Source organism: Solea solea, chromosome 7 (assembly GCF_958295425.1).
Source record: "Solea solea chromosome 7, fSolSol10.1, whole genome shotgun sequence".
Taxonomy (NCBI): Eukaryota; Metazoa; Chordata; class Actinopteri; order Pleuronectiformes; family Soleidae; genus Solea; species Solea solea.
The window spans coordinates 2,122,735-2,194,823 of NC_081140.1; the positions used below are offsets into that span (position 1 = coordinate 2,122,735).

At 41.8% G+C, this 72,089-nt stretch overlaps 1 protein-coding gene, 1 long non-coding RNA gene and 1 pseudogene across 2 annotated transcripts; 2 read left to right on the forward strand and 1 right to left on the reverse strand.

Moving 5' to 3' along the window:
* Positions 1-15,095: 15,095 nt before the first annotated feature.
* LOC131462832 (uncharacterized) lies at positions 15,096-21,043 on the reverse strand (annotated as a pseudogene).
* A 7,504-nt stretch (positions 21,044-28,547) lies between these two features.
* Positions 28,548-59,475, forward strand: LOC131462834 (extracellular calcium-sensing receptor-like). The gene is made up of 9 exons (XM_058634367.1): positions 28,548-28,732; positions 28,971-29,265; positions 29,439-29,525; positions 52,698-52,967; positions 53,211-53,417; positions 53,493-53,768; positions 56,438-56,665; positions 58,361-58,484; positions 58,565-59,475. The coding sequence occupies exons 1-9, from the start codon at positions 28,548-28,550 to the stop codon at positions 59,473-59,475; spliced, it is 2,583 nt and encodes an 860-aa protein (XP_058490350.1).
* Positions 59,476-63,975: 4,500 nt separating this feature from the next.
* On the forward strand, positions 63,976-64,373 carry LOC131463052 (uncharacterized). The gene is made up of 2 exons (XR_009240936.1): positions 63,976-64,066; positions 64,180-64,373. It is a non-coding gene; the product is annotated as an uncharacterized LOC131463052 (long non-coding RNA).
* Positions 64,374-72,089: the final 7,716 nt, after the last annotated feature.

Below are 72,089 nucleotides of genomic sequence, written 5' to 3' on the forward strand. Positions count from 1 at the left end.
CTTGTGAGTGAGACCTTACATTGACATAAACCAACATTAAAATTTTCAAGCTCTGCAAAAAAGAATATATTACCTGGTGTTAATCCATTCAGGGGCAATGTCAGCATAAATGGGTAGCCAAGTTTCAAACAACTTTGATGCAGCATCCCCATGCAGGACAATCTATAAAATGGAAAACACATTTTTAAAACAAATCCAATGTGGCACACTAATAAAACGTTATAAACAATGCACCCTCATCACATGTAAGATCATATTTCCCGAAACTTACCACGCCTTTGGTCATTAGGTGAGGGAACTCTTCGAGGATCTGATCGATGGTCCAATTGTTGTCCCTAATGCGCTTGGCCCTGTAGACTGCTGTGTCTTGCATGTAGGTCTCTACCTGGCTGAAGGGCTGAGAATTGTTTCTCAACCATTCTTTAAGCTGCAATGCACGTTCATCTGATATGTTACATTCTGAAAAAATAACACAAGAAGTTGTCAGTCACTAAAATATGGATGTTTTGCTTCATCAAATAATGTTTAAATTTAATGATTACCTGGTATGAAAGCCCTTACAAGAGCGCCATCATCTAGTGTTTGTGGTGGTGTCTGTGCCGTCCTCTGCAATCTGCTGGTTGATCTCAGCCTCTTCCTGATGTTCCGCAGCCTTTCCTCCAGGAATCCAGTGGGTGGCCGGTAGCTCCGTCCTGGTGTGTACCATATTTCCTGCCAAGAAATTAAAATCTTTGATGAATAGAGATGAGGCATGTTCTGATTTTGACAGCGTGGGCAACGGTTAGAACAAGGTTTGTCTGTACGTCTGTCTGTCCTCATAGAAGTAGAAAAATTATTGTTCCTGCTGCATAGTGCATAACGCCGGGCATCAAATATCATGGAAGCGTTTCTGGGAGGAGTGAGCTGTATTGTGCCTGTTAATTCAATTTATGCTTCTCCACGCTCTATTGCTAAAAAAGCAGCAGACCTACAAGCTCACAGAGTGTCATGGCCAATTTTTTTATCCAAGACATTTTAAGGACCCACGGGAACCCTGAACAAGGAGAGAAAAGAAATTAAGATCAAATGAGCAAAACAAAAAAAGAAAAAGAAAAAATGGAATGTGAATTTCAGGATCAAACTTGAATTTTGTAACCTATAAAACACCTAGGTTTCTAAATGTATTGTAACGAACAACGGAGAGTGCACCCTGGTCTCGAACCTGTGTCCCAAAGCCAGCTTCCTAACCGCAACACCAATAGGGGCAAAGTTTAAATTAAAAATCGTATTGGATTGTGACCTTACAAATCAAATTGAATGGGTTTGAGAATCATGACACCCCAAATAAATATCTCAATGACCTTTTACAAAAAACACTCACTCTGTCACTGCTTGATGAGTCTTTCAAACTCAGAAATGAGTGAACCAAACTCGATGCCAGGGCCTTTTTGATCTCTGTCGTAGGACTGTAAAACAGAAAAAAACAAATAATCTCATAGGTAAAAATTGAAACCTAGATTTAAATGGATGTTTGGATTAGGACATATGAATGAATGGCAATGTGAAAGGATTAATTTATAACTCAAGTCTTGTGTTCAAAGTTTTAATTTGATTATGCTCAATGTCAAGTAGTTCCTGTGAGTTAGCTGAAACAAATAAATAAAAAAATGTTACTCCACAAAAAAAATTGCAGTTGTATTGTTGACTTTATTACTTCTATAAAACTGCTGTGTTCGTCCAACTAGGCACTATTTTCTCTATGTGCTGTGCAACTTTTATCAATGCACATGTATATGTTATAATTTTAAAGGCTCTTTAAATTTAAGCTATTATTATTATTATTATTATTATTATTATTATTATTATTATTAATAATTTTCAAATGAGAATGTTGGCATAATCAACAGGAACCCTAAACATACAATTTTTTTTACTTCTCTCCAAACTTCTCGATGAGGTGCGACACCAGGATAAGGACAAGGAGACGTCTCTGGCTAGTTGTGATGAAATTATCCTCATCAAGGCTCTGAACAATTTGCTTGCCATCAGGTGTGCATGTAAGAATCTGCCGGACATCCTGAGAAAATTGCCAATAGAGACAACATTGCAGATATATTTAGGGAAGGGTGATATGAATTCAAATTAATAACCATTATTTCAAAATTGATTACAATTAATGAACGATAATTAGCTCACAGCGCATCACAATGTGTTGTGAGCTTGCAGCGCACCACCATTGTACAGCAAAATATAACATAGGGCTTGAAAAATTCGCTGATCTACAAGCTCAAAGAATTTAATTGTGATGCGTTGTGAAATTGCAGATCGGCTATTTTCTGCTAATATATGGACTCCAGCCATTTTCAGTGAAGATATGGACTTGGATATGGATGTAAGAAAAAAAAAGGATCTTGATCAACATACACAAGATAAATTCAGTTTTGCTTCTAAATTTTAATTAATTAATTATCCAGCCTAATGTTGATTAAAGAAAGTGTCACCAAAGTCTTAAAAGTGTTACTAACAAACTGTGGAATGATGTGTATTGTCTGTATCAGTTGATTCATTGGTACGACAGGTGCTGCTTGTTCCTCCATGGGGGTTGGAGGAGTGTCAGTTGGTGTGATATCTGAGTTTGTAGACGGGATAGCAGGTGCAACAGCAGGTTCAACCTACGCAGAAAATCAAGGTTAATATAATAAACAGTGGCTGCGACCTGGAAAAGTCGGCTGTATGTAAACTGCTGGATTGATAGTGATGAAGGTGACAGATGGGGTGGAGGTCAATATATTAAACTCTGCATGTTTTTACCACACTAGACTAGTGGACTCAGAAGACTACATACAGTATGCATGGTGTGACAGATGTGTACTGGCTAGCATTCTCACTGCTTAAGGTTTTGTACTGTAGCTAACTCAGTAGGGGTAGTATATGAGGCCAACCCTGCCAAGCGGAGCTGCCCCTATTAGTGTTGCTGTTAGGAAGTCGGTTTGGGGACACAGGTCACGAGACCAGTAGGGTGCACTCCCCGTTACAATACATTTGCAGCACACTTTTAGAGGGTGCACATGGTTTCAGACACAAAATCACTCAGAAATTCTTCACCAGAGTGTCCTATTTTTAGGTGTAAAAGGTGACAAGTCCAAGTCCTTTCTTGGACCATACAGGTGTCTTTAAAAAAAGTTACTTCTAAAACATAACTGTGGCAGTGATTCAGACTGTATATGGAACATATAGATATTAAGATTAAACCAAATATATTTACAGGACAACTTATCACATCACAGTAGTCATTTAAAGAACATCCCAGTAGTCCAGTAGTTCTTCCAATCCTGGTAGTCAAATACTGATCATCCTCAAGCGATGCACACTTTATGCAGCATGTATGGCTAATAACTAAACTAATATGGGGGACAATGTCAAGCTAGGCCCTTTGAACATATAAAAACCTCTCAAAATACTATTTACAAGTGTCATATATACACACAAACACCTGATCATCTAAATAAGTCTATAGCACAGGGAAATGTATAAACTGACATCATCCTCTTTGTATGACTTGACTGCATGGAGGGGATGGTGATCAAGCAGCTCTCTTACATCTACAGCTGCCAAAACTGTAGTGGGAATCACACTGTATGCAAATAAATGTCTATCAAACCACTTTGTTTCCCACTTCTTTACAGCAAGCTTTATTGTTGGTGTGTGTGACATTTGCTCCAGTAGTAAAACAGATTGTATGAGACCAAACTGAGGCACTCCATATGGATCATAAGGACAGGAATATGGACATGCCTGCTCTATCTTCAGTTCCCCGAAATGTAACCCAGGCTGGCACATACAATTCGCTAAATAGGGGCAAACCTTCTAGACCACTTTGGATCTCTTTATATTCCTCAATGTTGGCCAGAAATGTACTGTGCCCTGGACCAACTTCTGTATTGTGGCACAACACAGTTCCACACAGGAAATTGTATCACTGCATCATCTGATGGCGAAATGCCATGGTTTTACTAATGTTTCTGGAGGAGTAAAAGTTCCCAATGCTTGTTATCCATAGGGATAAGGTCACCTATCATCGTCGGCAGTAAGCTAAGTAGGCACCACATTTGAGATGCTGACTGCCACATGGAGCCTTCAGGGTTTCTGAGATCACTCTTGCTTATGACAGAAGGTTTGTTACCCTTGTCACAAAATCCATAGTCAAAGCTTGTTATTCTGTAATTGAGCTTTTCTAGTGTGAGATGCTGCTTTTGCTCGATTAGTGAATTAACACAAGTTTGACTTCATAGGGCCCCACCCCTTCCAGTACATCATGCATGATGTCAACTGCTACATTGTCTGATACATGATAAAAAGACAAGTTGTTCAAGACACTGTCTCTTTTCAGGCCTGTCTGGGAGGAGTCAGCAGTACGCAAATCTGCCTCATAACTATTGCGATCACGCAATAGTGCAGGATCTTCCAGTGTCAAAGACCGCATCCCCCTTTTATCTGCTTTGCAGAACCGACACACATAATTTCCACTGAAGCTTTGAATGTAGCCAAGAACACCATGCAAGCCCAAATTATCTCCAACTACCTGGACAACCGTGAACTTGACAACACCTTGATAGTTGGGGGTATTGACAAGGATGCCATCACTCTCTAGACACCTGATCTCTTCCACGATAGGGCGCAGGATTGCATCAAGGCCATAGGTGGCTACGTCATCAGATTTGTACACTGCTAAAAGGAACTGTGACTGCAAACTTGATAACAGGTCTGGTGGCAAGCTCTTCAAGATGAAAAAAATAAGTCCTAACTTGTGAATCCCAGTCTTAGAACCAAGCGGATTTACTATCTCACAATCATCTTGGTAAATCACAAGTGGGATTGAAACCTCGTTCTGGAAAAATGGATGATTTTTACACCATCAAAAACATCCTGAATTGCATCACTGCTTGCTTCTAACATGGCCTGTAAAATCCCGGGAATTTCAAGAATCTTGGTCATATGAGTCCGGAATTCCAACTTGCCGGACAATGCCTGTGGCAGAGGCCGTTGGCTGAACATAGGAAATCCCAGACAAAAGCTCCTCAACTGGCTGAATGAAGTTTCCAGATTAAGCAAAATACTGCATCTGTTTATAATCAGTTTCCATTCCTTTGAATGGCTCAGCTGCTTCTGAGAACTCCACCCCAAGCTCTTCTACCTCTGGGCTTTGATCAAGACCAAACTGACGAAATAAAGACATAGTCTTTGATTGCAGTCTGCTGACAATATCGCTAATTAAACTGGAGGTATGCTGAACCACAAAGTTTAAGTTTGAGTATGTCATGCAATATTTGGATCTAAGGTGGGCTAAAAAGAGCGCCACCCGACCTCTGGCTCGAGCTCATCCCAATCCTCGTAAACTTCCTCATCTCCCTGTGCTGGCTCCATTTCAGCATTCAGCATTTCAACATTCTGTACGACAATAGGTGGGACTGGACCTTCAAAGGTGCCATCAAGAGTATGTCCAACTTCATGCTCCTTTTCCAAGTGTCTTTTAAAAGACCACATGTAAGAAAATGTCCTACCACAACCACTTTCACTACACTGGAAATGTGTTGATGCCGAGTTTACATGGTGTACTGCACGTAAATGCATCAGGATACTCTTGATTCCCCCTGAAATTTGCCTTCTGCAAGTATATGCCATCTTCCCAAAGAAACTATTAAATACTCAGAAATGATAACAGTGTGTGGAAAACTGAACAATTGAGCCTCTCACGTCTGCATTGATCCTGACTACTTACAAGTCCTCTAAACTTCTTTAGAAACTTGAGTCTTGGGCCAGCTCTTGGGATGAGCTCTTTGATGGTGGCCTCATCTAAAATAAGAAAACTTTCTTTGTCAATCCCCTCCTCTGAAAGACAAAAATAGAAAAAAAAGACATCTTTGTTTTTACAACAGATGAGCAGAAAACAAAAAATGTAACAAGGCAGCTACATGCATATTCCATAATTTATTATAAAAAAATAGAATGAAGCACATGCCTTTTGTAGGCATGTGCTTCATTTATTCGAGTCACTTTGACACATTATATGGAAGCTATTAAAAAAAAGCTGAAACTATATTTCATAAGACTTTATACAAAAAGGAATGCAGTCAACTCAATGACTATCCAAATTATCACTATAAATAGCAACGTCTATAGCAAATAAAAACGTCTTACCTTTAAAGCATTCAGTAAGGTCTGTCAGTTGCCACTCCATTGATCCAAAATGTCCATTGATCTGAAACAAACACAAAAAGAGCTTAAGCAAAAATGAAAGTGCTATTGTATTATTATTCAGATATCACCATGCCAAAAGCAATGCAGACAAGCAGCAGAATGTAATCCAATGACAACAAGCGTGAACAGTGAACCAATCCTCCCTCTCTCCCTATATATGAATGTAGCAGCATGGATGTGCGCTATCTCATGCATTATGACGGCCCTGATTTGAACACCAATGGTAGCTATGCATTCTAGGTGGACGGGACTATAAATGCGGCATATTCTATCGGTTCTCGTTCTCTGCACTCCTGTAAGCGCGTCACTTCCGGTCGGAGTGTTTGGCTCTCGAGCGGCTGGGCTTACACGCCACGCTCAAGGTGCGCTGTCTCTCCAAGCTGCGGTGGTTAATGCCGGTAGCGGCGTGAGTCTCTCTCTCTCTCACTCTCCCGCTATGGTTGTGCGGGCATCATACTCGGCAACAAGATGAATGTTGGCCACCTGGCTGAGTAAGACGTGAACTGAATGACGTCACGATCAGCTGTCCCCTGCTGCTTTGTCTCGCTCTGATTCTGCCTGCCTTGACGTCATAACGTGTCGCTTCACGGCTTCTCCCGTGGCCGCTGTTCTGTGTTTGCCGTTTTATTTTGATGTTTTAGTTTAGGTTCACTTCGATTTTGATTTTGTTATTTCACCTGTCCTTTTTGTTTGTTTTGATTTCTGAGATTGATCTTGGTTATTTTGTTTTCATTAACTGCCGTATTACATATATTTTTGGGGCATATTAGTGTGTTTTATATAGTGTTATATGTTTATTATTTTGGGGAATTATATGTAAATTATTTTGGTAGTATAATTTGCCCGGTTGTAATTCTTTGGTTTATTGTGTTTGATTTGGCTATTTTCTTTGAGTGATTAGTGATATTTTCTTTTCTTCCGGGCAATTTATATTTAGTTTAGTAACATAATTTGCCCAGTCTTATTATTATTATTATTATTATTATTATTATTATTATTATTATTATTATTATTATTATTATCCTGTTTATTCATGCTATTAATTTCTGTATCTTGTTTTTAGTGCCAAGGCTGGTGGTGGTGCTGGTGACCTGGGTGGAGGTGTCCGTCTTCCCTGCGTGCTGTGTCCCCTGGGATTTGGGTATTCACTGTGTGTGTGTGTGTGCGTGTGTGCCTGTCACATAACCTGGTGATTGAGTATTTTGATTTAGACTCCTCCTCTCACTAGCTTCATTTCACCACAAGCCTTAGTCTGCACAGATTTATTTTCTTTTGATTTTGAGTGAACACATTGTGCTTTTAAACAATTTATTAAAGTGTGTATTATTTTAACATTTGGAATCACGTCTCCTGCATTCATTGAGTAGTACTTACTTGCGTGTCCTTTACCTGGGATAATATAATCTTCGGGTGAAAGTCCCAAAGTGGCGTTGTCGGCTCCTTACTCTCAACAATTATTATTTAGTTAGGTTTCTTTCTTACTCTCGCCACAGAACTTGGCGTTGTCGGCAGGATCTACTCAGCAGAGACGTGTATTCATTTTGTGTTCATTCTGTGTTTCTTTTTTTCTTTGCCCTAACATTATTCTTTTTCTTTTGGTAGGCACATTGGGCAGCTGTGAGACAAAGCAGCAGTGGATCTTTGGGTTGGCCTGAGGAGGTTTCTCGCTACAGGTTTGACATTTGTCGGGCTGTTACATTTTAGTTTTACCTGGTAGTGAGTTTCATTAGTCATGGGGGAAGAGCTACAGGAACTTAGAGCCTTGGTGTTGCAGTTAAAAGCTGACAACGAGCGGCTGCGGCAGGAACAGCCTGGCCCTAGTGCGTCATCTGCCTCTTCGGCACAACCTACTGCCCCTTCCACTTCTAGTGTCCCTGTAGCAGAGAGACTAGTTTTTGTGCCCCGAGATAGAAAATGTCCCATCTTTAGGGGGAAAACGGGCATTGGGTTGAGTGAGTGGATAGAGGAGGTACAGGCATGTATGAGGGCACGGCATTTATCCTTTTCCGACCGTGCATTTTTCCTGTATGACCACTTGGAGGGTGAGGCTAAAGAGGAGATCAGGCATCGCTCTGGTGCAGAGAGGGAGGACCCTGAAAGTATACTCACTATCTTGCGGGAGCTGTACGGTTGCACCGAGTCTTATGTTGCTCTGCAGGAGGCATTTTTCTCTAGGAGGCAGCAGGAGGGAGAGACTCTTCAGGAGTTCTCTCTTGCATTAATGGGTCTTATGGAGAGGGTGAAGCAGCGTGCACCTATGGGAATCCTCAATGCAGATGCTCTTCTGCGAGACCAATTTGTTGAGCATGTGTTGGAGAGTTCCCTGCGTCGTGAGTTAAAGCAGTTAGTGCGTAGACATCCTGATTGCACTTTGCTTGACGTCAGAGCCGAGGCGATTCAGTGGGAGCGTGAAGGTTTGCCTGGCGGTGTAAGGGCCCGCAGTCACTCCGTCCCCTTAGTGCTTGGTGTCCAGTATGGTGTTCATGGTAGTCATCAGAGTGCCATCTTTTCTCCCCCAGTGTCTGAAGTGCGTGAGATGAGAGAGATGCTAAAGCAGCAGCTGAATCAGCTTACTGAAAGCATCGCACGATTGCAGAACTCTAACTGGCGTAGCCGTCCATCTCGTGCCGACCCTGTAATATGCCGACGCTGTAAGCAGCCTGGCCATTTTGCAAGGGAGTGTGATGGTGTGCGTGCTCCGCACCCGCACTCTTCTACACAACCTCCATCTTTTCCCAATAGACTGCCTCGTCCCGCTTCGGGATCGGGAAACTAGAGCCCGCCAAACTTCAGAGCCACAGTTTGGGTGGGGCAGCTACTGGCTCACCAGTTAGTTTTAGTGGTCCAGATGTTCCCAAGTTGATCTCGTCTTGCCCTCATGTTGATGTCGGCATGGGCGGCGTAAGGGTCCCTTGCTTGGTGGATACTGGTTCTATGGTGTCCACTGTTTCTGAGAGCTTTTTCCACCAGTATTTTGAGCCTTGGGGTCAGGAGCGCCTTCAATCATGCCACTGGTTGCAGCTGCGAGCTGCTAATGGTTTAGCAATTCCTTATATTGGCTACTTGGAGCTAGAGGTACAACTTTGTGGGAAGTTCATGCCAAATTGTGGGGTGTTAGTTGTGAAGGACCCCCCTGGTGGCATACCTGCTCAAGTGCCTGGTGTCCTTGGAATGAACGTGATCCGTAGGTGCTACCAAGAACTCTTTGTTGAGTATGGTGAGGCTTTATTTTCTCAGCCCTGTTTCTCTGGGACCCCAGAGCCCATTGTGCAGGCACTGCAGCAGTGTCAGCGTGTGGCTGCTGAGACTCCTCAGGATGGTCCAGGGAGGGCAAAGGTCAGAGGTAAGAGGGCTTGGCGTATTCCGGGTGGTGTCATGAAGATCGTGGCAGCCACCTGCTCTGAACAGTATTCAGGTTCCACAGTCTTGTTTGAGCCCCCAGCCTCTGGTTTGCCGGCTGGCTTGCTCGCCTCCCCTGCCCTAGTTCAAGTCATTAGGGGCACGACCTACATACCTGTTGTTAATGTAGGATTCACTGATGTGATGTTGCATCCTCGCACTGTTGTTGGTACACTAGACGCTGTAAATATTGTTAGCCTTCCTTCAGGAGTCACTGAAGTGCCCTCTGGTTTAGCCACCTCTTCATCACAAACAGTTGCCCTTACTGAACAGAAGCAGGTGCAGGACATAGATTTGTCGTCATTGTCTATGGACGAACAAGTCCGAGTGAGGTCTCTGCTGGGGCAGTACACCAACGTTTTCTCAGCCCATGACGGAGATCTGGGCTGTACCAACCTGATCTCTCATGACATACCTCTGGTTGATGATGTCCCAGTTAGACAACGCTACAGGCGCATTCCACCCTCAGAATATGAGGTTGTGAAGGAACACATCAATCAGCTGCTCTCATCACAGGTAATCCGGGATAGTAGCAGCCCCTATGCATCCCCTATTGTGTTGGTGAAGAAAAAGGATGGTAGTCTGAGAATGTGTGTTGACTATAGACAACTTAACGGAAAAACCAGAAAAGATGCTTTTCCGCTTCCTCGCATAGAGGAATCGTTGGATGCGCTGTCAGGCGCATGCTGCTTTTTCCACCCTTGATCTGGCCAGTGGTTATAACCAGGTGCCTGTGACTGAATCAGACAGGTCAAAAACTGCTTTTTGTACCCCATTTGGCTTGTTCGAATGGAACAGAATGCCATTTGGGCTTTGTAACGCCCCCAGCACCTTTCAAAGGCTGATGCAACGCATTTTCGGGGATCAGCAATGTGAGTCACTACTGCTGTATCTTGATGATATTGTCGTGTTTTCATCCACTGTTGAACAACATCTGGAGCGGTTGCAGGTCGTGCTGAATCGACTCCAAAATGAGGGTCTAAAGGCCAAGCTCAGCAAATGTGCCTTCTTTCAGAAGGAAGTGCATTACTTGGGCCATGTGATATCTGGCAAAGGTGTTTCCACTGACCCCAGCAAGATCGACTCTGTTGTTAAATGGCCAACACCCACAACCGTCTCCGAGTTGAGGTCTTTTCTTGGTTTTGCCAGTTATTATCGGCGTTTTGTGGAAGGGTTTGCCCAGTTGGCAGCCCCTCTGCATAAGGCTGTGGCAGAGTTTGGTCATACCAAGAATGGTAGGAAGTCCAAGCATGAGGTGATTAAACGTTGGATGGATGATTGTGACCCGAGCTTTCAAGCACTTAAGGCTAGGCTCACTACTGCACCAGTATTGGCCTATGCTGATTTTTCCCTCCCTTTCATTTTGGAGGTTGACGCAAGCCATGGTGGCTTGGGGGCGGTGCTCTCTCAGAACCAAGCGGGAAAGGTAAGGCCGATCGCCTATGCTAGTCGAGGTTTGAGGCCTACAGAAAGGAACATGGTGAACTACAGTTCCATGAAGCTTGAGTTCTTGGCCCTTAAGTGGGCAATGACTGAAAAATTCAGGGAGTACTTGCTAGGTAATAAGTGTGTTGTCTTCACTGACAACAACCCCCTGAGCCACTTGTCTTCTGCTAAACTGTCTGCAGCTGAGCAGCGATGGGCAGCACAACTCGCATCATTTGACTTTGATATTAAATACAGGTCGGGGAAGAGTAACCAGAATGCAGATGCCTTGTCTCGCCAGTACCCACCTGGGCCTCAGGATGTGGAAGCCATGCTCCCAGGTACTGCCTTGCCTAAGCCGTTGCAGCAAGCTCTGAGGTTGAGAGAGCCTGAGGTAACCCAAGCTGCTATTGTAGCTCTGCCACAGCACACAATCTCTGAGATCTGTTCTCTCCAGCAGGCTGATCCTGTTATCCTTGAGTTGCTGAAATTTTGGCGTAAAAAGCAGCGTCCCAGCCATGAGGAGCGGTTACAGCTGTCTCAGTCCACATTGACCCTGCTCCGGCAGTGGGACCGCCTGGTTGAGAGGGACGGAGTCCTGTACCGCAAGGTTTTCCGCTCTGATGGTGCGGAGCCGGTGTTTCAGGTGCTGTTACCTGACACTCTCACCAAAGAGGTCCTGACCCAAGTCCATCAGGAGCATGGGCATCAGGGGGTAGAACGAACTTTGGCACTGTTGCGGTCCCGGTGCTATTGGCCTGGCATGTCCTCTGATGTGGCTCAATGGTGTCATGCATGTGAGAGGTGTCAGGTTGCAAAAGATGTCCACCCAACAGCTCGCAGCTATATGGGCCATCTTTTGGCATCACATCCTAATGAAATTCTGGCTATTGACTATACCACTCTTGAGCCTGCCCAGAATGGTGTTGAAAACGTCTTGGTTATGACTGACGTTTTTAGTAAATATACTATAGCTGTCCCCACCCGGGATCAGCGTGCCCCCACAGTAGCTAAGGTCCTGGTATCGGAGTGGTTTTACAAGTTTGGTGTTCCCGCTCGGTTACACTCTGACCAAGGCCGTAACTTCGAGAGCTCACTTATACAGCAACTTTGCAGTCTGTACGGTATTGTGAAGTCGCGTACCACCCCGTACCACCCTGAAGGTAATGGTCAGTGTAAGCGGTTTAACCGGACGCTCCACAACTTGCTGCGCACCTTACCTGTCTCCCGAAAGAGGGACTGGAACTCGTGTTTGCCTCAAGTTCTGTACTGCTATAACACGACACCCCATCAGGCTACAGGAGAGTCTCCGTTCTTTTTGATGTTTGGCCAGGAGCCTCGGCTGCCACTAGATTTTCTTTTGGCTAGGGTTGAGAGTCCTGTTAATGGTTTAGTCCATGAGTGGGTCGAGGAGCACCAAGCTCGATTGCAGGTGGCATTTGCAGGTGCAAGGAAGCGCTTACAACAGGCAGCAGCCCGCCGAAAGCAAGCCCATGACCAGCATGTAAGAGATCTGCCACTGAGGGAGGGTCAGTTGGTATTCTTGCGGGACTTCAGTGCAAGGGGGCCCCATAAAACCCGGGATAGATGGAGTTCGGTAAAATATCGAGTGTTGAGGGCACCTGCAGAAAGTGGCTCAGTGTACACAATTGTGCCAGTAGATGACCAGACCAAGGTCAGGCAGGTCCATCGCAGAATGTTGAAGGCTGTGATTGGAGCAGACTCACCTGGTGGTGCTTCCCCTCTTAATCCACCACTGGTGGAAGAACCACTTCCTGAAAATGAATGCTCATTTGATTATGATCTGTTGGTTTTTAGGCAACAACCCCCACTGGCCTCTCGGGCGGTGCCCGCCACTAGGTCAACTGTGGTGACCCAGACGACTCCCCAAATGCCAGTTCCACCGTCAGACCCCAACCCCTCTGAGTGTGGCCCTTTGACAGCTTCACATACTGAGGAATCAGAATCCTTGGTCTCTCTCCCAGTCCATTGTCCTAGTCCTGGACATATGGCTCCACGCCGGACCATGCGTTCAACAGCTGGTCAACATTCTAATGTGCATCACATGCCACAGCCAGTTAGGCAGGTGGAGGCTGCGGTCCCTCCTGCACCAGTATCCAATTCAGTGTCTGTGTTATTTAGACCTTGGAACTAGCATGTGGTTCTGTTTGATTTGTCCATCGTCGGGACGACGATGCAAGAAGCGGGGGTAGAATGTAGCAGCATGGATGTGCGCTATCTCATGCATTATGACGGCCCTGATTTGAACACCAATGGTAGCTATGCATTCTAGGTGGACGGGACTATAAATGCGGCATATTCTATCGGTTCTCGTTCTCTGCACTCCTGTAAGCGCGTCACTTCCGGTCGGAGTGTTTGGCTCTCGAGCGGCTGGGCTTACACGCCACGCTCAAGGTGCGCTGTCTCTCCAAGCTGCGGTGGTTAATGCCGGTAGCGGCGTGAGTCTCTCTCTCTCTCACTCTCCCCCTATGGTTGTGCGGGCATCATACTCGGCAACAAGATGAATGTTGGCCACCTGGCTGAGTAAGACGTGAACTGAATGACGTCACGATCAGCTGTCCCCTGCTGCTTTGTCTCGCTCTGATTCTGCCTGCCTTGACGTCATAACGTGTCGCTTCACGGCTTCTCCCGTGGCCGCTGTTCTGTGTTTGCCGTTTTATTTTGATGTTTTAGTTTAGGTTCACTTCGATTTTGATTTTGTTATTTCACCTGTCCTTTTTGTTTGTTTTGATTTCTGAGATGGATCTTGGTTATTTTGTTTTCATTAACTGCCGTATTACATATATTTTTGGGGCATATTAGTGTGTTTTATATAGTGTTATATGTTTATTATTTTGGGGAATTATATGTAAATTATTTTGGTAGTATAATTTGCCCGGTTGTAATTCTTTGGTTTATTGTGTTTGATTTGGCTATTTTCTTTGAGTGATTAGTGATATTTTCTTTTCTTCTGGGCAATTTATATTTAGTTTAGTAACATAATTTGCCCAGTCTTATTATTATTATTATTATTATTATTATTATTATTATTATTATTATTATTATCCTGTTTATTCATGCTATTAATTTCTGTATCTTGTTTTTAGTGCCATGGCTGGTGGTGGTGCTGGTGACCTGGGTGGAGGTGTCCGTCTTCCCTGCGTGCTGTGTCCCCTGGGATTTGGGTATTCACTGTGTGTGTGTGTGTGCGTGTGTGCCTGTCACATAACCTGGTGATTGAGTATTTTGATTTAGACTCCTCCTCTCACTAGCTTCATTTCACCACAAGCCTTAGTCTGCACAGATTTATTTTCTTTTGATTTTGAGTGAACACATTGTGCTTTTAAACAATTTATTAAAGTGTGTATTATTTTAACATTTGGAATCACGTCTCCTGCATTCATTGAGTAGTACTTACTTGCGTGTCCTTTACCTGGGATAATATAATCTTCGGGTGAAAGTCCCAAAGTGGCGTTGTCGGCTCCTTACTCTCAACAATTATTATTTAGTTAGGTTTCTTTCTTACTCTCGCCACAGAACTGAATGTAGCAGCATGGATGTGCGCTATCTCATGCATTATGACGGCCCTGATTTGAACACCAATGGTAGCTATGCATTCTAGGTGGACGGGACTATAAATGCGGCATATTCTATCGGTTCTCGTTCTCTGCACTCCTGTAAGCGCGTCACTTCCGGTCGGAGTGTTTGGCTCTCGGTGAGTAGGACTGTGCGCTGCTTCACGTCTCTCATGCCCATTCACCTGTGTGCTGATCGGAGTGTTTTGTTGTTGTACTGCAGAGCGGCTGGGCTTACACGCCACGCTCAAGGTGCGCTGTCTCTCCAAGCTGCGGTGGTAAGTGTCCTCCCCCTCTGCATCATACTGTTTGGTGCCTCACGGCTAACACCGTGTGGTTGCAGGTTAACGCCGCTACCGGCATTAACCACCGCAGCTTGGAGAGACAGCGCACCTTGAGCGTGGCGTGTAAGCCCAGCCGCTCGAGAGCCAAACATAATATATATATATATATATACAAAATATACTAATATCATCTTTTAATTATAGCACAATGATAATGGTGATGGATGGCCTCGAAAACTGGATCTTGATCCTGCAACCTGCAAGATGAGAATACAGAGACTAGGGAGAGAAATAGACAAGGTTAATGACATATAAAATGTAGTATTCATACCCTGAGTGTGAGAGAGTGAATGTGCGTGCACCACAGGAAAATCCCCCAGCAGTCTAGGTCTATAGCAGCATAACTAAGAGATGGTCCAGGTTTCCCTGAACCAGCTCTAACTACTGTATAAGCTTTATCAAAAAGGAAAGATTTAAGTCTAACTTTAAATACAGAGAGAGGTTCCGCCTCCCGAACTGTCATTGGAAGCTGGTTCCACAGGAGAGGAGGAGCCTGGTAACTGAAGGCTCTGCCTCCCATTCTGATCTTACAGACTCTGGGAAACACAAGTAAACCTGTATTGTGTGACCTAAGTGGTCTATTAGGGTGATAAGGTAAGACTAGGTCTTTCAGGTATGAAGGGGCCTGACCATTAAGTGCTTTGTACGTGAGAAGGAGGATTTTAAATTGAATTCTAAACTGTACGGGGAGCCAGTGTAGAGAAGCTAACACTGGAGTTATATGGTCTCTCTTTCTAGTTCCTGTCAGAACTCATGCTGCAGCATTTTGAATTAACTGAAGGGTTCTAACAGACTTGTTGGAACATCCTGATAATAAGGAGTTACAGTAATCTAATCTAGATGTAACAAAAGCATGAACTACTTTTTCAGCATCCTGTAAGGACAGAATGTTTCTAATTTTCATAATGTTTCATAATGTTAATGTGGAAGAAGGCTGTTCTGGAAATTAGTTTTATGTGTGAATCAAATGACATTTCCTGGTCAAAAGAAACTCCAAGGTTCCTCACAGTGAACTGGAAGCCATGGTGATGTCATCTAAAGTGACAATGTGATCAGAAAGTTTTTCTCTGAGGTGTTTAGGGCCGAGTATAATGACCTCAGTTTTTTCTGAGTGTAAAAGTAGAAAGTTACAGGTCATCCAGGACTTAATGTCTCTGAGACATTCCTGGAGTTGAACAACTTGATTTATTTCATCCGGCCTCATTGATAAATATAGCTGTGTGTCATCTGCATAACAATGAACGTGTATGTTGTGCTTCCTAATAATGTTCCCTAGAGGAAGCATATATAAGGTAAAAAGTATAGGCCCAAGCACTGAGCCTTGTGGAACTCCACAATTAACTTTTATTTGTAGTGAGGCTTTATCATTAACATGAACAAACTGGAATCTATCAGATAAGTATGATTTAAACAAGCAGAGGGCAGCACCTGTGATACCAAGAGTCTGCTCCAATCGCTGCAGTAGAATATTATGATCAATGGTGTCAAATGCAGCACTAAGATCTTATAGGACAAGTAAAGAAACTAGACCATTATCTGAAGCCAAGAGAAGGTCGTTACTAACTTTAACTAGTGCTGTTACTGTGCTATGGTTTAATCTAAAACCTGACTGAAAATCTTCAAACAGGCCATTAATGCGCAAATATTCACATAATTGATTAGCAACTGCCTTTTCTAAGATTTTAGAAACGAAGGGAAGATATAGGTTGGTAATTAGCTAAAATATCTGGGTCAAGGGTCGCTTTTTTTTTTGAGATGGGGTTTAATAACTGCTATTTTAAACATTTGGGGCACATATCCAGTTAATAAGGATATATTCATTTGAGTCAATATAGAGCTGTTAATTAAAGGAAACACATCTTTAAACAGTTTGGTGGGGATAGGATCTAACTTGTAGGGGAGGAAATATCTACCACCAAGTAACAATCTCTCCCCAAGAAGTATTCTGTCTTTCCGGCGTTAGCAAGAGGTTTTCCAAAGTAAAGTATAGTAAATATTTATTCAATCTGACTCCATTTAAACAACAATTAACTTTACTTTTAAATACTGTGGGAATTAAAGTTAACCAATCATTTAAAATGTAAACCCTTTAAGAATTCAATCCTATTGTCAAGAAATCTGACACTGGTCTAGTTCAGGGATGGTTTATATTATAAAAAACACTCAGTGACCTTTTTCCACATAGAAGATTAGCCCTAATGCCTAGGTTGAAGTATTCAGAGGTCAGAAATGTAATGCAACAGTTTACAGGACATGATACTCAATCTTTTCTATTCAACTCAGAGGTGAAGGATATAGCCCTTGTTGAACATGGAAGAATAGCCAAGACACCTGGGTTGAAGTATTCAGAGGTCAGAAATGTAACTCAACAGTTTACAGGACATGATACTCAATCTTTTCTATTCAACTCAGAGGTGGAGGGTATGAGTGTTAAATCTCACCATATAACTAGACTAAATAAATCTTCAATAACAGATTCTTAACTATTTAGAACATAAGTCTCAACAAGGCAATATTAGAAATGAAAAGTTAACATACCAGTTTATTGAAATGTCCAGTAGTACAAAATACAGCCAGTAAGTTGTATGACACACAGTTGATGTGTGGGAGCTTCTGTTAAGCAGACCAAACTCCACGGTGAATGGGAGCTCTGTCCCTTATATCCAAGATATCCCACCAGAATACAGACACTTTACATTTACATATCCATTGTGATTTACTCAGGAATGCTATTTCCGTCTGAGGACCTTTTAATCACCATGGGGTCTTTTCACATGACAGTTGAGCCACCTTGACTTGTCTACTTCCTGCACTGAGAACATCAGACCTACACACTTCAAATGAGACAGTGTTTACACTTCAGAGTGGTGGGACTGTCCCCAACTGATGAAGTTTGAACCAAGTTGATTAATTCATTTACAGATAATCAAAGAGCAGAATATACAGAGTGATGACGTTTCGTCTATTGTCTCCAGGGTGTGGTCTCACTGTCTTACAAACTGACAGGTTGATGGCTTGTATGATGAAACTAAGTTAGCTTGGTAGTTAGGCAAAAATTCATTGTGAAAGTCCTGGTTATTTACATAAAGACAAAGGGGTTTCTTGAGTGAAGTGTGCACTTTTTTTACCATCTCTGGGGTTACTTCCCAGTGTCAGCTGTGTTTCTCACTTTACACATGAATTTGAATATATTTTTTTCACATTCCACAAAAGAGAAAACCTAATTCTCAGCTCTCTCGGTTAAACGTATCCTGTAATACAGGCTTGGATGAGGTAAAACTTAGTCTCAAGATCTGCTGGGACCCCTGTGAGTAATTTAAGCAAATAACTAAGTGACACTAATAAACTTGTGGAATACACAAAACCATTGTATGGCACAGCTAACAATAACAAGAACAACTGACATCACAAAGTACTGCTTGATAGCTACTTCTCGATGAAAGATTTCCAATCAGCCATTGCTTTCTTATATGCACTAGTAGCATCTTGATCGTGGATTGTGTCGTCAATTACCTCTGTTTGAATAACAGAGAGGAGCGTTGCAACACATTTAGGGTATGTTAAATGCAAAGCGTAGTAGTATGCCATTAGCGCCAACATCCCTTCTGAGAAATCTTCCTGTGGGAGGGTGGTCACAGGTACGTTACCAACAGCCATGATGGTGGTTGATCCATCAAAAAGCAGAACTGGGGAGGAGAGAGGACGCTTCTCCAGGTACAGCGTGGGGTCTTCCCCACGCTGTACTGGAACAGAAAAAAAAAGAACAATGTGTCGAGAGTCAGAAGACGTAAAAATGTATTGAAAGTGTATGATCATTTTTAGATTAAATGATCAGGTTGCAACCAATTACTTTACCACTCTTAAATTAAATTCACGTTTAAAAACTCATACTCACTATTATCAGATTGTAAGAAATAAACATGAATTACTTTACAATAGGGTAGGGGGGAACATGTTAAACTGATGTAGGAAACTGATGGTATTCCTTTCTGTGAACACCATTTGAGGGACACTAGAGGCACTTCTGTTTTCCCCTTTTGTCATAAATTAGGTCATATCTATGATTGTGAACTTAGGTGTATTGTTCCTGTAAATGTGAACAAGCACAATAATGTGAGAAAATAAAGGCACTTCAAAGAGGTCAGTAAGGAATCAACACAAACATTTTCTTACCTTCAGGATATGAAGAAGTGCCTCACAGCTATTCCCAAGTTTCTTTGGTGGTGAAGTTGGTGAGGGGAAGAGGGAAGGGAGTGCATTGAAGAGGGCAAGTGTGAAATCCACTAAAGAATATAAAGTTGAACAGAATGGTCTGAATGTGGTATAAATGTCAATACATATACATACTGTATGGAACAGCAACTTACCACTGCGGACATCCAAAGGGAAAGGGGGTTTCAGGACTTTCTTCCACACACTGTAGAACTGCACCTTAGCACAGAATTCTGCCCATCTTCCTTTTACTTCCTTGATGTATCTGCTGTTGGTGCCACCTACTATGCGCCGTAGCTCATCCATTGCCTAAAACAGCATTGTACACAGTTATTCAACAGTTAACAATGCATTGAAATTCAGAACACAGATGGATACACAGTAATTCAAGTTCAGGTAGTAAAAAAAAACAACGGACATTTTGAACATCTTTGAAGCATGGATATGCCTCAAAGATTTTTGCAGGTCGATCTTCTTCCCTTGTAACATCTGAATCAATGAAAGCCCGTCTGGCCTCAAACTCAAGGTCCAAAATTTGAGCAACATCATTTTGATTGGGTTTTGCATTGGGCTTATTGTACATGTTGCTTGAGGTTCTGTAGTGCCTAGCCTGCATCTTCAGACTGTCCTGGCCCACTAAAATGACAAAAAACAGAGCCAAGACATTTCAATGTAAACACTTTAACAACAACACAGGGGAAATAAAGTGTGGTTAAAATACAATGCACTATTTTTTGGGAAACCTTTATCGATTATAATGGTTGACAGAGAGGTGTGCTGAGGTGGGCTTACCAACAACATCCTTTGCAGACGTGGTTGGTGAAGCAACCACAGTCGTGGGTGCGGAGCATGAGGCGGACTCGGATGGCAGTAGTGATGTTTTGGTGCGACTATTTGGCTCCCTTGGCACAGAGGGGGATGGTGGTGGGGATGCTTTTTTGGGGAAATAATGAAAAAATTCTCAATACAATTATAAGCATGATGACAAGCAAAATAGGCATATGTAAACACAGTGCATGTCTAGCCATGAACTCTGGTTCAACAAATGTGGACAACTTTAGTTTCATTACATGATTAAACATTTTTTAGACAAAAACAAATTTGTATGACAGCACCCTTTCGTTTTTTTGCCCACAATTTGCACACCTGCACTGGAGTTGTCCTCGCTGATGTCATCATTGCTCTCAAGAAGTATGGTAGTATCACTTGAGTAGCTTGTGTCTGTCTCTTTGGTTCTCTCCGGGTTCTCCGGCTTCCTCCCACAGTCCAAAAACATGCAATGTGGGGATTAGGTAAATTGGACACTCTAAATTGACCATAGGAGTGAGTGTGAGAGTGAATGGTTGTTTGTCTCTATCTGTGTGTGGCCCTGCGATGGACTGGCGAACTGTCCAGGGTGTATCCTATCGCCCGATGTAGCTGAGATTGGCACAGCACCCCCCGCGACCCTCTGGCAGAGGATAAAGCGGTAGATGATGACTGACTTACATATGGTATATTTGTATCAGCATCACATAACATAGGGTAATATTCGACAATTTTCTGTGACATGGCTCTCATTTCCAGTTTGGACGGGTAACTTGCTTGTTTCCCCATGGTACTAGCACGCAGGATTGCAACCATGCTGGTGATTGTGTTCCTTACAAGTCTGCAACATAGCTCCTTTGACATCTTGCAGTTCTTTTCCTTTCCATTGCAGAGCAATGCAAAGTACTGACTACGCACCATGTCCAACTCTGAATCTGTGTACACCACATACTCTGGAGGGTCTGGCATTTTCATTGTTTTCTCAGCAGATATGGAGGTGGAGGCTTGAGGCTGGCATGGTGGCATGGAGCTAGTTGAGGGCATAATCCCACTTCCACTACAAGTGCTGGCATCTTGGTCCGTAGTATTTTCACACTATAAGAATTATGTAGGATGAAAACAAATGCATTAGGACCATTAAAAATATGGTAAATTCTAATAACTACTTATTCCAAGTTGTGTTTACATTTTGATTGATGAACTCCCAAAGTTTCTTTCTTCTGAGAAAATTTCCAGGACCAGGAAAAAGATCCTTCAGGTCATCCCGGCTAAGGCCTTTCAAAGCCTCCTCATCAACACTAGCAGCTGTAATATGACAAAAAAATATCTTTAGATGAAGCAATGCCAAGCTACAGTACCAAGCAACATAAAGAGGTGCCAATTATCTCTCCCTCTGAGCTCCAACACATTTGCAAACTGTTTATCTGGTTGTCTGTGCTATGAACCCTCCTTGTGGTGTAATTACTGTAAAGGCATTGAAAATAATCATAAGCCTACCTCACAAAGATGCCTGTCCCAAATAAAATCAAGGGTAAAATGTTAAAGTCTGGACTTTAAACATTAGGCTACCTTTATGCCATAATGTAAATTTAAAAAAATATTACCAACACTGAACTTAACTAATTTAATTAATTCATTTAAATGATTAATCAGCACATTTGGGCTGCAACTGTGGCTATTACTCAAAAAATCAGATAATGAACAGCAAAATTACTGATTTGGTTTTCTTTAGCTATCAGCTTTTATTATTATCTCTACAAATTATATGGCAAAAGCATCAATACATCAAATATAAACTTTATTTGTGACTTACCCTCCAAGACCGATAGAGTGGCATCGTCAAAAATATCCATTCTGGATTCATCGGCTCCCCGAAGAATTAACAGGTGGTAGGCTACCTAGCAAAAACACACAGCCAAACAGAGCTCGTTAGTTAGCATGCAAATGTGCACATGAGCTAACACCAGCTAGCTTGCTAAGCAAGTACCCCGGTGGAAGACAATTGAAACGGTAACCATCACAGCAACAATCTGCTCTAAAATATGATTTTGGCAAGTAATATTAAAATACCAATTAAGTTTACTGACCTTAAGCCGATGTTCCTTCACTAATGTAATGTGCCTCTTTCCGTTAATCGAGCGGGAAAATCGCTTGGACGTAACGTAAATCCTGACGTCATTGAGGTGGGACGGTTGGAGGACATGAACTGAGGATGTTACATTAATTTGTTAATAAAAGATTTTTGAAACAAAACATTTACCCTCTTAGAATGAATGAAATAACATATAATTGGCTGAATTGTGTGTTAAAATACCTCAGGGTCATCAGCCAGCGACAACAATATCGCCGCACAAACCTGGCGCAAACGGTGCATCTGCAAAGACGGTTTGGCATCATGGCAGCGTGGAGGTGTATGATATGTTTCGTCTTTGTTGCTCTAAGTCTTAAAGTCCTACTAAGCCACATTAATGCAAGCCACAGTCGCAGCCCGGATTTTTGGGTTTACTGTGGTATTGATGGATGTGAACAGGACTTTCGAGTTTTCAACTCCTTCTTTCGCCACATTAAACGGACGCACCTTCAGTATTTTAGGACTGTATGCCCACCAAGTGGATGGAGTACGACGCCTTCATCTCGCTCTTTGGGACAGGAAACATTTGGTGTGCCAGTTTTTGCCAGCTGTAGCACTCCTGCAGCGGACAGGACTGTGGCTGTCCCACCTGGTGCCTCTCTACCTGAACCGTCACGGCAGCCTGACGCTGTCGGCCGCCTTGAATCCGTAAGTTTCCACATTCGTTTTGACCACTGAGGGTCTATCACGCCAGTTAATTTGCTCTCTGTTTGATGCTGACTTGTGTAAAGGGTTTTATTTTATTTTATTTCCCACATATAACGGTGTATTCAAAGCGTGGCTTCCTTGAATCTATACCGGGAGTATAGACGATAGAGCTGCTCAGGTCCAAGTCCAGTGAAGCAAATGTGGGATTAAAATGATTTTTTTCCCCCTCTCGTGCGTCCTGTTCCTCATCAATTAGTTCGTCCTGCATTATGGCTATTCTCCATAATTTTCAACTACTGTAACGTTATACAGAGGGCAATAACTGTATGGAAACATTTTCTCGTAGACTGTATTATTTATGTGCTTTAGTTATTCATTTAGTTTTTAGTTGTAAACAAAATAGTACCCAGTAAAGTTAAAGTTACCTCTGTAATTAGAGCTGGGTACTTTGCTGAATAATAACACTGCTGTCTGAGTCAATTTTAGACACCAACCTCATTGTTTGTTGTAGTCTAATTTATAATCTTGAAAAAACACTTTTCACTGTAAGAAAAAACACAAAAACAACAATATTTCAAATTAACCCTGATTGTGTCTATCTACTCTTACTTATCACTTTCTGAAGGAGGAGGCTGTTGCTGTGACATCCAGAGCCAGACCTGATATTGGCAGATCTGCAGCGGCATTCGCCATCAGTGTCCGGGAACAGTGCCACTCGTCACAGGTAAATTTGTCTTGATGGACAAATGCTTAAATAGTACTCTTGATATCATATTTGTGAATAATGCCTTGATACAATGTTTATAACAATATAATTACCGTAATAATTCCTTTCTATATTTTAATATTAACTATGGGCCTGTTAGCGATAATTATATGAGGGGAATATATATATATATATTATTATTATTTTTTTTTTATATATATATTTTCACAGAGAACTGTCAACAGTGTCATCTCAGGGGTGCAACAGTACCAAGCTGCTCTTCTTGACACGCTAAGGGAGAGAATCAGAAGGGTGTTTGAAGAGAATCCAGAGACAACTGCTCAGCTCCAAGATGAGGCTTTGGCTACATTTGATACATTCATGGATTCTTTCTTAACCACTGCATATGGACAGGATAAAACCATCCAGGAACTATTCAATCCAGTCAACCCAGAGGAAGTTGTAGTGTCCCAGAAGATTTGTTGGGTAAAACGTGGTCCTTTAAGGGTCATGGCCTTAAGAAACAAAAGTTTTTACTATGTACCACTCATTCAAAGTCTTAAGCAGTTACTGACCAATGCTAGAATCTTCACCATGTTGACCACTGTACGACAAAGAAGTAGAGGGATTCTTGTATGATTTTACTGATGGAGCCCTTTTTGCATCCCATCCCTTATATTCTCAAAGGCCAAATGCATTGCAAATACTATTGTACACCGATGAAATTGAAATATGTAACCCTTTAGGTCCTTATGCCTCTGCAAATAAATTATTGATGTTTTATTATACTTTAGGGAATATTGATTTCAAAAGTTGGCTGCTATAAGACTCCTTGCTATTGCCAAGGCAAATGATATTTCTCAATGGGGTGTTGATGTTATACTAAAAAGAATCCTAAAAGATCTGACACTTCTTTACAACGGTGTTAGGATTGAAACCTCAAATGGTGAAATTGAGTTGTTTGGTGCTGTGATATCCGTATGTGGAGACACACTTGCCCAACATGACCTTGCTGGGTTTAAACAAGGTGTTGGTTTTGCTTATAGCAAATGTAGACATTGTGAATGCTCCTTTGATGAAATGCAAAGTATTTTTGAGGAGAATAAGTTTGCTGAAAGGAACTTTGGATGTTGTCATCAGAAATCCTCACCACTCCTCTCACCACCGTAGCGCCTCCCGGTGCGGGCACTAGTCCGGGCACATCCGGTTGCGTACATTCAACCGCAGAAGAAGAAGAAGAACAACTCTCGTTGTAGCTGCTGAGATGCCGAGCATCCACCATGCCAGAGGGGGAGCTGTTTATCTGAGAGCTGGCCTATCTATTACGTCACTTCCAGGTACCTGGCCAATCACAGGACAGTGGGAAAGCTCTCGTTGGCTGGCCAATCACAACACAGTCCACATTATGGGGGTGTGGTTTTGGTCTGAAACAGCGTGGCTGACGAGAGCGTCAGTGAGGAGATATTTTGATCGGCTCTTTTGCAGCGATTAGGAGGTTTTTAATCATGAAAACAAGTTAATATATGTAAGTAGATCTCCATAACTAACATATATGTGTGATACAAGCATTCTATGTCACCTTTAACTTACTTTTGGAAGTGAAATCAACTTAACACAATTGAGTTGACTTTGTTTGCAAAAGTAAGTTGACATCATCTGCAAAAGTAAGTTGACTTTACTCGCAAAATTAATGTTGTACAAATATTTTCACTGTATTACTGGAATTTACTTTACTTTTTTTAAAACTTTATTTTTATTGACTTTTTTTCATTAAAAAACAAAACAAAACAGGCATGTAAAAATACACACAAAACAGAACAAAAACACAATGACAGGTTTTGTAAAAACAAAGGTTTGGCAAAAAACAGGCTGAAGAGTTGGATCCAGGGTCTTTAAGGAACCCACAATTCTCCATTAGAGTCCACAGTGACACAGAATACCTTCCTCCTTACAGTCCCCAAGGTCATCGCTATAAAACATAATTCCACACAGAATATACATTCACCGGTAAACTCTACATTTTTCTATGTAGTCCCTCCATTTCTTCCAGTATTGGTCACCTTTTTCAGTGTTGTGTCTCAGGGAAAATGTTAACCTTTCCATGTTGTGAATTTCTTCCATTATTCCTATCCAGTCTGAAATCGTTGGGCACTCATTGGTCAGCCACTTCCTGGTTATTGCCTTTTTACTACTTGCCAATAATAGCTGCAATATGTTTCTGTCTTGTTTTATTTATTTAATTTAGTATGTTGCCTAAGTATAAGACACTGAAACTGAGATCAGGCTCCAAAGTAATTATCAATTTAATTGCTGCTGTAATATCTTGCCATATGCGAATATGTGAAAGTGGCCAGCTGACATATTGCCACACCCTCTCCAACATCATCCTTGATCTGGGTTATTGGTCTGTAAACTTTTGATTCTCGGAGTCTATAAAAAAAAATAAAAATCTATAAAAAGTCTTACAGTGCTTTTCCAGGTGAATTCCCATTCCTAACACAGATGGGAGAGGTTCATTTTTTTTTGTTCTAACTCCTTCCATTTTGTTTCATATTCCAGATCACACCAAGCAACCAGGAAGCGAAGCTGTGCCGCTCTGTAATAATCCTCCAAACAGGGCAGGGCCCTACCACCTTTATCTTTGGGCAACTGTAACTCTAATCCGTGGCCTTTGTTTTGCCCAGATAAAAGTAGATATCATCATATTCCATTAATTAAATTGCTTTGGTGGTATCTCAGTTGGTAATGACTGGAAGAGGTACAGGAGACGGGGCAACAAAAATATTTTTTAATTGTTTGATTGCCCATTTAACATATTTAGTGAGCAATAGCAATGTTGGCTAGTTAGCTGCTGCTTTCAGGTTGTCTTCTCTTTTCTCATCGTTGTTTGTTTTGTCTTGCTCCATTTTTCAATAGGCGCTGCCTTCTCAAACATCAAAACTCAGTTTCGTGTTTTTGAACGGTAGTCAAACTCTGCCTCGATGCGGAACATTTTTGCCTGTAGGATTGTTTTATATTCTGATAACTCAAGTTACTTGAGGAATAGTTTCGGCCCTAATTTATATTAAAAGAACCGGCAAATGGCAGTGTCTGCTGTAAGTGTCCTGCAGAGAGAGCAGATCTGAGCCGATGCAGTGCTCGGCTGCTTTCACCACTCTGCAGTAGTGTATGTTGGGTTTGATATTAATTCAGAAATTAATGATTCCATAATTAATTAGTAATATTCAAAATTCATATCCAATCACATTGGTTCCCCCAACATAATGGTGCCCCGTGTGAGGCAGGGAACTATTGGAAATGTATTCATAATTGTGTGATATTAATTGACCACAATAAAAATAAATAATATAAAATAAGAATAAAATACAAATGATTAGATTTACTATATTTAACTAAAGAAACATTGATTTCAACTTGTCTTTCAGCTTGCTAATGTTGCTAACTGTCCAGTTAACTTGATTTGTACAAACAAAAAAAGACAATTTTGTACCTCACTGGCACATTCATGTGTTTCAGCTTGAGTTAAGATATTTTCCCTTAACCGTCCCAATTTGAATTTCAGTTTATGTAGTTTTATTTGCAACATTTTTTTCTTAAACTCTGCTGACACATGTTCTGAAACCTAATATAGCTACTAGTTAGTGTGGTAGACATCCATATTGCTGTTAGCCCAGGGTAGATGCACTACACAGTGTTCCTCAGGTTAAAACATAAACTAATTGATTTGTTGTATGTTGTTGGTGTGCTTCGGATCATTGTCCTGCTGCAGACCCCAAGTTTGCTTCAGCCTGAGGTCACAAACAGATGGCCGCACATTCTCCTTCAGGATTTTTTGGTAGACAGCAGAATTGATGGTTCCATTTATCACAGCAAGTCTTTCAGGTCCTGAAGCAGCAAAACAGCCCCACACCATCACACTACCACCACCATATTTGACTGTTCGTATGATGTTCTTTTTCTGAAATGTGGTGTTACTTTTACGCCAGACGTAATGGGACACACACCTTCAAAAAAAGTTCAACTTTTGTCTCGTCAGTCCACAGAATATTTTCATAAAAGTCTTGGGGATCATCAAGATGTTTTTTTGGCAAAATTGAGACGAGCCTTAAAGTTCTTTTTGCCCAACGGTGGTTTTCGTCTTGGAACTCTGCCATGCACGCCATTTTTGCCCAGTCTCTTTCTTATGGTGGAGTCATGAACACTGACCTTAACTGAGGCAAGTGAGGCCTGCAGTTCTTTAGATGTTGTTCTGGGTTCTTTTGTGACCTCTTAGATGAGTCGTCGCTGCGCTATTGGGGTAATTCTTGTCGGCTGGCCACTCATAGGAAGGTTGCCCACTGTTCCATGTTTTCTCCATTTGTGAATAATGGCCCTCACCATGGTTCTCTGGAGTCCCAAAGCTTTAGAAAGGTCTTTGTAACCTTTTCCAGACCGATAGATGTCAATTACTTTGTTTCTCATTTGTTCCTGAATTGCTTTAGATCGTGGCATGATGTCTTTCTTTTTTGGGATCCTTTGGCCGACTTCACTTTGTCTGACAGGTTCTATTTAAACGGTCTCTTGATTCAATAGGTCTGGCAGTAATCAGGCCTGTGTGTGGCAAGTAAACTTTTCCAAAAAATGTAACTAACCACAGTGACTTGATGATTTTACAAGGGGGCAATTACTTTTTCACATGGGGCCATATAGGTTTGGATAGCTTTTTCTCCATAATAAATAAAATCATCACTTAAAAACTGCATTTTGTGTTACCTTGGGTTGTCTTTGTCTAATATTTAAATTAGTTTCATAATCTGAAACATTTAAGTGTGACAAACATGTAAAAAAATAAGAAATCAGGAAGGGGACACACACTTTTGCACACCCCTGTATGTCTAAATGACACATGACGTTGCTGAGGACCTGCCCTTTCACCTTGTTATTCTGCCCTGATAGGTGATGTGCAAGAATAAACATTGTCATAAGTCAATAAAAGATGATGTAGTGATGGGACTGAACTCAGTAACGGGATGAACCACAGGAAAGTCATGATGGTATTTTTAGATAACAAGTTGCTCTTGCTAATGTTGTACTGCTGCTTATTCTCTGCTGTGTACTCATCCTCTTGTCAGTTACAGGGACAGTTTATTCTAAATGGGATGCACAAAACTGGAGATGTGATTCTAGGTGGGATTTTTGCAATCAACTTATTTTCTGCTGATGCTGACCTGACTTTTACATCAGAGCCACAGCTGCCTACCTGCTATGGGTGAGTCTGACAGGGAAACAGTCAAATTAAGAAGCTTTTGTTTAGCTAATCAGTATGACATATGTATCTCATCTTTCTAGTAATATGAACTGATTACATTATATCTGACATTTTTTAAGCATTGAAGTTTGATTGAGGTTGTTGATGATGATATTATTTTCAGTATTTGTAGTTATGAAATTTGTAGCTTTGCACTTTATAAGGTTTTTCAAAAGATAAACACTTATTTTTCTGTTAGTTTTGATATCACAGGATTCAGACAGACTCAGACCATGGCCTTTGCTATCGATGAGATCAACAGAAACCCCAACCTGCTAACTAATGTGACTCTGGGATACAGTCTGTATGATAACTGCATCCAACTAGGAATTGGATTTCGTGCAGCACTGACCTTAGTCAGTGGTCAAGAAGAGCAACTTACATTAGAGGAGAACTGTGTAGGAACTCCTCCAGTACTAGGGATTGTGGGTGATCCTATCTCTTCAAATTCTATAGCCATTTCTACAGTCTTAGGTTTGTACAGAGTGCCTATGGTAAGTTTATAAGTCTTCCACTTCAATTATTATAGTGACTAAATTTAAATTAAATGATATTATTTTATTGTTGCATTTAATGATGATATGACAGTTGAGTCATCAACCATACATATTTAAAAGTTTTACAAAAATGTTTATTAGTTAGTAGAAGTTGTCTGCATTTTTTGCAGGTGAGTTATTTTGCCACATGTTCCTGCCTGAGTGATCGACAGAAGTTTCCATCTTTCTTTAGGACGATCCCGAGTGACGCTTTTCAGGTGAAAATCCACCCCCACAAACCTCACATGAGTGAGACAAAAAGAAATGTCTCACTCACGTCTCATTTACAGAATTGTGTTTAATCAGATATACAACACTTTAAGACAGTGATTAAACATGAGTCTTTGATTAAACTGTTCAGCAGTATTTCTAGTAAAGATGATTCCAGCCTGTGCACTAATCCCTCTGCTCTGTGTCCACATAGGTGAATGCTATGATTCAGATTCTAAAACACTTTAGTTGGACTTGGGCAGGTCTGATCATCAGTGATGATGATTATGGATTCCACGCTGCCCGATCCTTTCACTCTGATCTGGGTCCAGCTGGTGGAGGTTGTCTGGCTTACACAGAGATTTTGCCTCAGGGTGACAACCCTGCTGAACTGAGGAGAATAGTGAATGTGATGAGGAAATCTACAGCTCGAGTGGTGATTGTGTTTGCAAGTCGCACGATTAATCTCATGAAAGAGGTCAGTCCTGAACGAGATATTCTAAAAAAAACTGTTTAGCCTCTGGAAAACAGATTTCATTTCTATTGTTTCAATTGTAAGTTGTTAAAGGTGGTGTTAGGAGGGTTTTATATTGAGTTTGTTTACCAGGACCATTACTTATTATTTTTCAATGTATAGGTGGTGAGGCAGAATGTGACAGGCCTGCAGTGGATTGGCAGTGAAGGCTGGACATTAGCTGCTGTGCTCCAGAATCCTCACTTCACCCCATACCTGGGTGGCACACTGGGCATCTCCATCCGTCGAGGAGAAATACCAGGACTCAGAGACTTCCTGTTACAAATACGTCCTGATCTACATCACAACAACACAAATGGAAACAGTAGGGTGAGCATTTCCTGCTGACTGGTTATTTGCCAGTATTATATACTGGCTTTAATACACAAAATAATTATCTTTCAGGTGAATCAGTTTTGGGAACACACATTTCAGTGTAGATTTGCACCACCTCCAGCAGGTTGGGTGGAAGCTGGAGGAGTATTATGCACTGGACAGGAAGTTGTAGAGAATGTGGAGAATGAATTGGTGGATGTTTCAAACCTCAGACCAGAGTATAATGTATATAAGGCTGTGTACGCTCTGGCGTATGCTCTTGATGACATGCTGCAGTGTGAGCCAGGGAGAGGACCTTTCAGCAACAACACATGTGCTCATTTACAAAGACTGGAGCCATGGCAGGTGAGATATCAGTTTACACTACTATTAATTTAAGTTGATTCTTTGTATTTCTTTAAGTCTTGAATGAAGTGTAAGTGTAAAAATTTATTTTGTTCAAGTTAAATAACTGACAGAAAATAAGTCATTTCCATCTGCACTCTTGTTTTACTTTCATTCCTCAGCACTGGCAATAGCTGAGGGCAGAGGTTTTAACTAAACATGAGGGAAGTGAAACTGTTGGTCAGCCGAGGCAAATCTACTGCAGTAACTGTAATTGTCTTTCTTGTTTTTCTTTTATGTCTAATTCTAATTTCCAAAGCTTGTGTATTACTTGGAAAAAGTCAACTTCACCACAACATTTGGTGATCAAGTATCATTTGATGAGAATGGTGATACCTTACCAATATATGACATCATAAATTGGGTGTGGCTCCCTGATGGAAGAACTAAAGTTCAGAGAGTGGGTGAGGTTAAGAGGTCAGCCTTCAAAGGTGAAGTACTCACACTGGATGAAGACAAAATCTTCTGGAACTTTAAATCCAAACAGGTAACTTCTTGCTTTTTTTTAGACAACCATGGATTTGTCTTAATCATTATAGATAAATCTAACAGATAAAGATGTTTCTCCACACAGCCTCCTCGGTCAGTGTGCAGTGAGAGTTGTCCTCCAGGTACCCGCATGGCCAGAAAGAAGGGGGAACCTGAATGTTGTTTTGACTGTGTCCCTTGTTCTGAGGGAAAGATCAGCAATACAACTGGTGAGTGTAAAGTTTTAAACACCACAGTTCAGAGTTGTATAAACATGTATCTCATCACTTTCCCTCTTTCCTCAGACTCCATGGAGTGCACCAGTTGTCCAGAAGATTTCTGGTCCAGCCCCCAGCGTGACCACTGTGTTCCTAAGAAAACAGACTTCCTCTCCTACCATGAGCCTCTGGGTATCTGCTTGACAACCACCTCACTGTTGGGCACATGTATCTGTGTTGCTGTTTTGGGCATCTTCATCCACCATCACAGCACACCTATAGTTCGTGCCAACAATTCAGAGCTCAGTTTTCTTCTCTTGGTGTCCCTCAAATTGTGTTTTTTGTGTTCATTGCTCTTCATTGGACGACCCAGATTATGGACTTGCCAACTAAGACATGCAGCATTTGGTATCAGCTTTGTGCTTTGTGTCTCATGTATCCTGGTGAAAACCATGGTGGTTCTTGCTGTCTTCAGAACCTCCAAACCAGGAGGTGAGTCCAGTCTGAAGTGGTTTGGTGCTGTGCAGCAGAGGGGGACAGTTCTGGTTCTGACTTCTATTCAAGCAGCAATCTGCACTGCCTGGCTTGTCTCTGCTTCACCAGTGCCTCATAGAAACACCCAGTATCACAGTGACAAGATAATTTACGAGTGTGTAGTTGGGTCCACAGTTGGTTTTGCAGTTTTACTTGGTTATATTGGTTTACTGGCTGTCCTCAGTTGTTTGTTGGCTTTTCTAGCAAGGAATCTTCCAGACAGTTTCAATGAGGCCAAACTCATCACTTTCAGCATGTTGATCTTCTGTGCAGTGTGGGTGGCCTTTGTCCCTGCTTACATCAGTTCACCAGGCAAATATGCAGATGCGGTGGAGGTATTTGCCATCCTGGCCTCCAGTTTTGGCCTCTTAGCGGCGCTGTTTGGACCCAAATGTTATATAATCCTGTTGAGACCAGAGAGAAACACAAAGAAAGCTGTGATGGGTCGAGGTACCACAAAATAAAATTGTAAACACTGCTGTCTCTCTGTCTATCCACTATATTTTAGAATTGAGTGGTGATTATAAAATGACAATATAGGTAATACAATTGTTGATGGAACTATACTGAAATTAAACTATTTTAATTTCCAATATTTTGAGTTAATGTCATTTTACATAACAACTTCTACTTGTAAGAAAAGTAACCTTTGTTTTATTATTATTTCACATTTATTTAGCCATGCCATGTGATTAAAATCTCTACATACAGACCTATTAATGTGGCTCCACAGTGTATGATTGGTGTGTAGCTTTACTTAATTGTGTAATTTCTAGTGACATCTAAAGGATAAGCTCGAAATTGCAATGAAAAAATGCTCCTCGGCTCACCCTTCACTTCCACCGATCAGAATGCCTTCGCCATCTTCAGATGAGGTTCCCGTTCAAAGACACAGTTGAACATATTGTGTCTCATGTTCAGATGGGGAGGATGTTCTCACCCACCTGCGCACAGAGGTGGGAAAAAAAAAAACAAGTGGTGAGGACTTAATGATGTTTCACGTTGGGAGCCAGTGCAGTTGTTTCAACTTGGGGGTGATGTTTTGCCAACGTTTGGTCTGAGTGAGAACCCTAGCAGCAGAGTTCTAGACGTGTTGGAGCCTACCCAAGGTATTCTGCAGGACCCCAAACAGGACGGCATTACAGTAGTCCAGGTGTGATGTAATGAAGGAATGGATAAGGGTTTCAGCTAAAGAATCAGCAAGCGATGGTCAGAGTCAGGACACATTTTTGAGGTGGAAAAATGCAGATTTTGTGACAGATTTGATGTGTGTATCGAATGATAGAGTAGAGTCCATAATGACACCCAGGTTGCAAACATCCATGGACAGTGAAGTGGTGATGTCATCGACAGAGAGGACCAGATCTCCCACCTTACTGAGGAGAGACTTTAGACCGACCACTATCAATTCTGTCTTCCGGCTGTTTAGTTGGAGCAGGTTAGAGGTCAACCAAGATTTTATTTCCTGTAAACAGTTGATAAGTGATTGTGGAGGGAGCTAAGTGGATGGTGATGTGCTGAGATAGAGTTGAGTATCATCAGCATAGCAGTGGAAGTTAAGACCATGGTGTTGAATAATCTGTCCAAGCAGGAGAATGTATATGGAGAAGCGGAGAGGGCCAAGGACAGAACCTTGTGGCACACCGTGGCTGACAGTGGCGGGGTGGGAGCAAGAACCATAAATGGTGATAAACTGTTTCCTGTCAGAGAGGTAGGAGTGAGCAGGCCAGAGCAGTATTGTTGAGTCAAATGTGAGTGGAAAAGGCAGGACCAGGATGCTGATGCAACCAGAGTTGGCAGCTCATTTGTGATCTTGACCAGGGCCGTTTCAGTGCTATGGTGGGTCCTATAGAACGATTGGAATGGTTCATAGAGCTCATTGGTGGACATGTGATGATGGAGCTGGGCAGCAACTACTCATTCAAGGATATTGCTGAGAAATGGGAGGTTGGAAATTGGCTGATAGTTATTTAGGTCAGTAGGGTCCAAACCTGCCCTTTTCAGGATGGGGGTGACAGAGGCAATTTTCAGGCTGATGGGTACAGTACCGAGTTGGAGAGATGCATTAACCATGTCCCGAATATGGCAGCAGATGGAGGGAAGGCAGGCTTTGACCAAAGCCGTGGGCATAGGGTCAAGAGAGCATGTGGAGGCCTTAGCTTTGGTGACCAACTCAGCAATATAGGTGGTATCAACTCGATTTAGGGAGGAAAGGGAAGGAGAAGGGACAGGGGAAGTAACATCCTGGGACAGAGACATCCAGGAGGTAGAGGGAGATGATTGTAACTGTTGGTGGACAGACACAACCTTAGCCTGAAAAAAGTCATGGTAAAAGCAAGTCAGGTCAGAGTCAGCAGAGGGGTGGGGGGCAGTACGGGGGGAAAAGAGTCTGGTATTTGTGGATTAATAATGCCCTGAGGTGATTTAGCTGGGACCTAAAAACAGTTGAGTAGTATTCAGTCCTAGCCAGGGAGAGAGCATCTTTGTAGGAGCTAACACAGTCTTTGAAAGCCAGCCAGGTGGACAGTGAGGCCAGTTATTCTACAAAGCCTCTTAAGCCGCCGGACAGCGGCTTTCATGGAGCGAAGTTCAGTGGTAAACCAACGTGTGGGACGGAATGAAATCTCGTTGTAACCCCCCAGTACAATGACAATAAAGGTGATTCTGAATCTGAATCTCAAAATCAAAAACTCAGAGGCAAATTTGCAGCTGCCGGTATCAACATGAATGTTTAAGTTCCTCAGCAAGAGTGTGGATGTGGATATAGTACAGACAGGTGTAAGGAGGTCAGATAGTTCAGACAAAAATGTGCAAGGAGCTTTGGGTGGGCGGTATATGGGGACTGTCTGAAGCTGAGAACTGCCAGCCAGTGTAAACACCACACTCTCGATGTAGTGGTTACTTGATCTGTAGAAATACAATACAAAAAAATTGGTTGTTAATGGAGTGCTCTTTATATAAGTAACACACAGCATACCACAACCTTGTGTCACAGAGCTTACTGCCGTGCATTTCAGCCTAAGTTAGAACTGAAATAGAGCCACAGTGTGCTACACAGCCCTGTGAAAATGTTGTATCTTGCTGTCACATTCATGTGTTTCAGCCTGAGTTAAGTTTAAGACATTTCCTCCTAACTGTCCCACATTGCATTTTAGTTAGTGTAGACTTGTTTGCAACATTTTTTTTTCTTAAACCCTGCTAACATGTTTCTGAAGCCTAATGTACCTAGTCAGTCACTAGTCAGTGCTTTAGCTTGCTTCAAAGAAAGCTTCTTTCCATGTGGTAGACATCCATATTGTTGTTAGCCCAGGGTAGAGACACTACACAGTGTTCCTCAGGTTAAAACACTAAATAATTGTTTTGTTTGTTGTGTTCAACTCCTTCTTCTCTAGACCTAACAATGGAGAATCACTGTATGGAACTGTGTGTTTCTTTTCTTTTCTAAAAACAGGTTAAATTTGAATGAGCGCAAGAAGGAAATAAACTCCCTCATTTATGACAGTTTTGATGCTAAGAATGCATCGAAAGTATAATTTTTGGAATGCCTGCTGCTGAATTTCCACAGACAGGCGAGCCGTTCACTTCAGAGCAAAGCAGCTCTAAAGAAAGAGCTTAACTCTTTAGGAATAAAGTCAAATAGATCTGACATTTCTGATATAGATAGTTTAGCCTCCAGTAGAATTTCTACTCAGGACTCTTTTTATTCATACACACATGCATGACACTACGTTCCATGCTCACCTCAATGGAGAGGGGTTAGGTCTGTTCAGGACTAACCCTCCCCCTTTTCAGTCTCCTCTTTGGAGCATCATGGTGATAAGAGCCATACAGGCTTCACCTACCCCCCAGAGAGAACAGCAGGAGCACATGAAAGACATGCTCAGACCTCACAATGTCCTCGTTTTAAGATACTGGAATCTCTTGCAAAAGACATTGATCATTTTGATCCAGACAATTGTGATGACAACATTGACAATTATTTTAGTGAGATTAGTCTTATTAACCTTCCCCATGCAACTGAACGGGAGAAGATTAAACTTGTGGAGAAGACCAGCTCTAAAGTGTTCTACAGGTTTATACAGAAACTTCAGTCAGAAATAACTACACAGAGCTTTGTCAAGCTCTCACAGAAGAATTCTCCTCAAGTGTTGATGAGAATACTTCCATGGTTGCAGCTTTTCAAGTTAAACATACCTGTCACAGATAAAAGCTTTTAACCGGACAGGTCAACTCCAAAACTGTCACCCAGACGAACAAAGGTGGGTCTACACAGCGTATGTCCTCTTTCCCAGGTCATCTGCTCCAGACAGTTAGCCTCCTCTGTGTCCAGTAACATGGACCTGTTACACGTTTCAAATTAGTGAAACTGATACAACAAAAGATATGTATTCATAGTGTTTTGCTCGCTCTCCAACCTGGGAAAACACAATTACAGAGTTGTTAAATGAGCGATTACAAACAAGGCTCTATAACCCGGTTTTTCACCACAAAAATCCAACAACAGACTTCTCACAGTTATCACCAACAACTATAAATTATAGGAGGACACAATTTTAATACTTTTAACGGGTACCAACCTGAACCAAAAAAACAATTACGGAGTTGTTAAATGAGAGCGCGAACCACCATCTTTTCCTCTGAATCTTGGTCTGAGGGGAGGAGGGAGGTGCGCCTCACCTTGAGTTCCGTGCTAAACCGATACCCACACTTTGGTTCCCCCTTCTTTTCTTTCCTCCTACAGCCTTATTCTTGCACAATAATTAATGAAATAATAGTCATGTTAAATTAGACATTTAGCTGATTATTGTCGGCACTAATAAGATCATGTATAAAACAAAACACTCATGCAAATACATTCAAACAAAGTAACAAGTGACTTAGTGTACTCAGATTAAGGTGTACCACAGACCCACCGGCTGCTCAGCCTCTGGGCAGATGATATACCAGGTCTTTTGGGAGAGTAGTCTCAGGAAAATAATTGGTTTATATTGATTAAATTTACTTTTAGTCCTATGACAGGCAACTTGGGGCAAAGGGTCTGCTGAGGGAACATCATCACACAGAGTAATGGAGCCAGGAAGCTAAACCACAACCTTCTAATTGAAAGATGACCTGAGGATTAATGCACATTAAATCTGCCAACATTAAACAACAAAAACAACATAAAATAAACACGACCTCTAGACCTTTTGACAAGTTATAACAAAAGTGGTTTGGATTTACAAAATTGTGCACTGTCCTGTCTAAACCTGTTTACACAGCCACACACTTTTCGATTCATTAGGTTTATTTATTCATCAATTTACAAAACATCATGTGAAAAAATACTGGACAACAAACACACTGATGTAAAACTTTGTAATTTCTCACTTTGTCAACTATGTCAAAATGACGCATGACGTTACTGAGGACCTGCCCCTACAGCTTGTTATTCTGCCCTGATAGGTGATGTGCAAGAATAAACATTGTCATAAGTCAATAAAAGATGATGTAGTGATGGGACTGAACTCAGTAACGGGATGAACCACAGGAAAGTCATGAGGGTATTTTTAGATAACAAGTTACTCTTGCTAATGTTGTACTGCTGCTTATTCTCAGCTGTGTCCTCCTCTCTTTATTCCTCCTCTTGTCAGTTTCTGAGACAGTTTATTCTAAATGGGATGCACAAAACTGGAGATGTGATTCTTGGTGGGATTTTTGCAATCAACTTATTTTCTGCTGACCCTGACCTGACTTTTACCTCAGAGCCACAGCTGCCTATCTGCTATGAGTGAGTCTGACAGGGAAACAGTAAAATTAAGAAGCTGTTGTTAAGCTAATCAGTATGTATCTTTTTAGTAATGTGAACTGATTTCATTATATCTGACATTTTTTAAGCATTGAAGTTTGATTAAGGGGGTTGCTGGTGATATTATTTTCAGTATCTGTAGTCATGAAATATGTAGCTTTGCACTTAATAAGGTTTTTCAAAAGATAAACAATTGTTTTTCTGTTAGGTTTGATATCACAGGATTCAGACAGGCTCAGACCATGGCCTTTGCTATCGATGAGATCAACAGAAACTCCAACCTGCTGCCTAATGTGACTCTGGGATACAGTCTGTATGATAACTGCTTTCAACTACGAATTGGATTTCCTGCAGCACTGTCCTTAGTCAGTGTTGCAGGAAAAGAAGAGCAACTTACATTAGAGGAGAACTGTGTTGGAACTCCTCCAGTCCTAGGCATTGTGGGAGATACTACCTCTTCAAATTCTATAGCCATTTCTTCTGTCTTAGGTTTGTACAGAATGCCTCTGGTAAGTTTTTTAGTCCTTCAACTGAATCATTCTTGTGATGAAATGATGTAAAGTAAATTTAAATATAATTCCAATAATTATCTTTAATGCGTTAAATTAACAGTTGACCAATTTACCTTAAATGTTTTAAGAGAAAAAGAAAAAACGATTTTTTAGAATATGTGGTCTGCTTTTTTTGCAGGTGAGTTATTTTGCCTCATGTTCCTGCCTGAGTGACAGACAAAAGTTTCCATCTTTCTTTAGAACGATCCCAAGTGATGCTTTTCAGGTGAAAATCTATCCTTAGAAAATGTGTATCACCAGTTCTGTTGTGTCTCATTTACAGAATTCTGTGGTATCAGATATGCAACACAGTGATTAAACATGAGTCTTTGATGAACCTGTTCAGTAGGATTTCTAGTAAAGAGGATTCCAGCCTGTGCACTAATCCCTCTGCTCTGTGTCCACATAGGTGAAGGCTATGATTCAGATTCTAAAACACTTTGGTTGGACTTGGACAGGTCTGCTCATCAGTGATGATGATTATGGAGTCCACGCTGCCCGATCCTTTCACTCTGATCTGGGTCCAGCTGGTGGAGGTTGTCTGGCTTACACAGAGATTTTGCCTCAGGGTTATGACCCTGCTGAACTCAGAAGAATAGTGGATGTGATGAGGAAATCTACAGCTCGAGTGGTGATTGTGTTTGCCAATAATTTTCCCACGTTTAATCTCATGAAAGAGGTCAGTCCTTAAAAAGATATTCTGAAAAAAAACTATTTAGCCTCTGGAAAACGGATTTCATTTCTAATGTTTCAACTGTAAGTTGTTAAAGCTGTTGTTAGGAGGGTTTTGGAGTAACTGTGTTTACCAGGACCACTACTTATTAAATTTCAATGTGCAGGTGGTGAGGCAGAATGTGACAGGCCTGCAGTGGATTGCCAGTGAAATCTGGTCATCAGCTGCTGCGCTCCAGACTCCTTACTTCATCCCGTACCTTCGTGGAACACTGGGCATCTCCGTCCAACGAGGAGAAATACCAGGACTCAGAGACTTCCTGTTACAAATACGTCCTGAACTACATCACAACAACACCCATGGAAACAGCATGGTGAGAATTTCCTGCTGACTGGTTATTTGTGAGTATTATATATTGGCTTTAATACACACAATAATTATCTTTCAGGTGAATCAATTTTGGGAACACACATTTCAGTGTAGATTTGCACCACCTCCAGCAGGTTGGGTGGAAGCTGGAGGAGAATTATGCACTGGACAGGAAGTTATAGAGAATGTGGAGAATGAATTGGTGGATGTTTCAAACCTCAGACCAGAGTATAATGTGTATAAGGCTGTGTACACTCTGGCGTATGCTCTTGATGACATGCTGCAGTGTGAGCCAGGGAGAGGACCTTTCAGCAACAACACCTGTGCTCATTTACAAAGACTGGAGCCATGGCAGGTGAGATATCAGTTTACACTCAACTCTTCATTTCACTTAATACTTTATATTATTAAAAGATGTTTTGAATCGCAATGAGTTTTTTACCTGGTTAAATAATAGAAAAATAATAAATAATAAATAATAGTAATATTAACAGTGTAAGACATTTTGATTAATGAATAAAAACATTGCACTTTCCTCATAAAGTTAAGAGATAATGGAGTGGAAGTAAATATGGCAGGTGAGATATCAGTTAACATTACTATTAATTTAATTTAATTCTTTAAGACTTGAATAAAGTGTAAGTGTTAAAATATTTTATTTTGTTCAACTTAAATAACAGATAAAATACAAGTCATTTCCATCTGCACTCTTCATTCCTCAGCACTGGCAATAGCTGAGGGCAGAGGTTTTAACTAAACATGCACATGGGTTAGGGTTAGGGTTAGCTAACTCACACGTTATATGAGTAAAAGTGAATCTGTTGGTCACCCGAAGCAAACAACTACTGCAGTCACTGTAATTGTCTTTCTTGTTTTCCTTATGTCTGACTCTCACATCCAAAGCTTGTGTATTACTTGGACAAAGTCAACTTCACCACAAAATTTGGTGATCGAGTGTCATTTGACAAGAATGGTGATACCATACCAATATATGACATCATAAATTGGGTGTGGCTCCCTGATGGAAGAACTAAAGTTCAGACAGTGGGTGAGGTTAAGAGGTCAGCCTTCAAAAGTGAAGAACTCACACTGGATGAAGACAAAATCTTCTGGAACTTTGAATCCAAACAGGTTACTATCTCTTTGCCACACTCACTAGTCTAGATTCTCATTGTTCCTGAGTTTGCAGAGGTTTGCTATGGTCCATCTAACGTGAATGTTGTCATTCACCCATGTTCATTATGGTACTGTTAAAATCTTCATAGACATATGCATGCACCTCCACCTTTATTGACTGTATGAAGGTCCCACAGGCCAGTCATTTCTATGACCTTGTTATCCCACCAGCTTAGGTGTGCGGCAAAGTCTGAAGAATGGCAAGGTATTCTTCCTTCCACCTCTTCCACAATAATTGCAAGACACTGAGCCTGCCTCGAATATTTTGTGTGGAGGTCCATAATTACCATAATGTGCTGATATAGGATTTAACTTTTGATTGTCTCCCACAAACCACCCATATGTGATGAATGTCAGTGGTAAAGCTACTATGTGCTAGCTTTTTCTTAAAAGCAGTTGGTCAATGTAGCATCACTGTGGTCAGTGAATAGCCTACATCCAGGACATGATCAAAACCTACACCCCAGCCCGCCCACTTCACTCTGCATCGGCAAACCGGCTCGCTGCCCCCTCACTGAGAGCATCGCAGAGGCATTCACAGAACTCGAGACTGTTCACTGTCCTCGCTCCCAAATGGTGGAACGAGCTCCCCATCGACATCCGGACAGCGGAAAGCCTCCACATCTTCCGCCGCCGACTAAAGACACATTTCTTCCGACTCTACCTCGACGATGACGACGACAAAAAAAAAACAAAAAAAACAACAAAAACCTATACATCGCACTTCGAACCCGGGTCTTCTCGCTGCAAGGCGAGAGTGCTAACCACTACACCACCGTGTGGCCCAGGACCTATTGTAATTCTAGGAATTAATATTATTATTTTTCTCCGCGGGGAATCTCGAATTTGACCCCCTGAACGTGCGTGAAAACGGACGAAAATTGGCACGCACATCAGAACTGCCGAAAAATTCGATAAAATAATGGAATTGCGAAAAACCAATGCAAAATGGCTCAGATGCGCCCCCACAGGTCACATGCCTATGGAGCAGGCCGAAATTTAGTTTCACCGAATTTCACAAAATTTGTTGGGATTATTGTTCGGCCCAAGACGAACAAAAAAACCTTCTGACACCATGACCTCGACTCAACAGGAAGTCGGCCATCTTGGATTTGGCGTCCATCGTTTTTTAAGTTTCGTAACTGAACGAACTTGTCTGAGGGTGTTCATCGTAGGAACACGAAAAATCACCAAATTGTTCTAGACGAATTTCGACGGCTCGCCACGAAACAGGAAGTGCGCTATAACCGCCATACTTTGGCCTATCCGCATGAAACTTCATACGTGACACGAAACACGTCTATGAATGCGAACTTGACCGCAACGCGATGTCGGCCATTTTGAATTACGCGTTTCGCAGCTAAACAGGAAGTGCCCTGTAACTCACCCATACATTGACCGATTTGCTCAAAATGTGTTATGTTAGACCATGGGCCCGCCCTGAACACATCTGCAAGATATCACCTGCACACAGAAAGTAGATCGTCTGAAACAGGAAGTGCCCTTTAACTTTGCCCAACATTGACCAATCGGCCCGAAACTTGATATGTGAGACCAAGGGCCCGCCCTGAACACGTCTGCAAGCCATGACCTGCACACAGGAAGTAGGTCTTCCCAGACAGGAAGTGACCTGTAACATTGCCATACATTGACCAATCTGCACTAAAGTTCACAAACGTGATAAGTGACCCGGCCAGAGCACAGAGCCCAGGTTGTACATGGCACGCAGGTAGGGGCGGCAGCTGCGAGGTCCTGTACAACGCTGCTTGCAGCTTTAATTTGTCATTGTTCTTCCTAAAATTATTTCTGGTGTAGAAAAAGATATCGAGCAGTTTTCAAGCAGCAGAAGTTTTACCATCCACAGGGCTGAACAGACATGCCACAGAAAATCCATAGCAACAGATACAGAACATGGAAACGTATGGAGCGGCACCTCATAAGATAAAATAACAGACTGATATTTCTCCACACAGCCTCCTCAGTCAGTGTGCAGTGAGAGTTGTCCTCCAGGTACCCGTATGGCCAGAAAGCAGGGGGAGCCAGAGTGTTGTTTTGACTGTGTCCCTTGTTCTGAGGGAATGATCAGCAATACAACTGGTGAGTGTGACACTTTAAACAGTTCAGAAATGTTGTATAAACATGTATCTCATCACTTTCCCTCTTTCTCAGACTCCATGGAGTGCACCAGTTGTCCAGAAGATTTCTGGACCAGCCCTCAGCGTGACCACTGTGTTCCTAAGAAAATAGAGTTCCTCTCCTACCATGAGCCTCTGGGTATCTGCTTGACAACCACCACACTGTTGGGCACATGTATCTGTGTTGTTGTTCTGGGCATCTTCATCCATCATCACAACACACCCATAGTTCGTGCCAACAATTCAGAACTCAGTTTTCTTCTATTGGTTTCGCTCAAATTGTGTTTCCTCTGTTCGTTGCTCTTCATTGGACGACCCAGATTATGGACTTGTCAACTAAGACATGCAGCATTTGGCATCAGCTTTGTGCTTTGTGTCTCATGTATCCTGGTGAAAACCATGGTGGTTCTGGCTGTGTTCAAGGCCTCCAAACCAGGAGGTGGGTCCACTCTGAAGTGGTTTGGTGCTGTGCAGCAGAGAGGCACAGTTCTGGTTTTGACCTCTATTCAAGCAGCAATCTGCACTGCATGGCTTGTCTCTGCTTCACCAGTGCCTCATAAAAACATCCTGTACCACAGTGGCAAGATAGTCTATGAGTGTGCAGTTGGGTCCACAGTTGGTTTTGCAGTTTTACTTGGTTATATTGGTTTACTGGCTGTCCTCAGTTTTTTGTTGGCTTTTCTAGCAAGGAATCTTCCAGACAGTTTCAATGAGGCCAAACTCATCAATTTCAGCATGTTGATCTTTGGTGCAGTGTGGGTGGCCTTTGTCCCTGCTTACATTAACTCACCAGGCAAATATGCAGATGCAGTGGAGGTATTTGCCATCCTGGCCTCCAGTTTTGGCCTCTTGGTGGCGCTGTTTGGACCTAAATGTTACATAATCTTGTTGAGACCAGAGAGAAACACAAAGAAAGCCATCATGAGTCGAGGCACCACAAAGTAAAACTGTAAACACTGCTGTTTCTTCATCTATCATCTGTATTTTAGACTTGTAACTATCACATCACAATACAGGCAATAAAGATTTTGATAAAAAAATACTTTTTAACTTAAATTACTACTAAAATCATAACCAATTGTTTCTCCCAATGTTGGTAGGGAATGTCATTTTTCACTAAATTACTTCTAGTAGTACCAAAGGTATCTTTTCTTTATTCATTTGATTTAAAGTAGAGGTAGAGGAGGAAACTCCAATTAACGTTGCTTTTGAATGTGTATCTGTATCATTTCCTTGTTTATTAAGCCCTAAAGTTTCAGCCCTAAACAGCCACTGCTGAGAACGCATTTTTTTTATTGTTTTCCTGAGCTCTCCTAAGCGGATTTCAAAAGTGCTTGCTCATGATGCAACTAGCAGGTCAGACCACTCCTCTAAACAGCAGCTCCTCCTCCTGCTCCGGAGTTGTGTCAACTGCTTGCTCTGTTGCTGCTGTAAAAAGCAACACTAGACACTTCAGAAGCTGCTAAACGTCTTCCTGAGGACTCAACACCAAACTCAGTCTGAAGGAAGGAGCTGTGTCAACTATCCATGATAGATTTCTTGACAGCAGAGATAAGTATTTCAAACATTAATTAATTTGACATGTGTGTGCATGTTTCTTCTCCTGTGTAGCATGAGCTAACTGCTACAGGATTAAAAGGGAAGTGTGTGTGTGTGTGCCTGCTCCCAGTTAGCACAATGTTAGCAGGCTAACAGCTTGAATTGGAGGAAAGCATGTGTGTGTGTGTTTGTGTGCCCAAAATTACAGGCTAACAGCTCATTGTGTGTGAAGTTTTATGGATTTGGCCACTGACCAGTTCCAGCAGATTGTCTGAATGCAGCAAACCACTCCACAGCTGTCTGGGACCCCTCCACCTGTCCTCGGCCGTCCTCCTGCTCCAACAGATCGCCCTCCTGGTCGGAGGTGGTGGTCTGAGGCCGCAAGAGGGACCCGGACGGGGCCGCCTCACCCCCTCAGCTGAGCCTGTCCAACCACTACACGGCTCTGGTGGCCGACACTCCCCCAGCCGCTGAACCTATCACTCCAGCTCGCCCCGACACGGATACTTCAAAAATGGGGCCCGCAGACACCGCTAAGCTCCAGCTAACGGTGCCAAGCTCCGCACATCCTGGCCCGTGACCTCAGCATACCGACACAGGCTCTGTGCAAGGCCGTGCTCAGACACTCTGGAGGTCTTCGTTGTCCGGAGCTGGTAACGGTGAGTCCCTCTCCTCGTTCCAGGGCTGACCGCACGGGCACACCTCGTCCACTATTTTCCCCAACCACAATCATCATCGGAGACTCCATAATCCGAAACACACAATTTTACAACGCTGCCACACACTGCCTCCCTGGAGCCACAATTCTGCTGATCCTCAGCAAACTCCTGGGGCCGCTGAGCTCACTCCCGTCCTCCATCTGACGTATAATCGCCCATGTTGGGACGTGTGACATCGCTTGCCAGCAGTCGGAACTCACAAAAAAATATTCTAACAAACTTTTTAGCTTTTAAGTTCCTGTAAAAAAACGTTTGGTATTCATGTTTTTAAGGAAATATGGAAAGACTCAATGAAAAAAATACCAAAATGCAGTAAAAGAAGCAAAAACCACCTATTTTTCCAACCTGGGTTTAGAGAACCGTTCAAACCCCAGAGTTTTATTTGAAGGTGACATAGACCGGAAGCTCCAATTAACACTGCGTTTGTGTGTGTATCTGCGTCATTACCTCGTTTATGAAACCCTAAAGTTTCAGAACAAACAGTTCATCCACTGCTGAGAAAATATAGTGTTGTATTGTTTTCCTGGGCTCTGCGAAGCGGATCGACACTTCCTTAATTTGATGTCGTCATCAGAAATCCTCACCACCGTAGCGCCTCCCGGTGCGGGCACTAGTCCGGGCACATCCGGTTGCGTACATTCAACCGCAGAAGAAGAAGAAGAACTAGTCTCGTTGTAGCTGCTGAGATGCAGAGCATCCACCGTGCCAGAGGGGGAGCTGTGTATCTGAGAGCTGGCCTATCTATTACGTCACTTCCAGGTACCTGGCCAATCCCAGGACAGTAGGAAAGCTCTCGTTGGCTGGCCAATCAGAGCAACTGTTTGGTCTGAAACAGCGCGGCTGACGAGAGCGTCAGTGAGGAGATATTTTGATCGGCTCGTTTGCAGCGATTAGGAGGTTTTTAATCATGAAAACAAGTTAATATATGTAAGTAGACCTCCATAACTAACATATATGTGTGATACAAGCATTCTATGTCACCTTTAAAGTGGACATATTATACCCTATTTCCCCCATTAAAATAGTTCCCTGGTGTCCTAATGAACATGTCAGTGACATGCTTTGGTCAAAATACCATAAGGATGAAGCACCATAGCAGTTCAATAACCCTGCTAAACCCGCCCCTTTCAGAACGCTCGGTTTTCGTGCATGGTCCCTTTACATGCAAATGAGACTCAGGCAAACACACACCCACTTCTTCCATGGTGTTTCTGATTTGTCCTCTTTACATCGCTCACTCGCTCAGATGCTGTTCCCTCTGTTCCATTCGTCTCCCCCTCCCTCCACTAGTTCTCTGACAATATCAACATGGCAGCGTGAGCGGAAAACAGCGAGAGTGCCGTCACAGGAAGAGACGTCCTACATATGGATCGAGCCGAACAGTGCCGAACTGTAAATCAGTTAAAAACACTTCGGGACAGCACCACTGATCGCCACCACTGATCGCAAGTGGCGCGTGGCGAGCTGAATAAACTGCCGCTGTATGTGGCTGTATCAGACCGGTGAATGCTCCGGAGCTGGTGATCACTGTCTGATACAGTCACATACAGCGCCAGTTTAGTGCAGCCCCACTGATCGCCAGCCGCGAGCTGCATAAACTGCCGCTGTATGTGACTGTATCAGACTGAGTCGCTGTTTGTACGTCGGTGAAATACGTTCGCTGACTAAATACGGCGACCGCTGGCCGCAGTCTGATGCGAAGTGGTGCGAACACACAAACACACGTTTGCTGACTTTATCCGGCACATTAGCTTCATATTTAAAATCCTCTGAGGCTGGAAGTTTGTGTAAAACACTGTGCTCCACTGTGCAGCCAACAACAGCACACTTGTCCCTCCGCGTTGACATAATACCGCTCTTCCTCCCTCACCTGCACTCTCGCAGGGACAAGGTGGAGCTAAGGTGGAGCTCTCGAAGTAAACTTACTGGTGGGGCAGTAACATTCGCGGTGAAATGCGCATGCTGCTGTCATAAGCGGAGGGAATTCAACATCGAGTGTTTTATCACCGATACTTACACTAAGGGGGACCACGAAAACATGACTGATTATTCTTTTTCCACACTTTGGCGACTGGTAGGGCCTCCAGAGTCCCAAATATAAGTATTGCAATTGTTAAAAAGTTGATTTTGCATAATATGTCCCCTTTAAGGTTTTAGATTTAGTCACCTCCCTGTCCCTCTTACTTTAATGATGCACCACAAAAGACCTGCGAGGAGATTTTACAGTTTTTTAAAGACAAGGCCAATTTTATTAAGCAACAGATCACCCCGCCAGACAGCATTTTATCCACCAGTAGAGATGTTTTTACACATTTTAGATTTTAGTGATTTTCAACCTGTTTCACTTTCTTTCTTATCAGACATTTTATTAGACATGAAACCAATCACATGCAGCCTTGATTTTATTCCCACCAAATTTCTTAAAGAGGTTTTTAACACACTCTGACCCAATATTTTATCCATTTTAAATCATTTTTAACCCATGGTTAAAAACACCGCAGCGTGTTTTTAAGCAACCTAGACCCCACCGATTTTAATAATTTTAGACCAATTTCAACTTAAGTTTTTATCAAAAGTTTTAGAAAAAGTATAATTTTTTTATTTTTTATTTATTTCAATTCAGTTTCAGACTTTAACATAGTACTGAAACTGCCCTCCTCAAAGTAACCAACAACCTGCTTTTAACTACAGACTTAAGTGGCGCTTTTGATACTATAGATCACAACTTTTTGATTGACCGTCTTAAATCCTGGGGTGGTATCAGGTGCACAGCACTTGGTTGGTTTTGCTCTTACCTTTCTAACAAAACCAGTGCAGTCACCATATGCAACTTCTCATCCTCTACAATCCAAATAGCCTATGGCAGGGGTCTTCAAAGTTTTCCAGAAACACAGTGAAGGAAGGGTCAAATTCAACACACAGCTTTTTCAGGATATAGGTACATCAGAACTCTACAAAGTGGCACTTCACAACCGGTACCAAGCCCTAGAAATAGAAAACCCAGGCACAGTGGCAGGGATATGGACATGTCTGAAAAACATTTGGAAAGACATGACATGCGAAGAAGTGATAGGGAGAAGGAAGACCAACAACAAGCCCTGGATATACAAAGACACAGACAGAAAAGTGAGTGAGAGGAGGGAGATAAAAGAGGCAGTAAATAGAAGCAAAACCAGATTGACGCAGCAGCAAACAAGGAAGTGAAAAGATGTGTAAGAAGGGACAAGAATACATTTATTGAGGATTTAGCTCAGCAGGCAAAGGAAACAATTATTATTTAAAAGAACAAATTGAAGGACCTATACCTTACTACAATGTTTTTGATTTACCACATAGTGACTGTTAAACGGAGGTGGATACGGAGAGGATGCTGGCGTTGACTGTTCGCTGCTTCTTTGCACCCAAGCCCAGAGAACTGCTGTTGTTGTTGTTGTTCACATTTCTGCACTGAGGGACATGATCGTCCCCGCCGTGTCCCGGTGCAGACAGTCTCCACAATGGTGGAGCTGTTTCTTTGAACTGTGTGTCCTTGGGCGACTGTCTCCCCACGGGGGGTTTCAAGCCCAGCGACCCCCACGAACGTGCTAACAGCAGCTATGGCATTAGCCGGGGCCCAGACGAAGCAAAAGCCATTCAGCTCTTGGATGTATCCTGCCATCAAACGAAGGCCCACATGTGGACTACCATCTCCTCTCCTGTTGTGGATCATCTTGGCTGGTCTGACCGTCATCCACCACTGTTGGTGGCAAGGATCCTGGCTAACGTTAGCATCAGCTAACACCGGCAACTCAAGCACTGGCAGCTCAAAGGAACTCCAGCATCACCACACCAGCAGAGATCCGCGCGGACACCTCAACCTCCCTCGTCGGCCCCGTTACATCCACCGGGGGTCTTGCTGCAGGTTCAATCTGTCCTCACTTGGCGACCACAGCTCCATAACATCCATGTGGTCAGCTGAACGCGACACCTGCGTCACGGTGCACAGATATGAGCCACCGCACTGCAAAACCTGGAGTGGATCACAGTGTCCTCCGGCCTCTGATTAAACAAGGCTCTACAAATCATATCCTCTTTAAATAATTAAATGTACAGTCTTTATCCAATAAATCTGTATTTATTCACAAACACATTAAGGACTAGGGGCTGGGCATTCTCTGCCTCACAGAAACGTGGCAGCAGCCTGAAGTTTATTCAGCTCTAAATGAGGCTTGCCCCTCTGGGTATAATTACCTGAGCAAAACCCGTACAACTGGCCGTGGTGGTGGCCTCGCTGTTTTACACCACAGTGACATTGAATTGAATTGAGCTTCCTGTCTGCCCCAAATTTCTGTTCCTTTGAAAATCTGGTACTCAAATGCAAACACTCTCTTAATATAACAATAGCTCTTATTTATCGTCCTCCAAAATCCCAACCAACATTTATTACAGATATACAAAATTTCCTCATTTCACACTCAATAAACTACAGACCTTCATGAAGCGGTGCCTCAGACGACTCTTGAGAATATTCTGGCCCAACACCATCTCTAATGCCAACCTGTGGGGAACTCACCAAACAAGACACAATAGAAACTCAAATCTGGAGGAGGAAATGGAAGTGGATAGGCCACACACTCAGAAGAAAGAAGTCAATCATTAAGCAGGCACTGACGTGGAACCCACAGGGCAGGAGGAAGAGAGGCAGACCGAGAAGCACCTGGAGAAGAAGCACATAACAGTAGATGAAGGACGAAGGGCTGTCGTGGCAACATCTGGAGCGAAGGGCCCAAGACCGGAGAGGATGGAGCTTCGTCGATGGCCTGTGTTCCTCTAGGGACTTAAAGGCCTAAGAAGAGACCCAATGATCCGAGAAGCCTGGTTGCTGTTTTAGACTGTCTAAAAGATGTGAACCGCTGGATGGCCCATAACCTTCTCCAATTAAACAACTCCAAATCGGAAATATTACTATTAACCCACCAAACACCATCTCTAGTCCTATCTGTCTTGGTCCGTTATCCAGTAACATTAAGCTCACTGTCAGAAACCTAGGTATCACCTTTGACTCAGACTTCACATTCACCCCTCACATAAACAAAGTTGTACAGTCTTGCTTCCTCCGAATCAGAACCATCTCAAAAATCAAACATTTTCTATCACAGCCTAATCTAGAAATAGTAGTCCACACCCTCATATTTTTCCATTTAGATTACTGCAACTCCCTTTTAACCAGCATCAATCATAAATCACTCTCCCGCCTCCAGCTGGTTCAGAACTCAGCAGCCAGGCTTCTCACTGGTTTTAACAGATGGCATCACATTACTCCAATATTGGCTTCACTCTACTGGCTGCGTTTTAGAATTGATTTTAAGATTTTACTGATCACTTTTAAGGCTCGTCAAGGTCTAGCCCCTCATACAGCACTGAAATGCTGACCCCATATGAGCCTGTTCGCAGCCTTAGATCCGTGGGCGGGTTTCTCTTAACTGTTCCGAGGCCGAGGCTCAAAACCAGGGGTGACCCCGCTTACTTCGTCAGAGCGCTTCGGCTTTGGAACGGCCTGCCCACAGAGATAAGGCTTTCTAATTCATTGTCATCTTTTAAATCTCTTCATAAAACAATTTTTTTTAGATTTGCTATGTGATGTCTTCTTTTTATTGTCTTTTTATCTTTGTATCTGTTTATCCTTTAATCTCATCGCTTTTGTTCCTTTTCGGTGTATTTTTTATTTATGTATGTGAAAGCACTTGTAAATTGCTATTTATAAAGTAGCTATACAAATAAAGCTTTACTTACTTACATACTTGATGAAATGATCCAGTTGACCTGATGTGGAGGCTGTAGTGTATTAGCAGTGTATGTTGGGTTTGTTGTTTATTCAGCTGTATGCATCACCAAACTGAAATGCATTTTGATATAAATTGTGTAAGGATACACAATGATTCAGAAATAACACATGTGAAGAACTTCAATTTAATTTCACTCAATTCTAATTTATTTGTATAACACCGAATCACACCATACATTATCTCAAGGCACTGTACATAGACAACAACATCTGCATTTACATACATATATTTTTGCTTGGATGAGGAACACTTGTTTTTGTCTCATAATTATGATGTATGTTATGAGAAGATGGACAAACTAATTCAGATTTCCTGTATATGTGAGTGACGTAGAGTAGTGAAACCAGGGATCTAATCCACAACCTTCCAGTTGAAAGATGATGCACAGTGATCCACATTAAAGAGGATAAGTCCTTATTACAACTGGAAACTGTGCTTAAATTGTTGAGAGGAGCTAACATATTAGTTTATTGCAAACAAAAACATAGCTGTTCAATAACATAACTTACTGTAATCACAGTAAGTTCCAACTTAGTTTGCCAAGTAATAACAGAAATGATGCAGTTTAGATTTATAAAAATATGGACAACCTGTTAACACAGCCACAGTTTAATAACAGACACACTTCTTGATTCATTATATTAATTAGTTTCAATAATTTACAAAACATATTTTTTTGAAAATATTATACAGCTACAAACACACTGATGTAAACTAAGTACATATCAACAAGTAAAAGATAAATGACAAAACTACATTTAAATGAAGCATGATGTTACTGAGGACCTGCCCCTAAAGCGTGTTATTCTGCCCTGATAGGTGATGTGCAAGAATAAACATTGTCATAAGTCAATAAAAAGATGATGTAGTTAAAGGACTGAACTCAGTAAAGGGATGAACCAGAGCAAAGTCATGAGGACATTTTTGGACAACAACTTGCTCTTACTGATGATGTTGTATTCCTGCTTATTCTTTGCTGCGTCCTCCTCTCTTTATTCCTCCTCTTGTCAGTTACAGGAACAGTTTCATTTAAATGGGATGCACAAAACTGGAGATGTGATTCTTGGTGGACTTTTTGCAATCAACTTCTTTACTGATGATCTTGACGTGACTTTTACCTCAAAGCCACAGCTGCCTCCCTGCTATGGGTGAGTCTGACAGTATCTGTAGGTGTCTAACTTTACAGACTGCATAACATATTTTGAAAAATAAACATGTATTATATTCTTAGTTTTGATATTGTAGGATTCAGACAGGCTCAGACCATGGCCTTTGCTATTGATGAGATCAACAAAAAGTCCAACCTGCTGCCTAATGTGACTCTGGGATACAGTCTGTATGATAACTGCTTTCAACTACGAATTGGATTTCCTGCAGCACTGACGTTAGTCAGTGGTCAAGAAGAGCAAGTTACATTAGAGGAGAACTGTGTAGGAACTCCTCCAGTCCTAGGGATTGTGGGAGATACTACCTCTTCAAATTCTATAGCCATTTCTACTGTCTTAGGTTTGTACAGAATGCCTCTGGTAAGTTTTAAAGTCCTTCAACTGAATCATTATTGTGATAAAATTATGTAAAGTAAATTTAAATATAATTTCAATCATTATCTTAAATGCATAAAATTAACAGTTGACCAATTTACCTTAAATGTTTTAAGAAAAAAAGAAAACACTTTTATTTTAGAATATGTGGTCTGTATTGTTTTGCAGGTGAGTTATTTTGCCACATGTTCCTGCCTGACTGACAGACAAAAGTTCCCATCTTTCTTTAGGACGATCCCAAGTGATGCTTTTCAGGTGAAAATCTATCTACAAAAAAGAGTGTGTCACCAGACATGTTATATGTTTCATTGACAGAGCTGTATGGTGTCTTTAAGGAACCTGTTTAGCAGGATTTCTAGTCAAGATGATTCCAGCCTGTACACTAATCCCTCTGCTCTGTGTCCACATAGGTGAATGCTATGATTCAGATTCTAAAACACTTTGGTTGGACTTGGGCAGGTCTGCTCATCAGTGATGATGATTATGGATTCCATGCTGCCCGATCCTTTCACTCTGATCTGGGTCCGGCTGGTGGAGGTTGTCTGGCTTACACAGAGATTTTGCCTAATGATGACAACTCTGCTGAAGTGAGGAGAATAGTGGATGTGATGAGGAAATCAACAGCTCGAGTGGTGATTGTGTTTGCACATAAGAGTCGCACGATTAACTTCATGAAAGAGGTCAGTCCTTAAAGAGTACCAAAAACCTTTTAGCCTTTGAAAAAGAAATGTCATGAATGTTTCACCTTCAAATAGTTACTACTGTTGGTAAGAGGGTTTTAGATTAAGATTTTTTACCAGGAAAAAATCAAATTTGTCTGTAATACAACACAGGTTCATGAAAGACATCAACTGTGGAAACTACATTTTACTTTCCTATTATGAAAGTGTGAATTTATGAACTTGTCATAATGCAATTTACAGGTGGTGAGGCAGAATGTGACAGGCCTGCAGTGGATTGCCAGTGAAGTTTGGTCATCAATTGATGTGTTCCAGACTCCCCACTTCATGCCGTACCTGGGTGGAACACTGGGCATCGTCATCCGTCGAGGAGAAATACCAGGACTCAGAGACTTCCTGTTACAAACACGTCCTGATCTACATCACAACAACACAGATGGAAACAGCATGGTGAGAGCTTTCCTCTGACTTGGTATTTGTAAGAATAATATACTGGCTTTAATACACACAATAATTATCTTTCAGGTGAATCAATTTTGGGAACACACATTTCAGTGTAGATTTGCACCACCTCCAGCAGGTTGGGTGGAAGCTGGAGGAGAATTATGCACTGGACAGGAAGTTATAGAGAATGTGGAGAATGAATTGGTGGATGTTTCAAACCTCAGACCAGAGTATAATGTGTATAAGGCTGTGTACGCTCTGGCGTATGCTCTTGATGACATGCTGCAGTGTGAGCCAGGGAGAGGACCGTTCAGCGACAACACCTGTGCTCATTTACAAAGACTGGAGCCATGGCAGGTGAGATATCAGTTTACACTCAACTCTTCATTTCACTTAATACTTTATATTATTAAAAGAGGTTTTGAATCTCAATGAGTTTTTTACCTGGTTAAATAATAGAAAAATAATAAATAATAAATAATAGTAATATTATCAGTGTGAGACATTTTGATTAATGAATAAAAACATTGCACTTTCCTCATAAAGTTAAGAGATAATGGAGTGGAAGTAAATAGTGGTAACGTGATGTGACGTAAGATAAAATGTTTTCATGGAAATTATCAAAAGATAATGTTTATCCTCCAGTTGATTTCTAGAATTTTCATTTCAAGGTACTGTGTTCACACATCTATAGTAATTAATAATACTTTGTTTATAGTTAAAGTCCATGTAAAGTCTCTTTACACTTTGTCAGCCCACAGAAAAGTGTGCTACTAACAACCTTGCCCAATTTAAATGATAAAAAAAAGTTCCGAAGTGTAAAAATTTAGTTTGAAATCATGTAAAATTCAGAACATTTGCTCTGAGATGGTGGGGGTGTTTCCGCTGGTGGAGGCGAACATGCAAGTTACACACACATTCTGGACTACCTCCTCCGGTGCCCCTGGGTCAGGTTGATAAAGGACAATGTTTTTAAAGCACCGAACCTGGGGCAACAGAGCCTTCTCCATTGCCGCCCCTTCCCTCTGGGAACTCACTCCCCAAACAGATCCACAACAGCACCGACCTTCCAATGTTCAAGTCCCTGATAAAAACTCACCTTTTTAAAATTGCTTCTAATGTTTAACTCAGTCCATGTTTTTTTTTCATTTTCTTTTTTTCTTTGTGATTTTTACCATTTGATGTTGTTTTAGCTGCTTTTATGTTCTGTAAAGTGTCTTTGAGTATTTAAAAAAAAAGTATTATTAAAATACATCAGTGTTTCCTACTTCTAGCTGCTGCCACCCGGTGGTGAAATCCTGGAGGGCAAAGCACATCTGCAGGTCACTGAAGTAACATGCCACCAGGTTTTTGATGCAGGAGGGCATGTGCAACAACCCCATGGCACAGCTGGTGTGGTACTGGCCCATATGTGTTGGCAAGAGCGAGCCAGATGACATGTAGGTCTTTCTTCTCCTGCTTGGCCTTCTGGATCTGGTCCCAAATCATAGTGTGCGCAAACCACCCTGGGAAGCCTGGTACTCCTGCCTTCTAACAAGAAGCTGACCATCCTTCTGGCCAGTACTGAGAAGATATTTCCTCTATATTCAATAGGGCAATGTTTCTGAAATAGCCGATGTCTTTGGAGTTTGCTTTCTTGGGGATGAAGACTACTGTTCTTTGCTACTCTGATGGGATGTGTTGCTTTTTCCAGGCACTTCTCATTAGGTATCATAGCAGCTCTAGTACCTTGGGCCAGTTCTTGTAGAGCTTGTATGGGACTCCATTGGGGACTGGGGACCATGCCTTCACGAGTTGCCTGACTTCACTGAGCTTGGGGCACCTGATGTTGAACTCAGTCGGGAGTGCAGGCACATACCCTGGAGTTCCTAGCTGGGCATCCCTTATCGGATCACTGTACTGCCTTTTGACATGCTGTTGCAGTTGCTCCCTGGTGGTTTCAAGCTTCCCACTCCTCCAGCAGTATTAAGGCGTGCATGAAGGGATCCTGAAGAAGCTGGCTCACTCTTTTTGCTTCCGTTTGGTGTGCTTGCGGATGCATTCAGCTCTGCTAAGCCTGGCTAACCTTTGCCTGACCTTCCTACAGGGCTTTCAGACCCTTATTCTTTGCATGTGTTGCCTTCCCCCAGTTCTTGCGGAGTTGTCCACACCTTTGCACTAGCTGGGTGATTTCCTTTTCCCTCCTCCCTTTCTCTCTTAGGGCAGTCCTCTTTTTGGAGATTACTTCACCAAACCTGTCCTTGCAGGTCTGGTATATAAAGTCTCCAATTAGGTTTACCTTGGACTCAACCCCTCCATGTTGCTCTCCCTCCAGTGCCTTGATCAGGTCTCTGTTCTGTACACAATCATATTAAAGTTCCTGTTCAACACACTTTGAAAAGCAACAATCACTTGCTCTGGTCGCACCTAAAGCCTCTATGAGTCCATGTCTGCTGACTGCTACACAAATTATGGTCTACTGAATTAAATGCAGTGCCTGCTGCCTGACAGCAGGAGACTCAACTTCTTTCTGTTCTTTTATACTTTATTTCCATCTTCAGAAACTTTAAATAAAGTGACAGCTTTTCTTTGTTTTAGCATTGAGAAAAGACATTTTCAAGGCAAAGACATTTGCAGCTATCTAGCAAGCCAAAGGCACTATTTCATACACTACATATGAGCAGGTGCATTTATTCACCAGTAAACCATAAACGGCTGACATGAAGATGTGGGTTTTTATATCATCATTGCATTTGAGGAGGAGGTATGAAACTATGGCTCCTGTGCATCATGGAGTCATCATTTTAGACACGCCCTAAAATTCCTGAACAGAAGGTGAGAGACAAATCTTTTCTCTCTCACCTTCTTCAAGGAAAAAGACATATACTGTAACTTTGGGGAATCCTGTCAACTCTTTAAATTCCTTTTAAGTCACCATGCAAATGTTATATGAGAACACTGTGAATCTGTTGGTCAGCTGAGACAAACTGAACTAATTGTAATTGTCTTTCTTGTTTTCCTTTTATAACTGATTCTCATATCTAAAGCTTGTGCATTACTTGGAAAAAGTCAACTTCACCACAACATTTGGTGATCAAGTATCATTTGATGAGAACGGTGACGCCTTACCAATATATGACATCATGAACTGGGTGTGGCTCCCTGATGGAAGAACTAAAGTTCAGAGAGTGGGTGAGGTTAAGAGGTCAGCCTTCAAAGGTGAAGAACTCACACTGGATGAAGACAAAATCTTCTGGAACTTTGAGCCCAAACAGGTAACTTCATAATTATATTACATTATTATCTTATTGGGGTAGATTCATATTTTCCAGTCCACAGAGGTTTGTTATGGTCCGTCTAATGTGAATGTGAAAATCCACCCATGTGCGTGATGGTACTGGCAAACCCTTCATGAACATCTGCTTTTTTTGACTTTATGCACCAAATGCTCACGCTCCATCTAACACAACTCTTTCCAGTGTAGTTGGTGTGACCCTGTTGTTTTGATTGAAGAAGAAACATCAAAGAAGAAAATAACCATGGACTCTTGCCTGAAGATATGCATGGATAGTTGGTGACCGCTGTATAACCTATAAATCAAAGATTACAAGGGGGTGATCTCCTGGTGAGAAACTTTTAGCAGAGCAAAGAGTAAAGTAAAGGAGGGTCTTCAGGATATAGGAGAGCCACACCCACTGAGCAGGGATGGAAACACAGAGAATTTTTAAAAAAAAAAGGAAAAAAAAGAAGAGAACCCTAACTAACCACGACAGTCTTATGAAAATACTCACATGCAGGGCAAAGCAGGCAGTTATGAAGCTATAGTTGCTAAATTAAATTAAACTTACCAGAATCATATAAACATAGCAAATACACATTAAACAACAAAGATGCATAAAATATAACAAAACGATTGATAAAATACAGTACTTAAATAAATAGTGACCAAGGCAACAACATGTCACATGATTTGCAGCAGTAGCAGAACAGCCCTCACAAAGACTATGGTCCACTCCCCACTCTGCCCTCAACTCTGCATCGACTGGAGGACCAGGGCACTGCACAGTCCCACATCCACCCACACATTACGCAATAGCATGACCATCCACATGATCACAGGGCTGAACACACAACCCCCCAGGACAAATATATCGGAGATAGGTCTCAGTAACACTTTCACAGTCTGTTGTTTTACTGACCTGACGTCTGCTTTGGAAGCCTCGTTGTCACTAATGAAGACATTGCTGAAAGAGAATCAATCATGTGATCAATGATCTTGTATATAGAACAACACATTTATTATGTGTTTTGTATGATGTTTTTTTCCATAATGTTGTTGTTACTGGTATTGTCTGTAATGTTTAGTATGTATTTTACTGTCTTTTAACTCCCTGTCCAGGGACCACAGGTGCAAATTAGCTATTCAGCTAACTCTGGTATAGACCTGGTTCTTTACGTGGTCCCTGTCAACTAAACTAATAAACTAAACTAAACTAACAAGAAATGTGTTCACAAGTCCCACAGGCCAGCCATTTCTGTGACCTTAAGCAAAACAACATGTCCAGCTTTGGTGTTGGGCAGCTCCTTTGTTCATATTTTTTGAGTCTGAAGAATGGTGAAGTACTTTCTCTTCCTCTTTCAGAACAACAGAAAAACATTGATCCTGCTCAAAACTGTCCGAAGGTGCCGATAGAACAGTTGACTTTTGAATTAAAATCATTGCAGGTGTGAGGTCAGTTAAAAAGCTGGGTCAGCACCCTCTGCACTCAACTCCCCATCAACACCTGGACCTGGAGGGGGCACTGTTCAGTCCCACAACCAGAGAAAAATCATGTACAAGAACCACCATCTCCACATGATCACAGACATGCAACCAAATGTCTGGGTTCATGTTCTGTGGACACACAACATGAACAAGTACGGTTGAGCCCGCATAAGATACAATAACAAACTGATTTTTCTCCACACAGCCTCCTCGGTCAGTGTGCAGTGAGAGTTGTCCTCCAGGTACCCGCATGGCCAGAAAGAAGGGGGAACCTGAGTGTTGTTTTGACTGTGTCCCTTGTTCTGAGGGAAAGATCAGCAATACAACTGGTGAGTGTAAAGTTTTAAACATCACAGTTCACACAGATGTTGTATAAACATGTATCTCATCACTTTCCCTCCTTTCTCAGACTCCATGGAGTGCACAAGCTGTCTAGAAGATTTCTGGTCCAGCCCCCAGCATGACCACTGTGTTCCTAAGAAAACAGAGTTCCTCTCCTACTATGAGCCTTTGGGTATCTGCTTGACAACCACCTCATTGTTGGGCACATTTATCTGTGTTGTTGTTCTGGGCATCTTCATCCACCATCACAGCACACCTATAGTTCGTGCCAACAATGCAGAACTCAGTTTTCTTCTCTTGGTATCACTCAAATTGTGTTTCCTCTGCTCGTTGCTCTTCATTGGACGACCCAGATTATGGACTTGCCAACTAAGACATGCAGCATTTGGCATCAGCTTTGTGCTTTGTGCCTCATGTATCCTGGTGAAAACTATGGTGGTTCTGGCTGTGTTCAGGGCCTCCAAACCAGGAGGTGAGTCCAGTCTCAAGTGGTTTGGTGCTGTGCAGCAGAGAGGGACAGTTCTGGTTCTGACTTCTGTTCAAGCAGCGATCTGCACTGCCTGGCTTGTCTCTGCTTCACCAGTGCCTCATAAAAACACCCAGTATCACAGTGACAAGATAGTTTATGAGTGTGCAGTTGGGTCCACAGTTGGTTTTGCAGTTTTACTTGGTTATATTGGTTTATTGGCTGTCCTTAGTTTTTTGTTAGCTTTTCTAGCAAGGAATCTTCCAGACAGTTTCAATGAGGCCAAACTCATCACTTTCAGCATGTTAATCTTCTGTGCAGTGTGGGTGGCCTTTGTCCCTGCTTACATCAACTCTCCAGGCAAATATGCAGATGCAGTGGAGGTATTTGCCATCCTGGCCTCCAGTTTTGGCCTCTTGGTGGCGCTGTTTGGACCGAAATGTTATATAATCATGTTGAGACCAGAGAGAAACACAAAGAAAGCTTTGATGGGTCGAGGTACCACAAAATAAAATTGTGAACACTGCTGTCTCTCTGTCTATCCTCCACATTTCTGAATTGAGTGGTGATTATAAAATGACAATATAGGTAATACAATTGTTGATAGAAGTATACTATTATTATTATTTCACATTTATTTAGCCATGCCATGTGATCGTAATCCCTACATATAGACCTGCTAAATGTGGCTCCACAGTGTATGATTGGTGTGTAGCTTTACTTAAGTCTGTAATTTCTAGTGACATCTAGAGGATAAGCTTGAGATTGCAATGAAGAAATGCTCCTCTGCTCATCCACCGATCAGAATGCTATCATCATCTTCAGATGAGGTTCCCGTTCAAAGACACAGTTGAACATATTGTGTTTCATGTTCAGATGGGGAGGATGTTCTCACCCACCTACGCACAGAGGGGGGAAAAAACTAAGTGATGAGGACATAATGATGTTTCACGTTGAAGTGGTTCACGTTTTGTACTTTTGCAACTACCCATTAAATACAAACACTGTCCTGTGTTCTAGTTACAGATATAAAATGACAAATAACATTTAGATAAGTCCGTGAAATTACCTGCTAAGCAGAAAACAGTGTCACTTTGTAAACCTGTGTCCCTCATCAGTGATGTTAACTCTGTCTATCACCAACACCTTTTTGGCATCATGTTTGTTAAGAATGCACCTCTGTCACATGACTCGGAACCTTCACTGCATTACAGCATGATGCTCGTATGGTTTGTCCACCCCAGATTCCTGTAGAAATATGGCGTATCGGGACTGTAGAGTAGCAGCCAGTCATTCAACAGGCTTTTTAGATGCTGCCTTCTATCCACACATATTTGAGGAAATAATCCACTTAATGCCCTTCAGCCTGATGTGGAGGCAGGGGTGCCCAACCTTTTTTAAATCAAGATCTAGTCTTTCGAGAACTACTAGTTCACATACTCATCCATAGCACTTGCCAACAGCCTATCAATGATGTATTTACAATGCACACAAGAAACTGTCACATCCAGATAATAAAACTTTAGTCTGACTTCTGGCACTGGGAAGAGGAAGCTAGTTTCAGGGATTTGGCTAACTACGACCAGGGCTTTTTTTTTTTACCAGGACCACAGTGGAAATTTTAGGGGTGCAAGCAGAACATTTAGGTGGACACACTGACTTGCAATGCAAATATTCACATTTCCTCTAATTTTCACTGTATTCACTGTGGTGATTCATTTAAACAATTTAACGTACTAAAAAAAATAAACGCAGTTCGCGTTGTTTGTTTACTTTCGGTGGCGACTGACCCAGTTGAGGATGAAGGGCTGAAAGAAGTAATTTGCATTGCGTCGGGAGATACCTCTTATAATCTACCCTCAAGAGGAACCATCATGTCAAGTATACACACTTTGTATGAGGATGAGAGAGCATGGCGGAGGAACATGCTCGAGCAAGCAAAGGACATCGCTCTCAGAGGAGACGACTGGCCTTCTATGAACAATGACAACTACTTGGGCATCACAGCGCATTTCATTGATAAAGACTGGACTCTGCAAATGTTTGCACTAACTGTGATTAAACATCAGATTGACACTATGCCGAGTCATGTGCTAACCATTTTTTGGATGTTGCAAACAAATGGAAATCAAGGAAAAATAACCACACTTGGCACTGACAGTGCCCATAACATGGTTGCAGCCGCAAAACTACTTCCATTTGTATAGCTGCCTTGCATGGCCCACTTAACTCTTCTCAGTCTCAGGCCACATCATTGTCCCCTGATAATGTAAACAAACTGGCCTGAATGTAAAGAAGGACTAAGCCTAATTGTCTCTATGGAGTGAAAAAGTTTTTTATATTTGCACTGTGCATATGTGAACCTTTTTGAAATAAACTGGCACAAAGATAGAAAATACATATTTATGTTATGTATGTTATTGTAATATCTTGCCAGATTTGTTAGGTTGCTCAACCATGTTTTATTTTTCATATGCACTTCCTGTTTTATTTTGTATTCACCTTTCCCTCTTGTTTCAGAGCCTGACCTCCTTCCCTTCTGTGACTTCCCGCCACTGTGATTGAACACCACCATCCTGACTGTGGTGGACCGGTTTTCTAAAATGGCACATTTCATTCCCCTTCCCAAGTTACCCTCTGCTAAGGAGACAGCAGAGGTCATGATGAATCAGGTTTTTAAAATTCATGGCTTCACTAACGACATTGTTTCTGACAGAGGCCCGCAGTTTGTCTCATGTTTCTGGAAGGAGTTCTGCCAGCTCCTCGGCGCCACCGTCAGCCTGTCCTCTGGCCATCACCCACAGTCCAATGGTCAGACTGAATGCCTCAACCAGGAGCTCGAGACCTGCCTCCGATGTCTCATTTCCCAGCACCAAGTCACCTGGTGCGACCATCTCACCTGGGTGGAATACGCCCACAACACCCTTCCCTCGACTTCCACGTGTCTCTCACCGTTCCAGTGCAGCAATGGTTATCAGCCTCCCCTGTTTCCAGCAGTCGAGAAAAAGGTCACGGTCCCTTCAGCTCACGCCATGATTGAAAGCGGCGGCAGATCGACACAGACGACTGGCTCCTTCCTACAGGCCGGGCCAGAGGGTGTGGCTCACCACCAAGGACTTACCCCTTCACATTCACTCCAGGAAATTGGCTCCGAGGTTCGTAGGTCCATTTCCCATATCAAAAGTCATTAACCCGGTTTCTGTGCGTCTACGCCTTCCCAGGTCATTAAAGGTCCACCCCACATTCCATGTCAGCAAGATCAAGCCGGTCAAGGACATCGCTCTTGTGCCCCTCCACCCCCCCGGCTCGTCGACAGCGGTCCTGTGTATACTGTCAGGAAACTTAGTTTTTGGTGGACTGGGAGGGTTACAGTCCAGAGCAACGCTCATGAATTCCTTCTCGCTTCGTCATGGACAAAAATCTAATAAAAGACTTTTATCTCTACCACCCGGAGATCCCTGTGCCGTCAGGAGTTGGCCCTAGAGGGGGGTACTGTAATATCTCACCAGATTTGTTAGGTTGCTCACTCATGTTTTATTTTTCATATGCACTTCCTGTTTTATTTTGTATTCACTTTTCCTCTCGTTTCAGAGCCTGACCTCCTTCCCTTCTGTGACTTCCCACCACTGTGATTGTCTGCCCCGCCCCTGATTGTATTCACCTGTTACCACTTCCACCTTGCTTAAATAGTTCTGATCTTCCCCTGTCATGTTGCCAGTTCGTCTTGTTTCGTCCATGAGCTACACTGTCAAGTTTTTTCATAATCTAGTCATTCATGCTTCCTTGTGTAGTGGTATGAGGCACCACTGATTTAGTTTGGTTGACTGCACCCCGGTCCCTCTGACTTATTAGCCAATCACTGCACTTACCGAGGGGAGAAAAGTAGAGAAGGGTCTAGCTGCAGACCCGCAGACCACTCAACGAAACGCCCCTTTACTCAACGAAACGCCCCTTTACTCAACGAAACGCCCCTTTACTCAACGAAACGCCCCTTCACACTACACGACACTCTGATTGGCTCTCAAGAGACTGCGTCTGAAACGTGATGAAGTTTACGTTGACCGAGTATGAAGAGAGAACCCGAAAAAGTAACACGGGAAAAACACGGGAAAATGACAGGGGAAAAGGTAAGAATGGATAAAAAACACATTTTGATGTTGAACACTGGATGAATAGTCATTATTTGTATCCATTAAATCAATTAAGTGCAGTTTATTAACCAGTAATGTCTGCATGCTGTAACGATAGCGATTGTAACAGCAAGCAAGACGCAGCGATTTTCTCCCTTTTTTTTCTTTTTTTCCTTTTTTTCTTTTATTTATATGTACAGGTTATAACATTGACAATATAACATTGTCTCATTTTCAACCAAGAAACGTATAAGATAAACTATATGATCTCTACATATTAGTATTTATCTGTTTTTTAATCTTTAAATGACTCTGACAAGTTGCACACAGCTTTGCTCATTTGAAAACGTGTGACCTCAGTTCTACAATTGTTAAGATAAAAGATTTAATGATGAATAATATTTTTCATGTTTAGAAATTAGAAGTTCTGTTGAATCACAGTCAACAGTGTCATTTGATTTGATTTATTTCAGTTAGCCTGCATATATTTTAGGACAGGGAAAGTCTTAAAGGCAAATGCAGTCCAGTTCTTTACTACTTGATTCTGGATTAAAAATGTTTCCATGTTAAAAATACAAAATACAATTTCATTTGACATTTTCTCTTTTAGAGCAACACTACGTTCAGTGAAGGAGCAGACCCTGAGCTGAGGAGATGCGACTCGGACACAGATCTGCACAAAAAAGGGGAGCTATGCAAAGCTTGTGTCCCATCTGCAGGGACACCAAAGGTCAATGGTGGAGTACGGTGGTAAGTCCTAAATGATCAAATATTTTTTCATTTCAACGCTGAAAGGCTTTAATTTCCCCATGAGCCTTATGTATTATGAAATGTGATGTTATTTCTGTTTGTCACAATCTTAAATCTTAATCTTCATGCCACAGGCAACAGTACACGCCCTCGGAGCTGTTCACTCCATCTCCCTGGACAAAGCCAAGGAGATGTACATGCGTGGCACAGAGTTTGACTCAAGGTAAGCTGGATAGTTTAGGAAACTGTTAATCCAATTTTCAGTTTATATCTTATTATGTATTTGAGTGTCTTTAACGACTTAATTATTTTTGCTATATCGTTTTGTCTTGTCAGCGAGATAACCCAGCTTGGGGAACAGCTTCAGAGCCACATTTCCTCAAAAGCGAGGCAGAAACTGGATAGCTTCCTGAGCAATTACAAGAAAGCCTTGGAGTGTGAGGAATTCCTCAGGCGCCTGTAATCCCTGGGTAGTGAATGTGTCTGCTGGATAGTCTGTTGTGTATAAAATAAAGAAAATATATCATTCATCACTTGTATTCATTACATGGATTTGAAAATTATACAACTTCCTGTGCAGAATCAAGGGTTTCAGTGCATTTGTTTTACATTCATCAAAAGACCTACTGATGTCCAACTGGCTGGGTGTGATTCAGATACCAATGTTTCACATATCTTCCTGGAAATAGGTAACATCTCCTTAATGACATACTCAGCAGATCTTGTCTACTTAACTTCTGTCTACCACCAGCTGGACCACACCAGCACAGAATTTAAGGAGGGTTTCTTTCAGGTTAAAAACCTGATCAAGTAGACTTTTATTAGTTCTAATCGTTGTTCTGTCCAGTTGAACAACATGTCAAACTACAGACTAATAAGACATTCAATAAATGTAGGCCTATATTAAACACACCTTTTTTTAAAAATACAGGTTGCCATGATGTTGGAAGTTTGCAAAAACAAATGAAATTATTCAAAGTGTGTGTTCAAAGTGGAATTTGTGATATTATATTGTATAAACGTGATATTATATTGTATAAACATTGTATAAACGTGATATTATATTGTATAAACGTGATAATTATATTGTATAAACGTGATATTATATTGTATAAACGTGATAATTATATTGTATAAACGTGATAATTATATCACATAAACGTGATATTATATTGTATAAACGTGATAATTATATCACATAAACGTGATACTATATTGTATAAACGTGATAATTATATCACAAAAACGTGATACTATATTGTGTAAACGTGATGTTCAAAGAACTTTTCCAATCGGCATTTATATATTTTAGCAGTTTGGCTATAACATTTCATACTTTACAGAGTGACATTAATTATTCACAAATTTCACAGAAAGTACATTTCTGTGTTCATAAAAGTCAACACGAGTATTTATTATTCTCTTTTCCTGTCGCACACCGGGATAAAAGTCTCTTGTCAACAAGTGTCTATGAGATACGCGTGTGTAAATAAAGTTTCAATAAAAGAAGACGTTATCACGTTAGTAAACGTCATCACGTTAGTAAACGTCATCACGTTTCAGACGCAGTCTCTTGAGAGCCAATCAGAGTGTCGTGTAGTTTGAAGGGGCGTTTCGTTGAGTAAAGGGGCGTTTCGTTGAGTGAAGGGGCGTTTCGTTGAGTGGTCTGCGGGTCTGCAGCTGGACCTACTTGGAAAAGTAGGCTGTGTCCCTCCTCCTGATCTCTCGCTTCCGGGTCGTTGTATGTGCCGCTAGCATCCGAGCACAGGTAAGCACATATGGCCGTGCTGTGTTGTGTATATTCGTCCGTGTTTCATTCAATTAAAACCGTCGTTCCCTAATAGATCCGGCGTCTTCACCGCTAGCGCTAACGCTAAGGCTAACGCCAACGCCAACGCCAAGTGTAAACACAGCTGATTAACCACGGCTATTTGGCCGCTGCTTCGCCGCTGTTCTGCCGCTGTCCTGTGTGCTGTGTGATCCCTTTTTAAGATTTTCTTTGTTTACACGTCACCTTTTGCTGTGTGTGTGGGGTGTCCTCCTTTTCCTTTTGGATGTCACTTCCCCTACCAAACCCCTCCTCCAGCCGGTAAGCCTCAGACTACATCCCCCTTTTAGTTGGGCTCTTTTCTTTTTTTGTGTTACAGTGCCAATCTCATGATTGTTTTAAGAATAAAATTGTTAGACATGATCATTGAACTCCGTCTCATTCCCTCCCTGAGTAAACGAACCTGAGTGTCTTTTTGTCTGAAGGTACTAGTTGACCTTTACTACTGGTCCTTGGGCCATAACCCAAGGTGGCGTTGTCGGTATTTGGAGTAATAATAGTATTTAATAGTAATAACCCTCGTGTCGCCACACTTGGTTCAGTTTATGCTTATTGAGAATTGTTTGACCCTCCTGAAGAGCGCTTTTTGTTAATGGTTTTTGATTCCTCCTTGCGAGTGCTTTTTTGTTCATGTTTTTTTTCCTCCTTGAGAGCGTTTTTTTGATACACTTAATAAGTAAACTTTTTGTTAAACCTTACTTTTGTCTGGAGTCGTGCATTTGAGTCCACCAGTCTTGTGCCTGAAAGCATAACAGTTATGTGCCATTTCAGCTGATGTCTAATTTTATTGGGCTTGATGGTTTTATATTCAACCTGTACTTTGACATGGGCCTAGGTTGTTATTATTTCTATTCGAGAATATAAGAAAGCCTTTTTTGTGCCAAATTTGTACTTCACAGGAGAAAACATGTTTGGTATATAATTGTATACATGTATGTATGCGTGCGTGTGTGTTACCATATTGAGTCCTATGATTTTAACTTATCTTTCAGCTTCCTAATGTTGCTAACTGTCCAGTTAACTTGATCTGTAGAAACACGACAATAAACATCAGGTTGTTAATTGAAGTGCTCTTTATTTAAGTAACACACAGCAAACCACAACCTTGTGTCACAGAGCTTGTATTTTGTGCCGTTATTGCCGTGCATTTCAGCCTTTCAGTTAGAACTGAAATAGAGCCACAGTGTGTTACACAGCCCTGTGAAAATGTTGTACCTCGCTGTCACATTCATGTGTTTCAGCTTGAGTTAAGTTTAAGACATTTCCTCCTAACTGTCCCACTATGCATTTTAGTTAGTGTAGACTTGTTTGCAATATTTGCAACATGTGGTAGACATCCATATTGTTCATTCACACATGCATGACACTGTGTTCCATGCTCACCTCCATGGAGAGGGGGATAGGTCTGTTCAGGGCTAACCTTCCCCCTTTTCAGGCTCCTCTCTGCAGCATCATGGTGATAAGAGCCAAGCAGGCTTCACCTACCCCCCAGAGAGAACAGTAGGAGCACATGAAAGACATGCTCAGACCTCACAATGTCCTCGTTTTAAGATAGTGGAATATCTTGCAAAGACATTGATCATTTTGTTACAGACAACTGTGATAACAACATTGACAATTATTTTAGTGAGATAGACCATGGTCTTATTGACCTTCCCTATGCAACTAAAAGGGTCAAAGATCAAACTTGTGGAGAAGACCAGTTCTAAAGCAGTCCACAGGTTTACACAGACATGTCCCCCTAGAGTCAGAAATAACTACACAGAGCTTTGTCAAGCTCTCACAGAAGAATTCTCCTCAAGTGTTGATGAGAATACTTCCATGGTTGCAGCTTTTCAAGTTAAACAAACCCGTCACAGATAAAACCTTTTAACCTGACAGGTCAACTCCAAAAGTGTCACCCAGATGAACGGCTTCAAAATCTCGTCCTCACAACAGAACAAAGGTGGGTCTCCGACACAGCGTATATCCTCTTTCCCAGGTCATCTGCTCCAGACAGTTAGCCGCCTCTGTGTCCAGTAACATGGACCCACCGGCTACTCAGCCTCTGGGCAGATGATATACTAGGTACTTTGGGAGAGTAGTCTGAGGAAAATAATTGGTATTTATGTTACTAATGTTGTATCCTTGAAATATAGAGAAATTGGACAATCTATGTCCGATATCGTGTATATGTGATTACGTTTACTTTTAGTCATTTGGCAGATGCACCTTAGATATGACAGGCAACTTGGGGCCAAGTGTCTGCTCAAGGGCACATCAACACATTTAGAGTAGTGGAGCCAGGAATCTAACCCACAACCTTCTAACTGAAAGATGACCTGCTCTATCACTGAGCCAGATTAATGAGGATTAATCCATATTAAATATGCTAACATTAAACAACAAAAGCAACATAAAATGAACAGACAACAAACACACTGATGTAAAACTTTGTAATTTCTCACTTTGTCAACTATGTCAAAATGACGCATGACGTTACTAAGGACCTGCCCCTTCAGCTTGTTATTCTGCCCTGATAGGTGATGTGCAAGAATAAACATTGTCAAAGTCAAATAAAAGATGATGTAGTGATGGGACTGAACTCAGTAACAGGATGAACCACAGGAAAGTCATGAGGGTATTTTTAGATAACAAGTTGCTCTTGCTAATGTTGTACTGCTGCTTATTCTCAGCTGTGTCCTCCTCTCTTTATTCCTCCTCTTGTCAGTTTCTGAGACAGTTTATTCTAAATGGGATGCACAAAACTGGAGATGTGATTCTTGGTGGGATTTTTGCAATCAACTTATTTTCTGCTGATCCTGACCTGACTTTTACCTCAGAGCCACAGCTGCCTATCTGCTATGAGTGAGTCTGACAGGGAAAAAGTTAAATTAAGAAGCTGTTTAGCTAATCAGTATGTATCTTTTTAGTAATGTGAACTGATTACATTATATCTGACATTTTTTAAGCATTGAAGTTTGATAAAGTGGTTGATGATGATATTATTTTTTCAGTATCTGTAGTTGTGAAATATGTAGCTTTGCACTATATAAGGTCTTTCAAAAAATAAACAATAGTTTTTCTGTTAGGTTTGATATCACAGGATTCAGACAGACTCAGACCATGGCCTTTGCTATCGATGAGATCAACAGAAACTCCAACCTGCTGCCTAATGTGACTCTGGGATACAGTCTGTATGATAACTGCTTTCAACTACGAATTGGATTTCCTGCAGCACTGTCCTTAGTCAGTGCTGCAGGAAAAGAAGAGCAACTTACATTAGAGGAGAACTGTGTTGGAACTCCTCCAGTCCTAGGCATTGTGGGAGATACTACCTCTTCAAATTCTATAGCCATTTCTACTGTCTTAGGTTTGTACAGAATGCCTCTGGTAAGTTTTTTTAGTCCTTCAACTGAATAATTCTTGTGATAAAATGATGTAAAATAAATTTAAATATAATTCCAATAATTATCTTTAATGCGTTAAATTAACAGTTGACCAATTTACCTTAAATGTGTTAAGAGAAAAAGAAAAAACTATTTTTTAGAATATGTGGTCTGCTTTTTTTGCAGGTGAGTTATTTTGCCTCATGTTCCTGCCTGAGTGACAGACAAAAGTTTCCATCTTTCTTTAGAACGATCCCAAGTGATGCTTTTCAGGTGAAAATCTATCCTTAGAAAATGTGTATCACTAGTTCTGCTGTGTCTCATTTACAGAGTTATGTGGTATCAGATATGCAACACAGTGTCAGTCTTTGATCAACCTGTTCAGCAGGATTTCTAGTAAAGATGATTCCAGCCGGTGCGCTTATCCCTCTGCTCTGTGTCCACATAGGTGAGTGCTATGATTCAGATTCTAAAACACTTTGGTTGGACTTGGACAGGTCTGCTCATCAGTGATGATGATTATGGAGTCCACGCTGCCCGATCCTTTCACTCTGATCTGGGTCCAGCTGGTGGAGGTTGTCTGGCTTACACTGAGATTTTGCCTCAGGGTTATGACCCTGCTGAACTGAGAAGAATAGTGGATGTGATGAGGAAATCTACAGCTCGAGTGGTGATTGTGTTTGCCAATAATTTTCCCACGTTTAATCTCATGAAAGAGGTCAGTCCTTAAAAAGATATTCAGAAAAAAACTATTTAGCCTCTGGAAAACAGATTTCATTTCTAATGTTTCAACTGTAAGTTGTTAAAGCTGTTTTTAGGAGGGTTTTAGAGTAACTGTGTTTACCAGGACCACTACTTATTATATTTCAATGTACAGGTGGTGAGGCAGAATGTGACAGGCCTGCAGTGGATTGCCAGTGAAATCTGGTAATCAGCTGCTGCGCTCCAGACTCCTTACTTCACCCCGTACCTGGGTGGAACACTGGGCATCTCCGTCCAACGAGGAGAAATACCAGGACTCAGAGACTTCCTGTTACAAATACGTCCTGAACTACATCACAACAACACCCATGGAAACAGCATGGTGAGAATTTCCTGCTGACTGGTTATTTGTGAGTATTATATACTGGCTTTAATACACACAATAATTATCTTTCAGGTGACTCAGTTTTGGGAACACACATTTCAGTGTAGATTTGCACCACCTCCAGCAGGTTGGGTGGAAACTGGAGGAAAATTATGCACTGGACAGGAAGTTATAGAGAATGTGGAGAATGAGTTCCTTGATGTTTCAGACCTCAGGTCAGAGTATAATGTGTATAAGGCTGTGTATGCTCTGGCGTATGCTCTTGATGACATGCTGCAGTGTGAGCCAGGGAGAGGACCTTTTAGCAACAACACCTGTGCTCATTTACAAAGTCTGGAGCCATGGCAGGTGAGATATCAGTTTACACTACTATTAATTTAATTTGATTATTTGTATTACTTTAAGACTTGAATGAAGTGTAAGTGTAAAAATATTTTATTTTGTTCAACTTAAATAACATAAAATAGAAGTCTTTTACATCTGCACTCTTCATTCCTCAGCACTGGCAACAGCTGAGGGCAGAGGTTTTAACTAAACCTTCACGTTTTATGAGTAAAAGTGAATCTGTTGGTCAGCCGCGGCAAAAAATGACTGCAGTAACTGTAATTGTCTTTCTTGTTTTCCCTATGTCTGACTATCGCGTCCAAAGCTTGTGTATTACTTGGACAAAGTCAACTTTACCACAAAATTTGGTGATCGAGTGTCATTTGATGAGAATGGTGATACCATACCAATATATGACATCATAAATTGGGTGTGGCTCCCTGATGGAAGAACTAAAGTTCAGACAGTGGGTGAGGTTAAGAGGTCAGCCTTCAAAAGTGAAGAACTCACACTGGATGAAGACAAAATCTTCTGGAACTTTGAATCCAAACAGGTTACTATCTCTTTGCCACACTCACTAGTCTAGATTCAAATTGTTCCTGAGTTTGCAGAGGTTTGCTATGGTCCATCTAACGTGAATGTCGTCATTCATCCATGTTCATTATGGTACTGTTAAAATCTTCCTAGACATATGCCTGCACCTCCACCTTTATTGACTGTATGAAAGTCCCACAGGCTGTAGGGGAGGAAATATCTACTACAAAGTAACAATCTCTCCCCAAGAAGTATTCTGTCTTTCCGGCGTTAGCAAGAGGTTTTCCAAAGTAAAGTAAAGTATAGTAAATATTTATTCAATCTGACTCCATTTAAACAACAATTAACTTTACTTTTAAATATTGTGGGAATTAAAGTTAACCAATCATTTAAAATGTAAACCCTTTAAGAATTCAATCCTATTGTCAAGAAATCTGACACTGGTCTAGTTCAGGGATGGTTTATATTATCAAAACCACTCAGTGACCTTTTTCCACATAGAAGATTAGCCCTAATGCCTAGATTGAAGTATTCAGAGGTCAGAAATGTAACACAACAGTTTACAGGACATAATACTCAATATTTTCTATTCAACTCAGAGGTGAATGGTATAGCCCTTGTTGAACATGGAAGAATAGCCGAGACACCTGGGTTGAAGTATTCAGAGGTCAGAAATGTAACACAACAGTTTACAGGACATGTTACTCAATCTTTTCTATTCAACTCAGAGGTGGAGGGTATGAGTGTTAAATCTCACCATATAACTAGACTAAATAAATCTTCAATAACAGATTCTTAACTATTTAGAACAAAAGTCTCAACAAGGCAATATTAGAAATGAAGGGTTTAACATACCAGTTTATTGAAATGTCCAGTGGTAGAAAAATACAGCCAGTAAGTTGTATGACACACAGTTGATGTGTGGGAGCTTCTGTTAAGCAGTCCAACTCCCTGGTCACTGGGAGCTCTGTCCCTTATATCCAAGATATCCCACCAGAATACAGACACTTTACATTTACATATCCATTGTGATTTACTCAGGAAGGCTATTTCCTTCTGGGGACCTTTTACTCACCATGGGGTCTTTTCACATGACAATTGAGCC

Excerpts from the sequence above, each read along its gene's own strand:
- LOC131462834 (XM_058634367.1), top strand. The coding sequence starts at position 28,548 with ATGTTGTACTGCTGCTTATTCTCTGCTGTGTACTCATCCTCTTGTCAG. Across the intron at positions 53,769-56,437 it reads AAAGACTGGAGCCATGGCAG|CTTGTGCATTACTTGGAAAA; the intron begins GTGAGATATCAG and ends TCATATCTAAAG. Across the intron at positions 56,666-58,360 it reads GGAACTTTGAGCCCAAACAG|CCTCCTCGGTCAGTGTGCAG; the intron begins GTAACTTCATAA and ends TTCTCCACACAG.